The following is a 72,089-nucleotide window of genomic DNA, read 5'->3' as shown; positions in this document are numbered from 1 at the left end:
GCTGATGGGAGCCTGGCCCGGCTGCTATGAGGGTGGGTGGTCGGCAGCAGGTGGGCCCTTGGTGCCCTCAAGGACAGCCTTGAGCCCTAAAGCTTCCCCTCTCCCTGTGCCAAGGCCGTGGTTGCCCCGTGATGCCGATCAGCACAAACGGCTGGAGAAGTGCCAGATCTTGGGAAAGAGCCTGCTCTGCACTGAACGCTTCTGTCCTCCTGAAATTCACATGATGAGATCCTACCTGCCAAGGTGATGCTATTAAGGGGTGGGGCCTTTGGGAGATGCTTGGTCCTGATGGTGGAGCCCTCGTGGATGGGATCAGCTGCCTCCTTACAGACGCCCCACAGAGTTCCCTCCTTCCTCCCTGCGAGGACACAGCCAGGAGCCTGCTGGCCATGGCAGAGGGCCTTCACCGGAACCCGACCAGGCTGGCCCCCTGACCTTGGACTTCCAGCCTCCAGAATGGTGAGAAATAAACTTCTCTTGTTTACAAACCACCCAGTCTGTGGAGGTTTATTATAAATGGACCAGGACAAAGCCCACCTCGGGCAGTCAGCCCCTCCACGCACCCAGCTCCCCGTTACCCACCCCCTTGTCTTCCCCTTTCTCCCCCCACTTCGCTCCGACCCGACCTTTGGGGTGCTCTCTTCTCTCCTCTCGTCCCGTCTCTTGGCTCCGGGAACTCCCGGTTCTAACAAGATGGAGCACGATGCTGTGGCCTAATGACATCCAGCCCGGGGAATTTGGCAACACACGAAACAGAGACAACTGCGCACACACACTCCCACCCCCCAAACCCCAGCCCAGCCACCCACAGCTGCGCCCAGGGGCCACCGCCGTGCAGACCAGCTGCCACCCATCTGCTGTCATTCCCCCTCTTTTCCAAATGCCATCTTCCAATATCAAAGACACTGCCAGCTGTCAAAACCAGGTTCACATTTTCATATACAGGACAATGACGGCCGAAGAGAGACTGATGCAAACACATAAACAAACGGAGCAGAGGAAGGGGGGGCCGCTGGGTTGCCTCCCTCCAGACTCATCGTTTCTACAGAAGCACGGACCGAGATGACCTCTGAGTTGTTCAAACAGCAACTGACAAGCACAGCCTCGCAGCCATCAAGGCTCGCATCAAAGGAAACTAGAAAAAGGCATGAAAGAGTTTGATCTCTGGAGGAAAAAGGCAGGGGGGAGGCAGAATGCTGGGAACAAAGGGAGGCCAAGCCTGCGAGTGGATGATTCCTTCTGCCGCCAACATAACCAACGATGTGTTAGGAGCGCAGAAGAAGGCAAAGTGAATTTCTAACCAAGATAATGAGGAAGCCAAGACTGGGGAGCAGCGCCAGACAGGAGGGGGGTGACCTTCTTAATTAAGCATCTAAGGATGTCATCCTTTCTTTCTTGAGAACCAGCCCTCGTGGACACATCTCCCTGCTAAAAGTGTAAAGAGTCGCTCCCGCCAAGCTAAAGGCCCAGAATAGGGTTAGGAGTTAGGAAGTTAAAGTCCTTATTCGTGCCGTTACCTTGAACAAATCACTTAAGTGTTCTCTGCCTCCGTTTCCCCATTTATAAGATGCAGAATCCTACACGCAGACTCGAGGATGGTTTGGAGCACGGCTGGGGAAGCAGAGTGTACAACTCCAGGGGCCCTCAGGAGGGGCGGGGTGGTACCGTGGGTGGAAATGGCACCCCACTGACAGCTTGCCAAAGGGACGCGTTTATTTGTAAAGGGTGTTCAATTTCATAGAACGCAATGACAGTCTGCAGTGTGTGCTCCCAGTGCCTGCCCCACCCACAGCTTCTATGGTGAGGCTGTCCAGCCTACAATCATGCAACAAGGTCAAAGTCAGATCCAGGAGGAAAAGCGCTTCAACGGATAGGCTCTTATGCCCTTCCCCACCTCCACTAAAACGGGGAGGCCAGCCCAGGTCCTTGGTAAGCAACAAAAGCCTTAGGGCAGTGGTCTTTTGGACCTAGTTGTGGCTGTGACAGCTGGTGACTCCAAAGGGTGTGGTGATCCAAACGCCTGGAGAAGCAAAATCATTCATCTAGAAGCCAAGAGATTCCAGAATGGGAACTGATGGGCAGGCCCCAGGGACTCCGCAGGAGCTGTAGCATCATAAAAGTCCTCAGCCTAATAAAAAGGGGTGTGTCTCACTCAAACACGGCAGGGAATCTTGGTCCCTCAATTCATCCTGAGACCTCAGAACAGAGCTGCAAAGCCAGCTAGCTCTCCCTGTGATGTGGTGGCACAACCCTGCCAACAGGTAGAAGCTCCAGAAGTCACACTGAGCAACTGCAACTCACTGCAGTACAAAGAAGTGAGTTCACATGGGGTCTCCCAAATTCTCCCACCACCCACAGGTGGTCAACCTGACAGCAGAGGTCCCACACCATGAGGCTAGGATGGCGCCTGCAGGGCTCAGGGCAGTCTGGGGACAAGTCACAATGATGGTGCTGTCCCTGCCATCACTGGAATTTGTGGGTCCAGGAGCCAAGCGGAGGAGGTGGCTCCCTTTCTGGCCATGCAATGGCTTCACTTCTGTGCCACTGTCATATGGGATCTATATTGGCTGTGGTTACATGAGCCATTTAGTACAAGGATTACAGAATGGAGAGGGATATCTAGAAGGGATCTCAACATAACCCGGGATGAAACTGACTGCTGAGCAGGTGGTTTCTGAAATGGCCCTGCCTAGTGATTCTAAGGCAATAACTAGATGTGGCTTCCGTTGAGGTGTGTTTTGACAGCCGCATCATATTAGAAGGGAATATACTGAAACTACGTAGTGGAAGGCGTGTCACGGGGCCTCAGATCCACGCCTTTCCTGGGAGCAGCAAGCTGTCCCCACTTCTCACCATGTCGTATCACGTAAGACACACTTCCGCACAGCTGACTGGAACAGAAGTGGCCTGAGCCAAGGGCAGCCCCAGAAAACTATCACATGGGCCAGTCCACCCGTCTCTCTCTTTGGAACTGGAGCCAAGAGGCCGTTGGCCATGGAAGGGGAATCTGAAGTGTGATGCTCGGAGGTTGGGAGGGAGTGTGATGGGCCGCCTCCTGAGGAAGTGGCTCTGCGGACGTTGAGGCAGTGGGACGGAGGAGAGAGCAACACCCAGCAGAGGGAGAAGCAGAGGCTCACAGCAGGAGAGCGGGGTCCTGCCGGCCACCACGCAGAGCCCTCACAACCCCCGACAGTGACCCAGGCCAGTTCTCGCCGGTCATGGGTATCCTTAAAATAAACCCCCTTTTATAAAAAAAAAAAGTATTTTATTTTATTTTTAGTAACTTAAGACTCTTGCTATGAAAAGAGCCTAACTAGAGCACATTTCCTACTGGACTAGGAAATGATCTAGTCTACATGGGTGCTAGGAATCTGGTGACATAGTAACTGCCCAGAAATCAGGCTTTGGTCTTCTCGTCAGAATAGGAGTCCTGGTTTCTCAGCATATCCAGCCTGAGGACATTTTAACACCCTAACGGCTAAGATGCCTGCTTTACTTTGGTGTTTCTAATTCTTGTCATCATTGATAAGATGAAGGACTGCTTTCACTGTAGTTACTGTATGGAGAGCTTTTACATTTTCTTAGGTGAAAAGGGGGGATAGGAGGGGACGGGGAGAAAGAAGAAGGATTGTTTCCTTTCCAGAGAAAGAATCGAGAGCGAGAAACAATGGCTGGGTCTCTCCAGCATTAAATGAAAAGACAGAGAAATCCAGGGACTCCTGCGGGATCCCGAAGAATGAGGCACTTCTGGCCAGCAAGCTAATTCAATGTTCTGCTAATGCCCGAGGGTATCTGCTGCAAACCTTTTCAGAAGCCTCAGACAGGCTGCACTCCTGCTGCCCTCACAGGTGTTAAGTAGTGGTTTCCAGGTGCAGATGGCTGTTACTTTGGAGACTAGACAAGAGCATAAGGCATCCTTGGAGGAGCTCTGCCCTGGGGTTCAGGGAACGAAGAAATCCTAGCCAGCCCCCAGCCAGGCCTAGCTTCTTGGAGCTGTGTCCACAGAGAGGGGTCCCTGGAAGCTTCCCAGACACGGCTGGTCTGCTGAGTGCTGACGCAGCCCCGAAGGGTTCGTGGGCAGGCCAGGGGACCTGCTCAGCACCTCTTGGGTGCAGCAGGACACACGTGAAGAGCCCCGAGCTGCGGCGGGTGGCAGTGGCAACACCGCTGGCTCCCTCTTCCATCCACCGTCTCCTCCTTTGTCCCGGTGTCCAGGCAACTGCACGGAGATCCCGACAGGGCAGCGGGGTGCCCAAGTGGCGGCTTAGCCACCTGGCCTTTAGTAACTGGGCGCTGCTGGTCGCGGTCACGTCAGGGCGGCTGGACCGTTTCGTTTCAGGATCGACATCCAGCTCACCTCAGCTCCACCTCCTGATAGAGGCCACAGGGCAGGATGTGTCAACCTGAGGGCTCTGGATGGGTCCTGAACGGGCCACGACCCCTGAAATGCAGAGGCTTTGTGCACATGCACACTTCTGGGGAAAATCCACAGACTTTATCCAGCATCTTGAAGAGATCTGGGAGCCCAGAGAGCAACATGGGCTCTCCATAGTAGAAAAGGAAAGGTGACTGGAGTGCTGGGGTTTTCTGGAACAGGAGGCAGACAAGCGACTTCCGTGTTTCTCACAGAAAAGCCTGGACTCAGAGGAGGGAGTCCAGGCTTTGGCATCAGGACCGCTTCCCCGTCACTGAGTAGTCTGGTGACCCTGGGTGAGCTTCTTATCCTCCCTGAGGAAGGACACTGCATTCATAAACATCTACGATCCAAACCCCTTCCCCACTGCACGAAGCCTCCCGTGGGCCCTGCGCCCCCATCCCCACCCTCCCCAACTCCCCAGTTCCTGCATCTGCAATCTCTTCTCTGAATGTTCTCTTCACCTGCACGTGCGAACCTCAGCCTGGCTCTGCCCAGCGGGCGCTGCGGCTCCGGAGCCTCTCAAGTGACACTTGTCCTCCCGCCTCCTCGCTCCTGCTTGGCCCCCAGGACTGTCCCCTCCTCCCTAAGCCAGCCACCCCCCCCCCGCCCCATCACCTCCCCCAATACGCCTTGGATTAGTCAGAACGAAGAGGATGGATGCAGATATACACAAAGCGATCCATTATGAGGGACTGGCTCATGCAACGGTGGAGGCTGAGAAGCCCCACGATCCGCCCTCTGCAAGCTGGGGGCCGGCGTGTAGTTCCGGTCCAAACCTAAGGCCTGAGAACCAGGGGAGCCGACGGCGGCAAAACCCCTGAACGCGGTTAAATCCAGCTCTGCCTGCTCCACGCCCATACCCACGAGGCTGCGCTCTGCCGAGGAGGCACAGCCACGACCGGGACGGGGCGGGGGGGGGGCGTCCCTCCTTAAAGGCATGACCCCGGCCGCTGGGGGGCCTTCCTGCTGCTCGGCGCCACAGGTCCCAAGGCCACCCACGCCCCGCCCTCCAGCCACTCCTGCGCGCGGCAGTTCCCTCTCTCCTCGGACCCCCAAGACGCCTCTTCATCCTCACTCTCAGCTGCTGCCCAGGCTCTCCTTTCACTCTGCACATTTCACTTGCCCGGGCTCTCGCTGCCCCGCCTCCCGGCAGCTCCGGCCACATCCTCTGCCCTGTCTCAGGGCGGTTACCAGGGGCGAAGCGTCCCTGCTGCCCTTGCGCACCAGACCCCACTCCCCTTCACAGCAAGACCACCCTGTCCGCAGTCACGTCCACTCATGTTCCCCTCCCGCTGTCGGCTGAGCCCACCTCAGTGGGACTGTCACTCCAGTGCTCCACAGGAACGGCTCTCGCCTAAGTCACCGGTGACCACCTCTGGTGTCCACCCTCAGTCCTCAGCCAACTGATCCCTCAGCACCACTGGATTGGTTGAGGGCACCCTCCCCCTTGAGACGTGTTCTTCCTTCTTATTCTGAGACCCCCCCCCCACTCTTCTGGGTTTTTACTTACCTCCCAGGCCCTCCTTTTCATCTCCCGGCTTGTGGCACGCACCCCTCGTCCTCACCTCTGGCCACTGGAGGGACCCAGGCTGAGTCTTTGGACCTCTTCTCTTCCCACTACATGTGCCAGCCTCCTGATAAATGCCAGCCAGATGGTGATGGCTCCCCACGTATCCCTCCAGCCTGGACTCCTCCCCAATGCCAGGCTCCTACATCCAACTAGTCTACATCTGTGCAGGGATTTCCGGTCGGCATCTCCAATCTACCCTTCCCAGAGTTTTCCCTATTTCACTCAGCCCACTACCTTTCTGAGAAGATTATTGCCGAAGAAATCACAAAGTCACCCTGAAAATGTCTTTGACTATGCATATAGCAGACTTAAAACATCCCTTTGGGTTCCATGAGCAGGAAGAACGCTCCAAGAACCGGATGAGGAAGCCAAGGAGAAGGGTTTACTCCCCAAGGAGAATTTCAGGTGTAGTCAGGGAAGATAATGAAATAGGAGAAACTCCTTTGAGATGAAGCTGGGGTGCCCTTTGGAGGCCAGATCAGAAACCTAAGGGAACATTCTCCTTGTCAGGGCTGGGAACCCTCACAAAACCTGTCTCTCAGGAAAGAATCTGTCACTTCTGTGAACCAGGGGCTACTGTGCCCTCCCTTTGCTCAATGGGAATCTGTCACTTCTACTTCAGCTCTGTCCGTTGGGTGCCAGGAGGGCAGGCAGACAACTCACCCCGCCCCCTTAGTTCACTGGTCACCAGACACAGGACCCGGAGATCCTGGATGTAACTTTGGGTTGTCTCCTGAGAGAAGGGGATGAGACTGTGTGTGGAGAGGAAGAAGAATGAGATGGCTGGTCACCAAAAGGATGTCCTGGGGCAGAGACAACACAATTTCCTTTCCTTCTGGGCACCCAGGAAGAGGATGTTTCCCAGTCTCCTCTGTAGTGGGTGAGGCTGAATCACAACTTTAGGTTGATGCGATACAGGCAAAGACCGGTCCCTAAAACGATGCCCTTGTGTAATCCTCCCTTTTATCCCGTCCTTTGGTGACCTTGGAGGCCACATGTTGAGGATGTCAAGTGTCACAGGATGGATGCAGCCGAGGTTCCTGAATGACTATGTCACTCAGAGTCCCCAAATGACACAGTGTCCCTCCATAAGTCCTGCCCTTCCCCCACCTCTGCCTCAGACCACCATGGGCTTGAAGTAAGCGAGCAACGTTTTTATTGTACTAGGTCACTTTTAGGGTTGTATGTTAGAGTAGTTACCGTACCTCGACTTATACAGCAGGTACTCAATAATTACGGTGACTGAGTGTTCTAATTCCCGAGCCCAAAGCTTTTAACCACCACACTCTCTTTTAACTGGCTTTCTATATGCATTTTCCCCATTTCTTCATAAAATAAAATTCTTTCCTGATTTTAAAAGTAATACGTGCCCAGAACCCAACACCAACGACAGAAGCAAACAAGCTGACGAAAGATGGACACAGGCCTTGACTAGACATTTCTCCAAAGAAAATATACAAATAGCCAACAAACACATGAAAAGACGCTGTCGACATCATTTTTCAGTAGGGAAATACAAATTAAAATCACAAAAAGATACCGCCTCACATCCATAGGATGGTTGCAATCAAAAAACCAGAAAATGTCAAGTGCTGGCGAGCATGTGGAGAAACTGGAACACTGGTGCACTGCTGCTGGGAATGTAAAATGATGCAGATGCCGTGGAAAACAGCATGGCAGTTCCTCAAAAAATTAAACAGAATTATCATATGATCCAACAATTCCACTTCTGGTTATTACCCAAAAGAACTGAAAGCAGGTTCTCAAAGATATACCTACATACCCATGTTCACAGCAGCACTATTTACAATAGCCAAAGGTTGGAAGCAACTCAAGTGTCCATCGATGGATGAATGGATAAACAAAATGTGGTTTAACATACAGTGGACTATTATTCAGCCATTAAAAGGAAGGAAGTTCTCACACGTGCTACAACATGAAAGAACCTTGAACACATTATGCTAAGTGAAATAAGTCAGTCACTAGGACAAATACTGTATTACAGATTCCACTTACATAAGGTTCCATAGTAGTCATATTCATAGAGACATAAAGTAGAATGATGGTTGCCAAGGACGGGGGGAGAGGGGATGGGGGACTTGTTTAATGGCTACAGAGTTTCAGTTTTGCAAGCTGAAAAGAGTTCTGGAGATGGGCTGCACAACAATGTGAAGGTACTTAGAACCACTAAACTGTATGTACACTCTAAATAATTTAAGATGGTAAATTTCATGTTATGTGTATTTTATCACAATTAAAAAAATTTTTTTAAGTATTATGTGCTCATTTTTAAAACATGACAAAATATAAAGGAAGCTTTAAAAACATCATCCTCTATCACTCCAACAGAGTCTACCACTGTTGAGAGAGTCTTTTTATGTAGCCAAAGTGGAGTTGTTTTACAAAACATTGATTCAAAACAATAAAGCAAAAGCCCAGTCTTGGTGGAGAAAGCAATCCTGTTATAGAGGGGGAGAATTAGCCCCCTTTTTGCTTCCAGGCAGACTGGAACAACTCCAGTATTTCTTTCTAAATCTTCACATTTGAATTTGGTGAATATTGCCTTTGTAACCAACAGCGCAGAGGCCTCTGGCGTGTCTGGATGACTGTAATTAGTTTTGGATTCAGGACCGTACAAACTGATACCTGGGGCGTTTCTTCCTTTCATTCACACATGTATGCATTCATTGAATAACTATTTGTTGATTGTCTACATATGGTAGACAATGGGCTAGGGGTTCAGGAGACAGCAGTGAACAGGGGAGCTCAGGTAAGAGGACTCTTACCTTCCAGTTGGGGAGACAAACAGCAAACAAGTAAACGAATTGCAAACCCTGAAGGGCTCTGAAGGAAAGGCACAGGATACTGCTATGGATACTGCTATCGAAAGGAACAGGAGAGGAGATGACATCTGAGCTGAGACCTGGAGGATGGGAATGAGCTCCCAAAGAAAGTGCTGGAGACTCCGAAGGACGTTAGGACATTTACAGGAACAGACAAAAGGAATCTGCCGCGATGGAGGTCAGAACAGTGCTTACCTCTGGGGAGGGTACTGACTCTGGGAGGTACGGGGGCAGGCTTCGTGTGCTGGAGATGGTCTGCATCTGAATCTGGGTGAATATATATGCAGAAAAGTATGTAAAAATTCATCCAGCTGCACACTTTAAGGCTTGTGCACTTATCCTTCAAATAAAATTAAATACCCCTTCCCCCAAAAGAGGGAAACGAAAGTGGGGGTGGCTTTCCAGGTGGAGGGAATAATAAGCAAGAGGCTTGCAGGTGTACTGTCCCTCGTGGAGAAAAGCCAGAAAACCGCAGCTGGAGCTGCGCAGAGAGCAAGGAGGGCCATGGGGTGAGGTGGGGTGAGGTGACACCTGGGGAGGGAATTAAGACTGGGGCTCTGGGACCAGGGATTTTAACTGTTTACACTTTTCAGAAATATATTCTTTTTGAACATATGTTCATGTTTTACGTGTATCATTTTTTTTTTTTTTTTTTTGCGGTACACGGGCCTCTCACTGTTGTGGCCTCTCCCGTTGCGGAGCACAGGCTCAGCGGCCATGGCTCACGGGTCCAGCTGCTCTGCGGCATATGGGATTTTCCCGGACCGGGGCTCGAACCCGTGTCCCCTGCATCGGCAGGCGGACTCTCAACCACTGCGCCACCAGGGAAGCCCACGTGTATCATTTTTAAAGGTAAATAAGGCCATTTGCTTTTGTTTTCAAAGCGTTGCTCTCCGCCTTTCCTATCTGCTTGTTCTAAGGAGGTTAATGGCTTTGAACAGCCTTTTCTCGTCTCAAGGGGTGGGGGGGAAACCCAGGAGTATAAAGTCCTCATAATTCTTTCTCATTACGGCTGCGGTCCTAGAATGCCCCCTCAGAATACACTCGTCATTTTCTGGTTCGTGCAAGAACAAAGGGAACCGTGGCGGCTGGGGGGTGGTTCCTCACTTCATGCCTTCCTGTAACATTTACCGAGAGTCTGTTAGATACAGACACCGCTTGTTTTCCAGATATTCCCAGGTCCAAATCCCTCCCTGCTCAATTCAGGATAGAACCAAAGGCTGTGACGCTAAGTCTGAGGCATTAGGATCCGGGCTGAGGGCGGGCCGCGTGCACAGAGGGACAAGCCCATCCAAGGGGAAAGTGCCCTGGCCTCGCGGTCAGGACAGTTCCAGTTGCGGCGCCGGGAACCAGCTGAAGGGACGGGGAGCACTTTCTAGACCAACCCTGGGGAAACTGTCCTGAGCCTCTTGGAAAGGCCCCCTTCTCACCGTCTTCGAGACCCGCACACACTGTTGCTCCGAAGGACAGGTGGTGCGGGATTGGGGCCGACCTCCCCAGCTCTTCGGCTCTTCCACGCCGCCGCGCAGGCCGAGGGGGGGCGAGCGGGCGGGGCGAGGCGAGGCCGCCATGTGGACGCCGCGCGAGAGGGCGGGGCTAGGCCTCCACGTGGCCCCCGCGCGCGGGTGGGAGGGGCGAGGCTTCCAAGTGGATCCCGAGCGCCGGAGGGCGGGGTGAGGCCTCCACGTGGACCCCGCGCGGGCGGGAGGGCCGAGGCCTCCTCCGCGCCCGGTCGCCTTTCCGGGGGGACCGTCCTTGCTGGTGCGGGCCTCTGTCAGGACATTTAGCATCCTCAGCTCTGGCAGGACAACACCCCTGGGGGCGGCGAACCGGGGGAAGATCACCTGGGCGGCTCTCTCGGTCCTAAAATGCGTTCGGAGAAGCGCAGAGGGGCATCCACGCGGCCAGGGGTAGGGGGGCCGAGGCCGGGGGTGTCGCTGAGAAGGCCCCTCCTCGCCTGCCCCGCCGCCGCCCCCAGCCCTGCAGCCGGTCAGTGTCTGGGCGCCCGAGGTCAGCCGGCTGCACCTGCCGCGGCACCTTTGTCAAAAATCAGTTTTGGGCATATGTGTGGGTCTACATCCGGACTCTCTAGTCTCTTCCAGGGATCGATTGACTTAAATAACTATCTGTGGCTACTGGCTACCAGATTGGACAGCTCGGGTTTAGACTGAGCATCTCAGAAAGGATACTGTTTGTGAGGCTCGTCGGAGAAAACATTGTTCTGCCTTGGGCTCCACAGTAATAATTATTTGAACATTCCATGCTTACCATGTGGTTGCTGAAGAGGAGTTAAACCTCCACTGTTTCCCAGGAAGTGGACTTCCATTTTTCTCTGTCAGTTCACTGTCAGGTCTTTAAGGGCTAGAGGCCCAAGGAGAAGAGAGCTCCAGGCTCCGAGGTCCCGCATGCAAATGCAGACTTCGAAACTGAGTGGGCAATTCCTTAACCTGTCCTTGACTCGATTTCTCCATCTATAAAGTGGGTATCACAATTATACCTATTTTATAGGCTTGTTTGAGGGTTAATAATTCGTGGAAGTGCTCAGGATAATGCCTGGTGCATGATATGGACTCAAATAAAAGCTAGTCATTATTACTTCGTGTAAAACAAACAAAACCCCACAGTAGAGGAGGGGGACAGCCTACACTTTCTGAAGCCCCTTTTCTTGTCTTCTGAGGACCTCTTGTGTGTATCAGCACATGTTTCAAGCACTTTAGCTTTGGTAGCTGTGCAGGCACTGGGGGGTCTCCACGACCCCATTGTTATTATTCCCATTTTGCAGATAAGAACGAAGCCATTTAAATATTTGCCCAAAGTCACAGGGCTACTGGGTGACAGAGTCAAGATCTAAAGCCAGCTTTTTAGGCTTCTGAAGTTTAACTTAATGATTTTCAAAATTTTGTGCATGGGAATGGAGAGCTTGTGAAGGGCTCGCTCTTGCGCCCTCCGCCAGGCATCCTGTGCAGGGGGGGCCGGGGGGCGGTGGTGGTGGTGCTGGAGGCGTCCCAAGGGGCTCCCCGGACGGCACGGCACTGGGAGAAACAATGCGCTCCACCAATTTCCCTCCACGTGACGGGCCTTTTCCAACTGTTTTCAATCAAGAGACCATCTTTGCTAGAGTAAACACACCTCCACTTTCCATTAGGTGGAAAGTCTGGCTTAAGAGGAAACTGGGATTCAGAACGAGCTGGGCACAATGATTTATTTCCAATGGAGATCACACACTCTAGGGTAGTTCACTTCCTCCTCGCCAGGTTTTTCAATGTAGCCAGAAATATGCCTATTTCGATACTGAACTCCAGAGAAGATACTCAGCTATGTGGAAGCATTAGGGCATTGCATCAATTTATCACGAGGTGGGTGGGTGGGAGGGGAGATCTGAAGACCCACAGGCAAAGCCCCTCTGTGGAGCTGAACTTCCCGTCCGCTGCGGGGTGACGACTTTCCATCCTGGGGGAAGCACTATTGTCTCTTGTTCCGCCGAGGCCCCGCCAAGGTCTGTTTGTGTCTGGCGGAAAGGAAGCTCATCCACACCGAGGAGCACAGGCAACGCCGGCAGCCCTGCTTGAAGCCTGGCGGAAAGGAAGCTCATCCACACCGAGGAGCACAGGCAACGCCGGCAGCCCTGCTTGAAGCCTGGCGTGGAAACGGCTTGCTTCCTTTGCCGTGCACGTCTCTGTAAACACACTGGGGAGGAACTCGGTCCTCTGTGTCCCAAATAAGGTTGAAGAAGTTACGAAGGGATGTCGCTGTAGACCCACAATTTCTGTTCTCTGGGCAAGTAATAAAAGAGCCAGCGGTGGCCCAGCCGTTTAATCTTGCCGGTTGTCCCTTCAGAGGAGGTACTTGGAAGCCTCCAGGGTCCCACCCCAGTTGACAAGTGCGCTCCCAGCTCTGCATTGAGGACCTGGCAACCACTGCGGGATCCCGCTTCGGACATGTTGCCGGTCGCCCGCTGGAGATGTCTGGCGCTGTGTCTGAGAAGAGTAAAGACGCAGGGGGACCCTGTGGGCTCTATCCCTTGGTGGCCTCACATTCCCGTTTCATCCCAATAAAAAGAAAAAAGCGTTAAAAGAATGCTTTTAAGGAGAAAATATTTGCAAAGCACAAAGGATTGGTGTCCAAAACATACAAAGAATGCTTAAAACTCAATAATAAGGAAATAAACAGCCCAATTAAAAAATATCAGCAAAAGATCTGGACACCTCACCAAAAAAGACAAACACGTGAAAAATGCTCCACATCTTATGTCATTAGAGAATTGCAAGTTCACACAATAAGGTGCTACTACGTACTTCTTGTAACGGCTACAATCCACACAAGGACAACACCAAGTGTTGGTAAGGATGCGGAGCAACAAGGACTCGTGTTCACTGCGGGTGGGAATGGAAACGGGGCGCCACTTTGGAAGACAGTTTGGCAGATTCTTACAAAACTAAACATAGCTTACCATATGATCCAGCAATCGCACTCTTTGGCATTTACCCAAGTAAGATGAAAACTTACATCCACACAAAAACCTGCACGGGGATGTTTAGAGCAGCTTTATTTATAATTGCCAAAACCTGGAAGCAGACAAGACGTCCTTCAGTAGGTGAGTGGATAAACAAACTGGCACATCCAGACAGTGGATTATTCAGAGAAAAAAAAAAAAAGAGCTATTGAGCCATGAAGAGAGAGGAAACTTACAAACTTACACGCATATTACTAAGTGAAAGAAGCCAATCTGAAAAGGCTACATACTGTGTGATTCCAACTATATGACCACCTGGAAAATGCAGAACTATAGAGACAGTAAAAAGATCAGTGGATGCCAGGGGTGGGAGGGAGGGGTGAATAGGGAGAGCATGGGATGTTTTGGGCAGTGAAACTATTCTGTGTGATACGACAATGCTGGATACATGTCATCATACATTTGTCAAAACCCACCGAATGTACAAGACCAAGAGTGAACTTGATGTAAACCGTGGACTTCAGTTAGTAATAAAGTGTCGATATTGGCTCATCAGCTGTAAACAAAAGAAAAGATATAAAATGCGTGTATAGGATGACTGCAATTATGTAAAACAAAAATAGCAGCTAACAGAAAAGAACAAAGCACAGTCATAATCCAAAGGGAGGCATTCCTAATTTTGACAGGCCCTAAAATAGGAAGGCAGGTTCTGAATAAGAAAATAGTTGTAAAGGAAATATAACCTTGTGTTAGTGCTCCCTGTATGCCTGGCACCACGTTGGAACGTTTTAACCCTCACAAAAACCCTAGGAGGTTGACACTCTTGTAATTTTTGTTTACAGGTAAGGGAACTTGCTCAGAGGCCCCGGCTCAAGTGACAGCCTTGGGATTCAAAGCACTACATTATACTGCCTTTAAAAATAAGTAGCAACTAGAGTGAGGTTAGTTGTCCATCCTCACATCCTTCTGTCTGTCTTCCTCTGGCTCTCCTCTCAATCCCCCGTAACTGTCCCCTTAAAGTTACCGGTGACCTCGTGACTGTCAAGCTTATGGCCATACCTCCTGACCTCTACTGTATGTGGCAATAACGACCATTTCATTCTCAAAGTTTATCTTCCGGTCTTCCGGGAACATTCTCCACTATCTGGATTCTCCTTCTCAGCCTTCTTTGACGGATCGGCTTTGCCCTCCCCTGCACCCACCAAAATACACATTGGGAACTTCCATTCTCTAGGTGTGTGTTTGGGGGGAGGGAGAGTTGAGGAGTGTGTGTTTTCGTTACGCCCTTCAGGTGACTCTGCTGCAGGTGACCCAGGGCCACACTGTGAGACAAACACTGGATGACCAGGTGTCGCTCAAGCACCACAAATTCAGCAAGAGCAAAAGAATCCACGGTTTTTTCTTCCAAACCCCGGCCCGTCCTGGCTCCCTCCCGTCTCCGTGCCCTGCTGCGCCGCGCCCACCCCTGCCTGTTCCTCCCGCCCTCTCACCCCCCTACCCAACACTCCTGAAGTCCATCTTCGATGACATTTTCTTTGCCATCTCTTTACCTCTTCACTAAGACTATCTCACTTCTTCCTTTCTGGCCCAGCGGAAATGTTGTCCTTTGAAAACCCTTTCCCAGTTCTCAGCAGGCAGAGTTCACCTGTCCACCCACTGGGACCCCACGGCTTGTGACCAGGCTGTAGCTGCTTATGCCCCTCGTGACACTCAGCTCCCAGCCAAGAGATATTTGCTAAACGGCTGATGGAATGTGTGCACCAGAGGTGATCTCATTTTGCTAAGAAGACCCAGCAGCAAAAAGGAGAGAGTGAAATTCCTGCACTCGCCCGTAGGACCTGAAAGACATCGGAGAGCGCACCTTTACTTAGAGAAGGTTGCTATGTGTCAGGGGTCAGCAAGCTTTTTCCATAAAGGCACAGACAGTACCTCAGGCTCTGAGGGCCACGTGGTCTCTGTCATAACTGCTCAACTTGGCCATTTCCGACGAAAGCAGCCACAACGAGACAAACGAGTGGCCGTGTTCCAAGAAACTTTATTTGCGCACACTGAAATGTGAATTTCATATAATTTGTTATGCGTCATGAAAACGTATTCTTTTCAACCATTTAAAGATGTAAAAACCATTCTTAGCTGTGGACCGTAGTTTGTCCATCTCTACGTGTTGCCGACCTGTGAGCTACGGCTAACCCTGTGTCCTTCAGCACAGGACTCGGTACGCGAGCTTCGTTTTTTGACTGGAAGCCCCCCACCCCCAAGTGAAAACTGTATCAGTACAAGTAGAGGAGAGCCTAGAATCTTGAGGACAGAGGACAGAGCGCCTGCGCCTCAGCTGGACCGGACACAGTCAGAAGCCGGTGCTGCCACCTAGTGCCCAGACAGCCCCGATTGGGGTCTTTTCTCTCGCCGCTCCCTAAGGACCTGGAAACATTTCCTGTCCTGTTAGCACATGGTGACAGCTGGGGTCGGTGCTCCTGGCCACACCCAAAAAGGACTTCAAATCAGTTAAAAGTGTAAAGGTAAAGAATTATAAAAACTTGATAAATCACTTAAAGTGAAAAAGTAAGCTTCAAGCCACAGAATTCTAAGGTCATTTAGCTCAGTTTCTACCACTCTTTTCCAAGCAACACTCAGCTTTCGGGTAAGAAAAATGAAGGTCCAGGAGGGCCAGGTGTTCAAGACGACAGAGTTTACGGCAGAGCCGGCCTGAGTCCTGCCTACCTGACCCCAGTGCGGGGTGCCCTGCACTGTCACGCCATGCCTGTAGCAACCTGTGACCCGGGCACAAAGAATTGGAGGAGCCTGGGGGCTAAGAGCGGTGGGTTCCAGCCCCAGCCGTGCCACTGAACCGCTCTGTGCCCTCAGACACGTGGGCGGCCTTCATGCCTCAACCTCCCCAACTGTAAGATGGAGCGGAGTACCCACCTCATAAGGCTGCGGTGAGGCTGAAACCGTGCCTGCCCCCCGCTGGGCATGAAGGCGTTCGCCACCATCACGAATTTCCTGAGCACCTACTGTGTGCCAGACGCTGAGTGCTTTATGTATTTTGCCAGATTCAATCCTTATAACAATTCTAACAAAGTGGATGTTATCCCCATTCTGTAAATGAGCCTGAGAAAAGTCATACGTACTGTGGGTGGGTGCTGAAAATAAGGCTTTACCAGCACCACCTCTTTGTACAAGTTCATCTGATGGAGGCTTCCAACGCAAAAGTGAGTTACCATGTCACAAATACCCAACACTGATACGCTAGCAAGAATGAGCACCGAGTACTCGGTGACCTGGTGGCATTCTTAACATCCAGAAAGGCTTTTGGGGTGGGTGTGACTGTCACTGTTCCTGCTTGAAGGTGACTTTGCTTCCGTCATTTTTGGTCTTTGGAGTGTCTTTGAGTAGCGGTGGCGGGTAGAGGGAGTGCTTGGGACAATCTATATATAACTGCCAGAGCTTTTCAAATATCAGCAGTGAAGCGTCTTTTCTGTGTACCCTGCTACTGCATTTCTTAAGTTCTGAAGTCTTAAAATTAATGGAATAGTCACCAAATGCTCAATAGTCACCGAGACATCTGGGGATAATAAAAACCTTTGCAGAGCAAGACTCAGTGTTCCAACAGAGTATATTGGTGCACGTTTCAAACCTTGGATGTAGACAACAGTTGCTGCTCCTTGAATTCATCTGAGACAGGCAAATGCTGAAAGCCTAGTTCTAAAAGTCCTGAGGTCTCCCAGCTCTGCAAACTTTCCCTCACCCCTTCAACAGAGATACAGAAAAGAGATATTCTGACTGACCAGGACCCAGCCCACTCCTCTCTCAGGAATCCAGAGGCCCCATGGTTCTTAAGACCATGGGTGCCTATCGCTTTATACGGTTTAAAAGGTCATTGCCCTGGGTTCAGTGAAGAAGCAGCTGCAGGCCAGGAAGTGGGGCAGGAGGTAAGCACTAATCTGAAGCTGGGGCCTGGCCTTCATCACTGGTGGCATGTCTGTGGCACTTAACCCCTCTGAACCCTGAGCTCCTAACCTGTAAAGCAGGGAGGAGGAAGACCCCATACCCTTCACAGTTGTGCAGGCCAACGGGCCCAGAGAAAAGTGCAAAGGAAACTCTAAAGTACCATCAATGCGTTTAAGATGTTTATAACAAACTGAGATTGCAATGGCTGAAAGAGGAGACAGCTCAGATTACTTTTATGGCCAGTTGCCTGCATTCTTTAAGGTTCTGAGCACAGGTTTACAATCTCAAATGTTTTCTGCCTTACGTTCAATTTTCTCTGTATCAGGTCAACAGGGCAATGACGTCTGCTTGCTTGCATTGTCCTCGTCTCCCACCAGGTGGCGCTGCTTCCCAATTAGCAATTTCTTCTGGTGAGAGGCTGGCCGGCCGAGCGAGACCTTTTACAGCGGATCAAGTTGGAGCTGCAAGAGGAAAAAGAAAGACAATGAAGAACCACCCAGCCCCCCACCTCGCCCCACCCCCGAAGTTCAAGTAGCAAATCAGGATCTTGGAATTAAGAGCTCTGGAGACTTGAGGGCAGCAGTCACTGAAGAAGAGGTGCGACTGCAGGAAGGATTTGTGATGCCCACACTTGTGATGTACCCCACTTTCCAGAGCAGGAAAGAGGGAGCCTAAAGCCGTCTTGCTTCCAAGATGGACAGACATTTGCATACACACAGAGTTCACGTCATGTGTACCCATGCTCCAATGTAGGGGCTCACAGTTTTCAAAAGAGGACAGCATTTAAGAATTAGGTCAATTTTTCCTGAAACGTGGAAAAGTTATTTTTGCACATATGAGTACAACAGCTGTGATTTATAAGCAGTGGTATACTAAAATACTGATGTTCAATTGACCTTAGGTATCCAAACCGTGCAAGCGGATGGGCGTGCTCTGGGAAAGGATGGTGCTGCCCTCTGCAGGCAGTCTAGGGCACTGCAGTGAGAACACGCCCTCATCTGAGTTTACACCCGCCTCTCAATCTCGGGCCCCGGAGCCCTTCATTCTCATAATAGAACCCAACTTCAGACTGTCTTCCATCCCCGAGGAAAGGTCCAGAGATGCAGCCACCATGTTTAAGGTCAGGGCACCTCTCTCTTCCTTCATCCCCCAGACCTCAACTCATTTCTCTGGACATAAACGGGCCCTCTCTATGGATGGGGTAGGCGGGGGGAGTCAGCATTTTTCTTTATCCTTTGAGAGGAAAGATGGAAGGGTTATCGGGTTAACTACGGTCACAGCTTGCCTCCACTTGGTTTCACTGCCTTAACCTTAAATGTTTTTGTAATCAGTATGTAGAATTGAAAAGTGTCCTCCAAGCTCAAACGGATGGTGGTGCTCAAGTACTAGATGCTACCTGTTAAAAAAAAAAAAGAGAGAGAGAGAGATTACTTTACACTGTGCTTTAATCTTTTTGGAAACTTCTCAGAAAAATTAGATGTTTAGCAATTACATAAAAAAATTAAATGTGGATTTGCCTTGTAAGACCTTGCTCTACTTTGGTACTGCAAGACTCAGCCCGTGGATATAGAGCCCATAGCTACCTCCAAATAGATTTAATTTTTGAGCACAAGAAATATTTTGTCTTTTATAAGTGGATAGGGCTGAAACAACTAAGCTTAATATAATGAAGAACTACAGTTACCAGGCTCCTTGCCACCCAGAGAACCACTGCCTTCACACAGACTTAACTCTCGTCCACATTTTCCTCATCTCTGAAAACAGAATCACACTTCTCCTGTTCGTTGAAACGGAATTCAACTAACATTTGGGTGCCTCCTTGGTGCTACTTCATCATGCTGGACCTTTCCCATATATCATGTAATCCTCACAGCCATAACTTAGACAAGCTTATCTTCTATCTGGGGAAACGTGGCTCTGAAGCCCAGGGTTCCTTCCATCCTCCTCCTTCCTGTCGCCTCACCCTAACCGGTCTCTCAACTTCCAAGCCTCTTTCAACCATCCGACACGTTCAAAAACTATCGTCAACGTATTTTTTCTCTACTTAAAACTTGGCAACTTCCAATTTTTCACTCAATCAACTCCAAATTCTCCAGTCTGGCTCTATTTTACCTACTGAACCACAAATCTCGTAACTCTTTCAAGATATTCCCTCTACGATAGCTGCCTGTGTCACCTCCCGACCTCACAAACCATCACCTCGGGTCCTGTGCCTTTACACACACCTTCTGCCTAGAGCGTGTCCCCTGGTCCATACTGGTCCAAACCCCGCCCGCACTGTCCTGTCAGGCTCTCCTGCACACTCACCTCCTCCATGAAGCCTCACACAAATCCCTACAAGCCTACATTTATTTCTCCCTCGCCAAGCCGCCCCGGGCACTATCACAGCATCGGGATATGGACTGAGGGGCATGCACGCTGCTGGTGAGAGTGTAAACCACTTGGAAAACCACATGGCAAATCTGGGAAAACTGAATACTCGGCGTGTCCTACAACCCCGCACTTGCATTCCTAGATGTATATCCCAGGGAACTCTCGCACATACAAGCCAGGAGACTGGTACAAAACTGCTCCTGTTACAAGAGCAAATGAGGGAAAATCACCCAAATGTCTGCTGACAGAATGGATAAATTGTGTGTGTGTGTGTGTGTTGTTCTCCCCCAATACAGTGGAATATTGTAAAGTTAGTGAAAATGAACTGAAGGAATGCAACATCAGGACTGTAAAACCAGGCAAGCAGTCACAGAAGATGAGGTAAAGGGTACCCTTTCTATAAAGCTCAAGAAAAGTAAAAATACACTGTGTATTTGGGGAAGGAGGATGTAAAATGTGAGGGGAAAAGAGGAATAGTGAAACTGAGAGTAGTGGTGACCTTGCGCAGTGAGGGAAGGAAGGAGAAGGGTCGGTTAAGGGACACAGGTGATGACACTGGAGGTGTGTGAGTTAACTGGAGGCGGGTCCATAACTGCCGTGTGTTACGTGTAGGTGCCTGTTTGCTGGCTAACGGAAAAGCCATCAGGGGTCCTGTGATCTTTTCAAACCCACTGCCCAACTGGGTACAGAGGGAACGTGCGTTAGGTGGCTCAGGACAATCATTCTTAGTGTCCATCACTGCACGGAATGCTGGGGACAACAGGAGGGGCTGGGCTGAGTGACATCAATCGTCACCAGAGGACATGACTGATGCATGGATACGTGGAAAGCACCTCCCCACAATCTCTTATAAAGTTACTGATTGTGTAAAGACTGACTTGAGACTGGATTACAGAAGACAGAACCAATGTAATCAAAGGTACTGTACTGGGAGAGTTGCCTGGAAAACAAAATGGTATTAATAAATTTGAGGAAGTCAGTTAGGTCCTCTACGCTTTGGGTGAGGGAGGGCCTGAACCAGAATCACCGCTCTCGGCTGATAAGGACTCTGTCTGAGCCGCCACAGTGCCCTCTGGCACACGGTATGCGGCTCAGGAAGCACAGAAGTGCAGACTCTTCTTTCGGTGGTCACACAGGTGACCCATATACGTAGTAAGGCTGCTTGTGGGAAACATTTCCAGATGGTAAATAACTTGCGGATTCACTGCCCACATTGCAGGAAAATAACGGGTTGATTCTTTAAAAAGGGAAAAAACCCCAAACCCACCAGGTATGATGTCCTATCTTTCACTTTACAAAATTTGCAATAAAGCACAATTCTTAAGCCATTTTTCATTTTTTTATTGCTGTTAATTCAAGGAAAAAAGGTTGCATAAAATCCAATCTGTTCTAGAAATATAAGTGGCCTTTCCAGTACATAACATTTCAAATATCAAAGTATATGGTAAACATACAAATAAGGAGAAGGTAACATACCTCCTATGTACAGTACAGTCTTTTAAATCATAAAATAAGCTCCATAAAGTACAACTGGCAAGTGGTTCACAATGCGGTCCAGATGGGGCTTATCAAAACTCTCACTTGAACAACTCAACTGCAGCTCAACAATTAATTCAATCATGTGGTCCAAAAATACCCAGATCAAACAAAATACATTTAATCAAAATAATTTCCTTTACTCGGACTTCTTCTCTTTTCAAATTAAAGCTTTCGTCTACCCCCCTTTCACACACCCCCTTTCCTTCCCCTTTAACTCCCACCCCGGAAAGAAGGTTTCAAAATGTACATTGGTGCTATAAATATAAATTCTATCTGTGAAGCATTACACAGAAGTTTCTTTCTTCAAGTGTTTCCTTTTGTCTGGCAATCTGTTAGGCTTCTGAACCGAGACCAGATATTCAAGTTCCTCTGCTGCACACCAACGTGACCCCACACAACAAACATCTGTCGATTCTGCCCTGTACTGAGGATGGGGAAACAAACCAACCCAACCCCAAGCCCTCAACCTGCGACTCTACAGTGGTAGCTGCTCACTGCTGTTGAATGCAGCAGTCCAAACCTGCACCCCGTCTTCCAGATAACCTCAGTGCACTTTAGGAAATCAAAAATTACCTGGAAGCAATTTAGTACATAGATTGGCTTTAAAAAAACTTTTGTTTTTAAACAGCAGCATTAAACTTAGTGATGTGACACTGACATGATTCATACCATCTCAACACACGCAGAATTCAGTCTTTCACATTATAATCAAGCATAGTGGTCAACTGTTATAAAAGTGACTTTGCTACGAGACAAGTTAGGGAACAAATACCTGACTTGTGTAGAAACGCAGAGCTTCTGTTCAGATTGCAATAAAGTAAACACATTTTAAACACAATGGGACACTGTAACAGTTGGTGTAGGACAAGAAATCTTGACTCAAGTGTCTCTTTTACATGACACAGTGGTAGACTACAGGTAAAACTGGCTGTTGATTTTCATGACAAACACAAACACACAGAAGAACCACACTCACACTAGTTTGTTCACTTTATGTCTCTCTGAAGCAACAGGCTAAAAAAGTATGATGAAGTAATAAGTTTTTTTTTTTTAAAGAAAAAGCTCTTTGTCCACTCCATATGTCATATTTCCTCAGTTTCATATGATTTTACTTCCTCCTCTCTCTTCCACTTATTTTAATTTTTATTTGGACAACAAGTGCTGCATATATGTATTTACGTGGTGCTGTTTATTACACATATACACACTATTTTGGGAATGTGATTCTCCCTTATGATTAAGGTGAAACATTCTACCCTCAATTTATATGCAGAGCAGTTTACAAAGTGTGGACAATGCAGTGCCAACCACTCCTGCGGCCACTGGAAAGAGGGTGGGGGAGGAAAGCGGAGTGTAGGGCAAAAGTGAGAAAAATTGGGGAAGAAGCAAAGTTTTTTTCCAAAACCATAGGACTGTCACCAGTGTTATTAAAAAAGGTCAAATACACAGTTTTAAAGATTCAGTAAACATTGCACACAGCAAGTATTCAGTGTAAAAAAAGAAAAAAAAAAGCACGCATCAGCATTTTCCTTTTGGTAGTTTGTTTGGATGTTTAAATTACATGTATCATACAGATAAGCCTGTTGTTGTACCAGGAGACCAGAGGCTCAAAAGCAACGCATTCTCTTTTGTTTCGGACATTGGTACAAGAGAAATGAAAAATCCCAACTGCATAGAAATCTAGGAAATGTATAGACAAAGAAACACAAACAAAATACCTTTCCTTTCCTCCCCTCCACACCCCAACCATGACTCCCCACACTTCAGTGTATTAAGTAGGCAAGCTTTACTTGTTTCAGTCTGCAGAATCCAACGTGTCATTAGAAGGGGGGAGGGGAGGTGCGTATCTCAGTCTGTAAGTGCCTAAAACGGGAAAGACAGAACTGCTAAGTCACTGCGTACAAGGCAATGCATCACAAACCACTACAAGATATCAAATGGGCATGCTCCTCAGCCGCTGCTCCTTCGGCAATACTCGGACCGCAAAATGGTCCATAAAATGACTTTTAAAAAGTAATAATGAAGTTTGTGCTTTAAGTTCAACCTAAAGCTATCAAACTCAATTTTCCCTTAAAAATGTCAAGCACATACTCCCAAGTCAAGACTTTTTCTCTGTGTGAGATTTGGCAAAATGACAAAAGCCTAAGGTGAGTGAAAGGTAACAGTTTCAGGTCTACGCTGAATTTGGTATCTTACATGTACTTATTTAAGAACAATTTCTTTATTCTGGTGGTAGTAATATTAAATTCAGTTTGAATCTCCTTACTCCAAAAACCAGTGCTTAAATATTTTGTGCCTTTTAAAATGCAATAGCACTGAAAAAAGAAAAAGCGTCTGCTGGGAAGGAAGGGTGTAGCGTGAGGCCAGTTGTTATGCATAGATGGATCCAAACAACTAAAAACCTTCCATGTCAGGTGACTATCACTTCCTAGTTTTTCAGCATTTAAAAATTTTGCTTACTCTATGACATAGGATTGTAGCTTTAAAAAAAAAGTGCTGCGAGCAAGAGATTCGCAAATCCTCATTATATTCCTTAAGAAGTGCCTTTATGGTTTATTCCTTAATTGGAAACTGAATTTCTCTGAACTTCTTGTGCTGTGTGTGTGTCCTGTGTGTGTCCATGCTAGTTTTTGGGTTTTGCCGTTTGCATTTTACGATTTGTCACTGAAAGCACAACATCCGTAAACAAACACACAACAGCTCTTTCTGCTCCAACAGGATCACCGTGATCACCAGGGGAGGGAGGGACGGGCACACTCAAAAGCAAGTCCTCTGGGAGCTCTCATGATTACCTTGTTGACTGGCCTCCATGGACGACTGCTTACACTCCTGTGCATAGTGCCCGCTCACACCACAGTTGTAACATGAAACGTTCCCATTCTTCTTGGGCCCCGAACCACTCGTGCTGGCGACTACGTTAGGTGCTGGATACACAGGATAGAACCTCCCGAATCCTGCCATCTGCTGCATGCCATAGTTGGCTTGGACTGGGTCATGCACCAGTCCATTTGCATACGGAGTCTGAGGCAGAAAAAAAGGAAGTTGGTTTCCATTGCTCTGATGTGCTTGGTTGAGGTAGCTGCCATTGCAGATGGATGGCAGGGTAAAGAACGAAGGGACTCGGTACATTGGTCCAGGCATTGGGTTAGGATAATAGTAACTATTTAGCTGGAGGTTTCCATTGGTCCCACAGCTGCACCTTCGCCCACAAGAACCACAAGGACCTGAGCCCATCTGCTGTGGAGGCAACACCGCCCCGCTGGCGTTCGTGTTTCCCACAGCACTGATGTAAGACGTGCTGTCGCCCTGCGCAGTACTGTGTGTCAGAGCAGGGCTCGGGCTTGGGGCGGGACCGGGCGTGTGGGTAGGAACCGCGGGAGGAACACTCGACTGGGCCTGGCTGATGCCCGCTCCCGCGGCCTGGACAGACGGCGCCGCCGTGCTGAGGACGGTGGAATTCTGGCTGGGTAACACGCCAGCAGCAAGGGGAGAGCCTGGCAAGGGGTAGGAAGCTGGTGGCTGTACGGCCGAGAGGCCGGCTGCTGGAAGAACTACCTTCACGTTGGTAGGCTGAGGGGCTGTCCCTGTGTTTCCCTCAATCTGAGGCACCATTTGATTTAGTCCTACCACTTGAGATGCAGATTTTGTGATGGGGTCTGTGGTAGCAACAGGAGATCCTGGAAAACTACCTGGATTATGGACAGGAATAAAGGCAGTGTTTGGTGATCCGACGCTCAGACTCCCGGTTGGTTGCTGGGAGAGGTTCACCGTGCAACTCTCGGAAGATCCCTGCGGCGGCGGCAGTTTTAGCCTCTGAATTGTGAGGTGCAAAGCGGGAGTACTGCTATGTGGGAGGAATGTTGATGGAACAGGTAAAGGGGATGCCAGTAATTCAAGGTGCTTTTCTGATTCTGCAGTAGAAGCTGTTGACCCTAGTATTCCAACGGGGGTTGAGTTCGTGGACTCCCTTACCGCAGAGATAGCAACAGGGCCAGGAACAAGCATCCCTATTGTTTTACCATCAGCAGATTTGGGTGGAGGAACAACCACCTCAGACTTCTGGGCACCATTGTGCATGACACAGTGTAAAGTTGGCATAAAAGAAATATGCTGATACTTGGGTGAGTTTAAGGGATCTTCTAAAAGGTTTGCATCGTCGTTTCCTAACGCAGCCATCTGAACAGGTGGCTTGACAGTGACAGTCTGGTTGACAGAACCATAAGCTGTAAACCTGGTTGTTGATGGATTTCCAGAATCCTCAGAATTGCTGTCTGTGTCTGAGGGAAACAAACATAACTAGAGGTTAACACAAGTATAATCTCCCAACCTTCTTGCTAGAAACAAACTTTAAGTATATCTAAGATAAACACTGAAGTTTGGACTAATAACTGTATCCCTAAGCTTCCTGACTACCAAGCCGACCTTCTTTTAATTTTTGGCTTTCTGTGGACTTCACTGTAAACATATGGAGATTCTGGAAAAGAGGCAAGACAATGGAAACAATAAAAGCTTGGTGGCTGCCAGGGGTGGGGGCCCTGGAGAAGGATGAACGGGCAGAGCCTGGGGTGTTTTCAGGGCAGCGGAAATACTCTGTGTGATGCTGTGACGACGGATATGTATCATTATACATTTGTCCAAAGCCACTGAAGGTGAACCCTTGGATAAACCATGGACTTTGGGTGATAATGATGCGTCAAAGTAGATTGGTTCATCCTTGGTAAAACATGTGCCATTCTAGGGAGCAATGTTAATAACAGGGCAGACTATATATGTGTGAGAGCAGGGAATACATGGGAAATGTCTGCATCTTTCTCTCAATTTTACAGTAAACCCAAAACTGCTCTAAAAAAATTAAATCTTAAAAAAAAAAATCCATGGAGAGGTAAGAAACAAAAGGTTAATGGAGACGGAATGAAGCACAGTATAAAATACAGACCTTTATTACAGAGAAAGGGATCAGATATTTTTAACCTTAATCAATTTTAGGCAATTCACTTGATTTATATCCTGTACTACTAAACCCGAGGTCTTCACATTTGTCTCACATAAATAATACATTTTAAAGGAGTTCAATCAAGACTATATTTAACTCGGGACTTCCCTGGTGGCGCAGAAGTTAAGAATCCACCTGCCAATGCATGGGGACACGGGTTCGAGCCCCGCTCTGGGAAGATCCCACATGCCACGGAGCAGCTAAGCCCGTGCACCACAACTATTGAGCCTGCGTGCTGTAACTACTGAATCCCGCATGCCTAGAGCCCATGCTCCACAACTAGAGGCCACCGCAATGAGAAGCCCGCACACCACAACTAGAGAAAGCCCGTGTGCAGCAACAAAGACCCAACACAGCCGAAAATAAATAAATATATTTATTTAAAAAAAAAAAAAGGACTATATTTAACTCAAATATCCAGAGATAGGGAAGGGAAGAGAGTTTTCCTGGAATGGAATAAATATTCTGACTTTTAAATATTTCAGTGGGGGAAAGAAAATTTAAAGCTACCATTATGGTCATAAAACAAGTGTGCTAGAGCACAAGAAGCAGGGCAAATATGAGAGCAGTGCCATTTCTCCTAAAACAAAACAGCAAAGTGGCAGATACAAAATTGTACTGCATTTGTTTTTATTACCGCATCACTCTTCTGCTTGTAAACAGAAATAACTTCAATCTAGACTTCCCCTGGATTTCTTGACTTTTGGTATAAAGGGGACAAAAGACAAAATCTAACCCACAATGTTTAAATATCGTAAACCCAGATACTGCAGTACTATGTATAGAGACCATTCAGTTAAATGTAGTGCCTAATTGAACATCTTTCTGCTCGTAAATATAAGCAGAATTGCACTGTGTACTTAAAATGTTTATATTTGTTAAGGTAATAACTAGTTATATTCAGTTAAGATGCTAAAATTTTTTGAAACAATACTAAAAACAAATCATACTAGTCTTCCTGGAGAAAGGTTAAATAGAACCTTCCTGGAGAAAGGTTAAACCTGAACCAACCTACAGAATGTCAACAATGTTATTAATTCAACAATAATAATTTATATTAGAAGAGATTCAACTTATGAGTAAATGGTTCTAACATATACTCTCCTTAATAGCTGAGGAGTTTCTTGTTAAACTTTGCAAAACAAAAAGTATCCAAAAATTAGTAACTTATTTAAGGCACTGTATTTATATCTATACCTTCATACAAGTATAGAGTTAAAAATAAACATTTAAGTTCAAAAGAAGCTGTAGTATTTTTCAGATGATCAATTAAATTTCTATAGGAATTGGGCTTTGTTTAAATCTTCTTAAGTCATAGCAAATGGCCCCATGATCCAAATGGTTTTCTAAGCATTATAAGGACTCACCCAGCTATTTAGAGAGAGGTCCTCCTTTTTCGCGCTGACTCTGAAAAGTATAAAGTCTTACAACAAAACCCCTTTACGACCAACAAGAACAACAAAGCCACATGCTTTTCAAAGCAACCTTTCCATGCACTCGAAATTCTAAAGATGATCAACACTTGTTATCACAGTGGACGTTTTCCCCCCTGGATGGTTTCAGTGAGCCCTTAATGATCCTTCATTTATGGAAGGCTCATTTAGTCATGCGATAACAGAGCCTATCTGAAAAAGGGCAAGCTCCTCTATACAGGCCCACCAGCTCACCCTATCTGATGACAGGAAAGGACTGCTGCAAAGTCATCTAAGCATGCAGATGTACCCTTAATTCTGACAAAGAGGCAAATCTGCATTGTTAGCTTAAGAGCCATGGATTATTGGTACATCCTACAGAATCGAGCATAGCATATTGAAAGCTTCTCTATTCTGGATAAGGCATAAAAATTCTCTCGTTTAACCTTCATAAGGGCTCTGGGCAGTTACTTTCATTTTTCTTCTTTCATGAGGAAACTGCAGATCAGAAGTGCAGTGTTGCCTCAGATTAGTAGAACTGGCAGTAGTCACTGCATGTTACATTTGTTACGACTTCAAAATAACTTCAAAGTAAAAACTGGCTTTAACTGTATGTGATGCAGCAGAATCATTGTCATAGCTCCCTAAGATGTGACCTGACGCTATAACAGAAAGGCTAAGGTCTCGAAGAGTTGTGGACTGTGCAGGAAAAAGCCACGTGTCTGAAATGCTGTTGTTAAAGGATCTTTATGATCTTTAAGCGGCCCAAGAGAAACCATTTATTAGTGCCCACCAGCATGGACACACCTTATAACCAAGACAGTATTACTAAGACGTTTATAGCCAAGATGTTATCAGATATCATTATCATTGTAAAGAATGACATCCTCATTCAGCATATACATTTTTTGTGTGTCTGTGGACCACTTTTAAAGTCTCTATTGAATTTGTTACAATATTGCTTCTTTTTTTTATGTTTCCATTTTTTTTTGGCTGCGAGGCATGGGGCATCTTAGCTCCCCGACCAGGGATCAAACCCCGCACCCCCTGCATTGGAAGGGGGAGTCTTAATCACTGGACCACCAGGGAAGTCCCAACATATACATTTTTGATACCTCATTTCTGGAATGGCAGGGTAAGAACCTCTGACACTCCACTCCTCCATAAAAGCAACAAAAATCCTGGCAAAAACTATCAAAATCAACTTTTTCAGAACTCTGGAAATCAGTTAAAGGTTTGCAGCAATGTGAAGAGTGTTTATTAAAGAAAAACAGCTGAATCTTGTAAGAATAGTAACCACTGCAGTATTTCACCTTGCCCTAATTCTTGCTCACATTCTCCACCTCTGAAGTAGCCTTGAAAACTAATAGTCTTGGAACTACAGTAGCGATGAAAACAAGCAGCCTACCTACGAAAACAAGCAGCCTAGCAGCCACTCTAAGAAACATGGATTTGGAACTCTATAAAAGCACCTTCCTAAGGAACCGTCACTATCTGTCTGGCAACTTGAGTTCACTCTGTGTTAACACCTGCTTACCCACAGGGCATGTGTCACAATCGATCTGTGGCAACTGTTTAACAATTTGGCTGCCTGGGCTGGCATTACCAGTTGAGGCTAACAATAGTCTGACCAAAAAACTTAAAAGGAAAAGCTGAAGAATGAGATGTTCACAGGGAGCTCTGAAAAGCTTCAATATATTCCTGGGAATCTAAAAGGCCATGCTCATATCTAGGGCTGTATATGCATGCCCAGGAGAGACCTAAGAAGGCTCTAAACTCTTATTTCTGGCTGACTCTGAGCCTCCATTTAAGGAGGAATTGAAGACATAGTACATACAGAAAACAAAGTGCAAAAGAGCAGATGTAAATCCTACCTTATCAGTAATTACAGTAAATTTCAATAGGTTAAACACTCCAATCAAATGGCAGAGATGGGCAGAATTGCTAAAAACCATAACCCAACTATAAGGTGTCTTTAAGAGATACTTTAGAGTCAAAGACACAAACAAGCTTAAAGTAAAAGGATGGAAAAAGAGGTACCCTGCAAACACCCAAAAGAGAGCTAAAGTGGCTATATTATTATCAGACAAAATAGATTTTAAGAAAAAAATTGTCAGTAGAGACAAAGAAGGATATTTATAATGATAAAAAGGGTCAATCCATCAGGAAGACATAAACGTTATAAATATATGTGCATCTAACAATATGCAAGTTTTCAATCTTTCTACATTAACTACATTTTGTTGTGACTGTCTTCTTTCTCTTTAATTTCATATGCAGTGAAATAGGTTTAAAAAAATCAACATCACTAGAAACTGCTAAGTCAGTGGTCTACAAGACACCCTTTATACAAATTAAAGTCAATAATGACATTTACAGTACCATAAAAATACTTATGTTTGACTGATTTTAAGAGCACACATTTTCCTCTGACACCCCCAAATCCCTCCAAAGAGCAAACCTCTGTCTTTTTCTTCTTCACTTTCAAAACTTTCTCTTCCATCATGTCGTGGGCTAGACGGAGAACTGTAACTCTCTGAAGATGTTTCTCCACATGTGTCATGTCCAGATCCAATGTCCAAATTCACATCTAAAAATAACGTGATTTTTAAAAAATAGAATTGTTTAGTTAAATAAATTTCTGAATTGAACCATCAGAAATTAGTTACACCCTTAAATTTTTTTTCCCAAGTTTTTCTATAATTACATAAAAAGCTGGCCTCTGACCTAGGTAAAAATTCATTACTGAAGCACAATTTTTTTTCTTTCTTTTTTTTTTTTTTTTTTTGTGGTACGTGGGCCTCTCAGTGCTATGGCCTCTCCCGTTGCGGAGCACAGGCTCCGGACACGCAGGCTCAGCGGCCATGGCCCACGGGCCCAGCCGCTCCGCAGCATGTGGGATCCTCCCGGACCGGGGCACGAACCCCTGTACCCTGCATCGGCAGGCGGACTCCCAACCACTGCACCACCAGGGAAGCCCCTGAAGCACAATTTTATTTGAAAATAATTGACGACTTTTTTGGGGGGGACAAATGCATTCTTAAAACAAAGGCAGAGGAAAAAAACAATATAACCGACTTTAAAAAATCAGAATTAAGATTCTTTGTAGGATCTGTCCAATATTAGCACATTGAGCCACTTAAGTCTATATATTTTTAACTCCTCAGAGCATGTTGTAAAATTCTTTCTTTAAAAGAACTCAAAATTAGAACTGACTGCCAAAAATGCCTATTCAGTTAAAATTTCTATGCCTGAATATTTAAAAAGAGTAAATTGCTTCCCATCAGGTAGACTGAGTAACCCCTGAGTTCTAACCAGAAATGATGGACTGGGGAAAAACAAACAAACAAACAAAAAAAAAAAACCATTGGGATAGAGTGAGCCAAGATTTGCTCACTAAAACGCAGTGAAGACTTTGAAACTCCAAAGAGTAAGTTTCAGAAATGTAAAAAGGAAAAAAAAAGGTAGCTATTTCTCAAAATGAATTTATGAAATGATTTTGTTTAGATTATACAGCTAGCAAATATTCTAACCACCAAATGTCATATATTAATTTGCAATTTTCAAAGAACTAAATACATAAATGTAAATCTATACTGAACATAATTTTCCCTTTCTGACAATCCAGGTGCTTCAGAATTGTGTAGAGTCTTTGGAATTTTTATAATAAAAAAATATGTGATCCTTTGGAGTCAGAGGTGTGGCTGGAAGGTGAGGATGAAATAACTATGCCAAAGGCTATTCCACAAATTGCCCTTTTATTTATTTTTTTTTTTTTTTGCGGGCCTCTCACTGTTGTGGCCTCTCCCGTTGCGGAGCACAGGCTCCGGACGCGCAGGCCCAGCGGCCATGGCTCACGGGCCCAGCCGCTCCGCGGCATATGGGATCCTCCCAGACCGGGGCACGAACCCGTATCCCCTGCATCGGCAGGCGGACTCTCAACCACTGCGCCACCAGGGAGGCCCCACAAATTGCCCTTTTAAACAGAGAGATAAACTGTTTTATTTATCATGTCTCAAAGAGATTTTAAAAGCAAACACACTGCAAAAACACAGATGATGAACAGCACTGACTGCTTTGGGGAGAAGACAACATGGAGGGACGCAGTGAGGGATTTATTTTGTTCCCTTTTTTACCTTCAGAATTTTGAACCACATAAATGTATTTTACTCAAAATAGAAGTTAAATTTTAAATTAAAAATAAATAATACTTATTTTTAACTGAGTTATTTAAAATTTTCAGCTTCAATATAGTACCTACATTTATGATATGTGTGATTGTTCTATTAAAAAAAATCTTAAATATATCAAGTTCACTGAATGCTTAAAAGTAATCACCTTCTTAAAGGTAATTCCTTAGTATTTCAAAGGGGAATTAATAAACAGAGGGTTTTCCCTTTAAGTTGGAGCCAGCAAACATCTGAGCTATACTAGACAATAAGACAAGTTGTACAAAGTATTGATATATATATTTATAGTCGTACTCTATAAATATAAATATATATGAATCAGTGACATATATAGAGAACAAAATAGACAGAAAAGGTTAATCTTGAATCAAAAATCCTGAGACTGTACTTTCATAATATTTGAAAATAAAGAAATAAAGGAATTAGAGCCTGAGATGTTATCAAAAGTTCTTATAGATAGCTAGTAGGAAGCAGTCACATAGCACAGGGAGATCAGCTCGGTGCTTGTGACCACCTAGAGGGGTGGGATAGGGAGGGTGGGAGGGAGACACAAGAGGGAGGGGATATGGGGATATATTTTTATGTATAGCTGATTGACTTTGTTATAAAGCAGAAACACACCACAGTAAAGCAATTATACTCCAATAAAGATGTTTTTTTTAAAAAAAGTTTTTAATAACCTATACAGTGTATGTTTTCTTCTAACTTATTAGAATAGGGAAAAGGAACCACATTATTGAACACCTCTGTGCTTGATACTAGCTAAATGCTTTTCATGTTATCACATTTAAGTTTTACAGTCTGGTGAGGTAGATATTCTTCTTCTTTTACAAATTTAAGAAACTGGTGGAGTAAGGATTCAAACCCACATCTGTCTGAGATCAAAGTCCACACACTTCTCTGAAGATATGACGCTAAAAGGGAAAGAACTGTTACAAGCTTTTTTGGCGTAGTTCCCAAATCATGTGAGAGACGAGAGAGAGTGATGTCATGAGGGTGGTATATATTTGACAGGAATTTCAACTATAGAATGACCTGATTTAGTGTGTGCTTTAGAAGACAGTGCAGAAAATAAACCAGAAGGAGGAAACAGACAGGGAGGCCTGGCAGAAGCTATTTCTAATCATCCACTGACAGGGAACTCTTGTCTTCCTTATTTTAGCTTCTCCCCCTCCTTTTAGCTGCCATCACCACAGGAAACCTCAAAGATACTGAAGTGTTACAATATACTCATAAACATGGTTTTTCCCCATGTCATTTTCCCCCCAAAGACAGCTCAGTTAATTAATTCAATGAGTGGGCCAGATGATTTTAGAGTCAAAATGCAACTATATTTCCTTATCAATATTAAATCTCTCTAAAGAAATAGCGAGTTTAAAAATATACTCCATTAAAAAAATGGATATATTCTGGTTATTTATGTTGCATCACAACTGAAGGTACTAACATTTGAATAAAATTTAAATTAAACAAATCTTATTTGTAGGGTCAGCTACATGTGTTAGAAACACACATGGACAAACACTTTCCTAGAGGTCTGTGAGCTTTTACTCTTGTGAAGGTAAATGTAACACAGAAAAGTTACCAATGAACCAGCACAAGGGACATTTCTCAGTCAAATGAACATAAAATCTTTCACTTAAAAATAAAAGGACCTTTGGGCTTCCCTGGTGGAGCAGTGGTTGAGAGTCCGCCTGCCGATGTAGGGGACATGGGTTCGTGCCCCGGTCTGTGAAGATCCCACGTGCTGCGGAGCGGCTGGGCCCGTGAGCCATGGCTGCTGAGCCTGCGTGTCCGGAGCCTGTGCTCCGCAACGGGAGAGGCCACAACAGTGAGAGGTCCGCGTACCGCCAAAAATAAATAAATAAATAAATAAATAAAATAAATAAATAAATAAAAGGACCTTAAAATAATGGTGGGTAGATGGAAACCACACAAACCTAGTACAACGAAAATCTGAGGGTCTGAATTCCCCTTAAGTCCCATAAAACTCCACAAAGGACAGTCATTAAAACACGAAAAAGTCAACAAGGTTTTTAAAGGTGACTTTACACAACGAGTACAGGCGTCCACGAGGGTGGAAAGACCCCGCAGGTCCCGCAGCCTCTGCTCTGGAGCAGGGATTGGCTGAGAAGGAAACAATCGAGGAGACCGCTGCTACCCGGGGAAGGAAAAGGTGCCAGAGTGTCACTGTGGCAAAGGAGAAATTTACCTCCGTGGCCGAATCAAATTTCCTGCACTAAACAATTCTGAAGTATTAATGGAGTTAATTTAGAAATCACTATTCACATTAACGCAGGAAAAAAGTGTTATCAGGCGTTGACACAACAGCCTAATACCTACTGTAATAGGTACCCTGCTAAATATATTTAGGTGACGTGTATTTGAAAGAAAAACACCCTTACCTTTCACAGAACCACCGTGGACGTGCTGAGGAGCAGAGATTCGAATACCATTTATTCTACTATTCAATCTGTTGTCAGTTTTCTTAATTTTCTCCCTAGGCCGAAAGTATACATGTTACCCACATTGTTTATAAGAGTCCCTAGAGAACACACTAAGTACAGTATTAATAAAATTCCCCTCAAATTTTTTTTATAATTAAAAAAAAATGTTTAGTAAGGTACAATGTAAATCCAAGATTCACCCTTTAGTTTACAGGGCTGAGAATTTTGCCTCTCCAAACTGAATATAATATTTGACAATAGCTTTATTTTTATCACCTGCATGTGTTGATTATTTAGAACTGAAAAAATTAAGTCCAGAGTAAAAATATAAAGAAAACTAATGGAAAAATACTATTTATACTACATAAATTAAACATGCCCATTATCAAATGTTGTCTCTTCTTACCAATTTCTATTGCTGGAAAGATTAAATTAAACCTACTTTTCTATTTGTGGCTTTCCTTTCTTCTTATTTATTGAAGATAAACTTCGTTTTTCAGTTGAATGCTAGGGAAAAGAATAAAAAAAAAATCAGACTAAAGTGAGACCATACTCGTGTAGGTATCCTCTTATTCTGATAAAAAACATTAAAATAATGCAGTCCCAGTTGTATATTCTAACACGTTTTTATTTCCAACCTCTTTTTTGAAGTTACCTACTTGACCCACTAAAATCTGCATATTCTAACAAATACTTAATATTAATTATGAGTAAAATACCTATTTCGTATTTTGCTTTTAAAATGGATGTGTATTTTTTCGTCTTATCACAAAATGAAACACAACCAAGTAACCAGTATTTGCTATACGTTTACTAATATTCTCGTAAAGTTCAGGTTGGTAAAACTGCAACACACAATTGCGTCAACTCTAAGAAGAAAAGGTGCTAGCACTGAAGTAGTGGGAGAAAAAGTATAATCACATAGACCTGAAACTCGGCCATTAAGTAAGTATGACTCCGATAACACACAATTTCTCAAAGTATGTTTTAATGCTTTAGTTCATAAAAACACGTTCCAGTAAAGGTTAACATTTGGATCTGAGTGTTGGCCAGTAATAAAAATCAATTTTCTAGAGAGAAGGTGGTTCTCTCCATAGCTGTACCAGTAAGTATCTCTCATGTATCTGTGGTGCCATGTTACCTAAACACACTTGAGAGCATTCTGTTCTCTGATTACACCAACTCCTAAAAACCAAGTATTTCCTAAGTACATTCAGGACTGCTGGTAAACTGGCCCAACAACTCATGAGGGAAGGTCTGTTTCAAAATTCACATCACCAATAAACAGCGAGACAGTGACTGAAACGTGAATAACTCAAAAGCAAAAAACCTGGCATAACAATGCATCCCTAGTGAAACATTTTAGGCATCACAATAAAATGTACTAATATTTTTGAGCAATACAAGTAATACAGGGCTTCCCACGTGGTGCAGTGGTTAAGAATCTGCCTGCCAGTGCAAGGGACACGGGTTCGAACGCTGGTCCGGGAAGATCCCACATGCCATGGAGCAGCTAAGCCCACGTGCCACAACTACCGAGCCTGTGCTCTAGAACCCGTGAGCCACAACGACTGAGCACGCGTGCCACAACTACTGAAGCCCGCACGCCTGGAGCCCGTGCTCTGCAACAAGAGAAGCCACCGCGATGAGAAGCCCGTGCGCAGCAACAAAGAGTAGCCCCGGCTTGCCTCAGCTAGAGAAAGCCCACGCGCAGCAACAAAGACCCAACATGGCCAAAAGTAAATAAATAAATAAAAATTACAACAAAAAACAAAAAAACGAAGTAATACATATACACTTCTTCAGGTCACAGAGGAGCTTAGATCATGTACGCCAACTAACTTTGAAGTCTTACATTCAAACATTCCTTCATTTCCTCTTACCAGATACACTATCTGACATAATAATGCTTAAAGAACTCGACTCTCATGCAGTGACAATGCTTCAACGGTATGGCACGAAGACGAAACGAAGCCCCCGTACCTGGTCAGCTAAGGCCACGCAGTGCTCCGGGTGCTGAATGGCGGTGCAGGTGTGCTTCCTCCAATCCGTGGTCCCATTCTGCTCAGAATACTGCAGGGTGAGCCCGTCCGGCGGAGAACCACCGGTACCAACGGTGCTACCGGAAGAAGAGTTCACGCATGTGTGAGCCTCTGGCCTCCTCGTCCCATAACGAAGAAGCTACACTAACCCCGCCTTCAGTGTACTCGTGTCTCATAGAATGCCCAGCAACAGCTCTAAGGAAAGAAGCCTACTGTAAGAATGAACCAGCTCACACCTCTCTTACCTATTTAATAGTTAATACCTGCCTCTGAGGAGGCTGACAGCAGAGGCACAGCCTGGCTTTAGACTCATCCTGTACCACTCACAGCTGGGGCGTTAGCCCCAATCTCAAGAGAAGCACTATGTCCTGTGTGTGTCTAAGGCAAGTAAAGGGACAGGATGATGTGACTGAAAACCAAGAGAAACACACAACAGAAGGAGACTCAGAGAGAGTCCAGAGAATGAAGTGATTGGACGTGGACTCTGAATGAACAGTGTTTCACATCGGTCAAGGACTGCAAGACGACAGGATTTTGGAAGAATACTGGAATATAGAAAAAAAGAACCATATTTAAATCCTAGAACTGTACAGTAAACTGAAATTAAGAACTCAATGGATGGAAACAGGTGAAAAAAATCACTGAAGAGGAAATTTCATCATGAGACAATAGACTGGAACACTGAGAGGAAAAGAATGTGGAAAACAAAAAAAAATTTGAGAGAACACCTAGGACATGGTGAAAAGTCTAACCTGTAAGCACCCCGAGCCTCAGAAGACGGAGCAAGAGAACAGGCAGAAGCAATATGTGAAGAGAGAATGGCCTGGGCTTCTCTGAAACAGAACTGTATCAAACTTCAGACTTAGGAAAGCAGAACGCATTCAAAGAAAGCTACAAATATATCATAGGAAACTGCTGAAAACCAGACAATGGGAAAATTCAAAAACACAGTCAGTTTGGAAAAGCACACTAACTTTCAAAGAGCAGCGATAAGACTGAAGAACAACGGATACCCCTAAAAGCAGAATCTGGCGATGACACAGTTGATTTGGGAGGTGATCCAGAAGTGGGAACAAGGAGTGGGGAGAATGAAACAGGAAAGGAGGAAAAACCAGCGTGTGGGTCCGTTAGCGAGGCTGCCGCTCTGAGCGACAGAGGCTCGAACCAGCTGGGACCTCCCAGAATTATCTCCCCAAAGGGCAGGAAGCTGGAGCTCCCCACCAGTTGAGGGTTGACCCGTGGGGCAAATTAACGTGCAGCCCTGAACTGGGCTGGTTCAAGGGCTGAGCAGGCTCATAGAATCAGCGCGGGCCCTGAGGCAGGAGGCGGACAGTCACGAGGCAGGGCCTGCGGAGGGACGGTCGCAGTGTGAGGGGGGTCAGAAGTCACATAAATGATTTTATGTGGCTTGCAGCAGAAATCAAACTGGGCTGAGAGGATATGATGTGAAGGACCAAGGGCACTAGACCGGTGACAGCGACACTGGAGCTTCCGAGCACTCACAGAAAGTAACTGCCAGCCTGGAGTCCTATGTCATATGAGCAAAAATGTCTTTCAAAACTGAAGGCAAAATAGACATTTCTTCCAGATAAAAACAAAGTGATTTCATTACTGGCAGATATGATGACAGGGAATTCTCAAGTGTTCTTCAGTTAGAAGGATGCTCAGGCACACTGGAAGGAATGAAGAACAGTGGAATGGTAAACACCTAAATGATTAATGCAAAAAGGTTGCATGAGGTTTAAAACAGAATTAAGATGCATGACAGCTACAGTTTATAAGCTGGGAGGAGGTAAGTGAAGTTACAGTGATCCAAGGTCCTCACGTGGGAAATGGTACAAGCACAAATATCAGACCTTCCTAAGTCAAAGATGTAGAATAAAACCTCTAGGTAACCATCAGAAGAATCGAAAAACAATGTATGGAAAACTATCAAGGCTAATAGAAGAGAAAAACAGAATTAAAAAAAAATCACCCAAAAGCAAGAAAGGAGAGAAAGGAAAACACAGGAAAGGTGAGACAAATAACAAGCAAACAGTAAACCGGCAGAATTATAGCCAAATACATCAGTAAGTAAACGTGATGGTGATTTAAAAACACACAAAGTCATTCATGTTTTAGGAACTAGATACCTACTTCACAAGGGGACTTTTGCCGGTATGTTTCTTGTGGATTATGGTGTGCTGTAACACATCTAGAGTGGAGGAAAAAAACAATTTATTATACCATATGCTTCTGCAAAATCCAAAAGGAAGACGCAACTAATGTATGTGACCATAACAGTGTTGACAGACCACGTAGAGCACGTCCAAGCATTTTTCACAATTCCTTAAAGAAACAATTTTTCAAAGACACAGTAATTTCCTTAAATATCCTCTCAAATATGTTCCACCAATAGCAAAATCAATTTTGTCCAAGACTACGAAATTTGACGTGAGCATTACGCTGCAAAACCACACATTCAATTTCAGGCTCTTTTTTAACCATTAGAAAAAAAAGAAGTATCTCAAATATCAAAAAACCACATGTTAATAAAACCAACACCCATGTACCCACCTCCCAGATACCTCTGTATTTGCCTCTTTTTATTAGGAAAGGAAATATCCCAGAAACAACCAAAGGCCTCCCTCCATTCCATTCAGCTCCCTCCCTCCACAGAGGTTAACTAGTTGAAATAATCTAGTGCATGTTTTTATTTTAACTACCCCTGTATTCACAAACACACAGTGGTGCTACATGTTTGAATATACTATAAATACCCTTTATTTTAATTGCCACCTAGCATGAATGTACCACAATCTATTTATAACTTTATTAACATTTGAAACATTTGGGTTAACATCCAAGTACTTGCTGTTACCCATAAGCTGCTAGGAGAGCCTGAATCCCTGTCCCCTGAAGACACGGACGACAATTTTCATAGAAGCAGAACTGCTGGGGAGTAGCATTAATCACCTCCAACTTCACGAGAGTGTCAAATTTTTGTCCAAAACAGTTGTACCAATAGTTGTACCAATTTAAATTCCCATCAACAGTAGATGAGGATTCCCATTACTTCATATCTTTGATCATGTCAGACTTGAAAATGGTTTGCCAATCTGATGAGTGTGAACTAATCTCTCATTGTTTTTTTGTTTTTTAATTATTTTATTTATTTATTTTTGGCTGCATTGGGTCTTCGTTGCTGCGCGCGGGCTTTCTCTAGTTGCGGCGAGCGGGGGGCTACTCTTCGTTGCGGTGCACGGTCTTCTCATTGCGGTGGCTTCTCTTGTTGCAGAGCGTGGGCTCTAGGCACATGGGCTTCCGTAGTTGTGGCACACGGGCTCAGTGGTTGTGGCTCGCGGGCTCTAGAGCACAGGCTCAGTAGTTGTGGTGCACGGGCTTAGTTGCTCTGCGGCATGTGGGGACTTTGTGGACCAGGGCTCGAACCCGTGTCCCCTGCATTGGCAGGCGGATTCTTACCCACTGAGCCACCAGGGAAGCTCCTCTCATTGTTTTTAGTTTGCATTTTCTGGACTACTCGTGAGGCTGAACCATTCAAGGTTCTTCTGTGAGAACTGCCTGTGTTTATCTTTCCCCATATTGTTGACCAGACTGATTTTCTCAATGATTTTTAAAAGAATCTATAGTCTGGATGTATAGTCTTTACACCTGTAAATATCCTGCAAATGTCCTCTGAATGGAAACCTTTTGCCACTTGTTAAGCTTTAATTTAGATTAGAAAGATCTCCACTATGGTCATGCTCTGTCCTGTCAAGAAAGCCTTCTCATCCCAGACTATTAATACTTAAAAATTTAAGTTTTACATTTTACATATTACATTAAGTTTATATATGTTGCAAATAATTTGTTATTCATTTGAAACTTTCTGTGCCCAACAGAAGTAGGGATCTAATTATATAACACTTTTTTTGACTGGAAAGCCAGCCAATACCATTTATTGCATATTCTTTCCCCACTTTTCTGTAAGGCCACCTGTCACATTCCAAGTTCCCATATGTCTGTTTCTCAGTTCCTTAATCTGTTCTAACGGTTTGTTTACCTATCCCTGTGACAATATCACGCAGAATGACTTATTCCAGTGAATCAGCGTTTACCTTCTTCTTGACTTGAAGCTTCTGAGCTGTCTTCTTTTAAGTGTTCTAATATCTTAGAAGTCTTCAGAGAGGATTGTAAGTTATCTGCAGGAAGTATTAAATACCATTAACTTTTAGGGAAAATTATAATAGTGAGAAAAACAAATATAATTATTACTCTTCTCCCACGGAGGATGAGAGTGGAGAGTTAATGGTAAAGAGAACACGTTTAGTAGTTAGGACTTTGAAGAAAGCTAGAGGACATAGCACAAAACCCTGGAATGTGAGTGGGGACCCTGAAGCACGGAGCCAGCTCTCCCCATAAAAGCCACAGGAGTGAAGCAAGCTGCTTCACATCTGCCTGCCCCCATGTGCTCTTGTGCAAAATGAGGAGATGGACTAGATTAGTGCTTCTCAACTATCTGTGCTGTGTAAGGTTTTTCAGAATTTCCAGTTTGTGTGGATCGCTCCTTTTATGAAAGACAGTATAATGTGGCAACGTGAGATTACTCCCAGCATCTCCTCTCTGCTCCTGTTCTTCTACCATAGACCAGTGACCAGCAATCATGGACCAGCACTGACCCAGAGAACCCACTTTGATGCACTGGATTATATGTCCATTAAAATACAGACCAGTAGGCTTCTGGAGGTCAACATTTTAAGTCATTCAGGAGTTTAACATTTGTTCTCTCAGCTGTCGGGATACGGAATATTGCTCTCTATTGTGGGGCAGGGGAAGTTAGAGCTGTCATTTCTTAAAAGAGTAAGTGCAAATGAACTTTGCCAATGATGTGTTCTTTGGTGAAATAATTTGAACATCCTGACCAGATTTTCCACAATCTCAAAACATGTCCCTTAATACACTATTTTGATTTCACAACAATTTGATATCTTAAAATCTACCAGCCTCTTTAGCATTGCTCATATAATTTAGATACTGCCAAACTCTCCAGACGGGTTTTCTGTTATTTATGTGTGTACTACCCACTTGGGTACATTTTCCTAGGCAGCCTGCTAAAATCTGAATTAAAAGTTTAACTTCATGCTTCAGTGCTTTTTTAGAATTAGACAGACGCTATTTATAGATATTCATTAAAAACCACACTTGGTTCAAGTGGAAAGCACTGACTGTTAAATCTATTAACATCTCTAGAATGATCAGGATTCTCTTTTAAAAAAGCTATTGCCACTATTCAGACATGAATTTAAACATGGAGTTGTTCATCTTGTCTTAGTCATGAAGAGTCGTTAATTCTAGTTGCTACTTTTTGTTTAAAATGTTTAAGGCATATATACATATACACAAATGATTAGAAAAACTAAAAGTTAACCCCTATGTTACAATAAATATCCACTCATACTATTTTTTTTTTACCTCTTTTTTTCCTCCCACTTTGAACTGAGGAAAAATGCATTTTCTTTCCCCTCTAGGTACAGGGAGACATGGCTTTGTTGAAAGCAGAAGGAAAGATTCAAAAAACAAGAAAAATACACAGCGACTTGCCGTAATGGCTGTGCTTAAAGTTAGCAGAAATTCTCCTAAAGCACACGTCGATGTTACTGGCAAAATATTTGTTAAAAAAGGCAGCTGAGATAGACGTCTATAAAGCTAAACTCAAGGCAGACCATGATGAATGCTGAAACACGCGGGCAAAACCAAACCACAGGAACATACGAGAAATCTAGGAAATCCTCATGAGGTGTTATTTCAGTTGGGTCCTGAAACAGGGGTGATTTTAACAGACTGTAACAAAAGAGGGGGTGCAGAACGAGACAAGACCCTGGGACAGGAAAAGGCAGGGTGTCCTGAGTGGCTGCCAAGCCTGCGGTGGCTGCCAAGCCCGCGAGCCCTGGGAGCCCGAGAGGTGAGAGGCGGCCCGAGAGGTGAGAGGCGGCTCAAGGGGCTCACGGCAGGGCTTGAATTTCACAGCAAACGTTTAAGGTTCTAAATAGAGGATTAACAAATTGATCCCCGAGACAAGCCCAGGACAGGTTATAGTACAGTAAGAAACTAGAATCTGAGAGAAGTGAGGCTTTGCACAGTCTGTGCATGAAAAAAAGACCTAACTAACAATGGGATTGGTGAGGAGGGGTAAAAAGGATGATGTCCTTTGTCTGGCGTGACTTGGCCTTTAAATGACTGAATACAAAGAGGAAAGGTGAAAAGAGTAAGGCCAGAGTTTCCAGCCTGGGAGGCTGGGGAGGTCATTATGGGAACAGGGGCACATCACGAGAGGTTATCCATCATGCAAGCAGCACTGAAGCATCTCTACAACCTGTAAGCCAGATCTCTCAAGGAATTTGAGGATGCAGTATGCCCACGAGTTTGAGATACTTGGCCCTTGCCTTGGCATCAGTCTGTTTTGTGACATTAGCTTTTTTTTTAAATTTTTTAATTTTTACTAGAGTATAGCTGATTTACAGTGTTGTGTTAGTTTCTGCTGTACAGCAAAGTGAATCAGTTATATATATACATACATCCACTTTTTTATATTCTTTTTGCATATAGGTCATTACTGTTTTGTCACATTAGCTGTTGTAAGTTATTTTCTTTAAAACTGCAGTATAAAATTCACTAAAGGGCCTCCCTGGTGGCGCAGTGGTTGAGAGTCCGCCTGCCGATGCAGGGGATACGGGTTCGTGCCCCGGTCTGGGAGGATCCCATATGCCGCGGAGCGGCTGGGCCCGTGAGCCATGGCCGCTGGGCCTGCGCATCCGGAGCCTGTGCTCCGCAACGGGAGAGGCCACAACAGTGAGAGGCCTGCATACCGCAAAAAGAAAAAAAAAAAAAAAAAAAAAATTCACTAAAAACTACAAATGTTTCTAATTTTGTATGCCACTATTCCTTGACCTTAACTAAAATGACAATCCCATACAAGATGGCATGGTAAAGCAAGAAATCCAAGCAAGAAAAAGGCCAAATTTCTACAGAGAAGCAAAGGGACACTTACTGAGGCTGTGTAGAGGGTCTGATGATATGGACTGAAAAAAGCTGTGTACTTTCTGATTCTGTAGAAAAGCTCGTGATGAAGTTGAAAATAGCTGCCTGCATATAAAAAGAAAAGACATTCATTAATTTCATGTACTACAAATCCATGAGATAGTTTAGATTGTAAACAAACCCAGTGGCAGTTTAATTCAGGTATAAAAAATTGTTTTCCTAAGGAAAAGAATATTATTTTCTAATGTATTTCCCATAGGAAGAAGTGAGTAAAAGACTTATTTACAAGAATCTAATAAAACAGGCTTATTTTTAATTTTATATAATCTAGTGGTAACGCTTCAATTCTAACCAACTATGTATTATTTCAGCCTTTTACCCAAGTGGTCCAATAGTCGCCTTTCTGCTCAGAAAAACAACTTCAGTTTCTTTACCCTTCTTCATAGGTGTTACTTTTCATCATTTGGGTGTACCATGAAGGCACCTTCCCACAGTCTGAAAGTAAGAGGTTGGGAAGTTCGGGATGCAGGAGTTCTGGAAACTACGAACGGAACGCAGCGGCCAAGTTAGTCACAAGTATTACTACAGACTAAGGTATGACTGATGATTCATCTCAATATGTATCATAACACAGTTCTAAGCTGTTATCTTTAAAAAACAGCTTTCCTCATGTTTTATTAATGTCATTAAAAGATTCCAACTGGAGGTCTTCCCCACAAAAGGTTACTCTGCAGAAAGGGGCATAGTTACAGCACAGTTACTTGGGATCTGAATACCAGCTCAATCACTTAAAAGCTGAATCACCCTAAACAAATTATTTGGCCTTTCAGTTCCGATTTCTTCTTAGGGAATATACTAACATTCTTCAAGGTTATGACACTCAAATAGTATACGCATATTAAACTGTCACCCTGCTCAACATCCAAACCCCCTTCCATTACTTTTGAACATTTTAAATGCTCATTTAAAAATTTAATTCTTAATGTCTCCCCAAGGTTTTGGACCTATCATTCAGATTAGTTATAAAATCATCAAAATAAATATCAAGAGATGACCCCTATGGACCAAAGTTGCCTTGTGCATTAGACAAAATTGCTTCTTGGTTCTCAAATGTGGAGGCAAATATTCAGTAGGAATACAAAGGGAGGAAATGAAAAGATGGAAGAGAAACTGAGATACAAAGTATGGAGCTAATCTAAATTTCCAGGTCTGAACACATTACCTAAGGCTGAGGATTAAAATCCAAAGGCATCTACTGCCCAGTTACATTTACAAACCAAATTAACTGGTCAAAAGTACAGGCATATCCAGTATAGGAAAACCACACCTGAGATAAAGGCAGGGGCTTGGTTGGAATCAGCATACAGACTCAAGTCAGGGTTCATTGCTGCTTAACCACAAGATGGCAGTTATACCCAACTAGAACCCAAAGTGGCTATAAACTACTCAAGCAATCAAATAAGAAAAACAGGATTACATTTTGACATAACAGAAGTCATCCAACCCCAAATGTACATTTCAGTGCCATACCTTCATTTTCCTAATTTACAGTGTACTTGGAAGTAAATGCAGTATGTCCTGTACCAATCCAATCTCCACTTCACTTATAAATTCATTACCTACCTCTTGCTTTCATTTCTCCCTCTCCTTTATAATTGCTACATTTCTTAAATGAATTATAGCAATACTAATCTAAAATTCACAAACTGAGAATAAGTGTCCTAAAATCCAGTTAATGGTGTTGAGACCACAGGCTAGCCATACAAAAGAATCAAAGATGTTTTTAAAAGGAAGTATTACGAAGAAAACATTTTAAAAATATAATTTTTGAAGAGAAAAAGTCTTTTCAAGCTGGACACAAAACCCTGAACCTGTAAGAGAAAAGACTGATAAATCCAACTACATAAAAATTTAAACCTTTTGCGTGGTCAAGAAATAATGACAAACAGTGCTCCTTTCTTTTACCTAACAAATAACTCTTATGAATTAGTAATCAATAAAAAAGTGAAAGGGACTGAAAAATTCACTCAGAGGAAAGTACAGAGGCCACTCAAATACAGAGTAAAATGAGATACAGTCTTCCTTTTTTAGAGACTGGCAAAGATGAGAAGCTGAGGGTATTTCTGTCGGCTGAGGTGTGGAGGAGACGTAAAAACAAGGCTTCTGAGGGTATAAAGTGCTGCTGCCCGCTGAGAAGGAACCTGGAAGTACCGCATGTTAAAAAATGCACACTGTGCTGCTGACCAAAAATTCCAATTCCACACATTTCTCTTACAGAGAAGTGTGTTAAGAAACATATATGTGGACGGTCACTGTAATATTCTTGCAGCGTTAAAATATTTAGGAAGAACCAAAACAGCCATAAAATACACTGATTAGTTTAATTATGGTACAACTAAACATGGAACATTATGTAGCAAATAAAAACTGAGGCAGCGATCTTTTCACATGTACTGATGCTTTACCACGTCCACTATATTTAATGAAAAGACTAAGGGGCAAAAACGTGTGCAAAGGAGAGTTCATGTGCGCAAAGGAAATACACACAAATAAACAAAGTCAGGGATGTGTACATGCACAGAAAATTTTTGGAAAGGTATGGAAGGTTTTAATGAAGGCCACTTCTAGTGCCTAGACTTGAAGAAAGGGATATTAGGGACTTTTCACATTACACCTTCCTTTGCATTCTCCACAAATAGCTTGAATAACATCTTTATAGTGAAAAGGCTATCCACACACACACACACACACACACACACACACACACACACACACACAGGATCGTATGAGGAGAACCCTAAAAGCTATAACAAGGAGTCCAACACATACTTCTTCTTTTTTTTTTTTTTTTTTGCGGTACGCGGGCCTCTCACTGCTGTGGCCTCTCCCGTTGCGGAGCACAGGCTCCGGACGCACAGGCTCAGTGGCCATGGCTCACAGGCCCACTCCGCGGCATGTGGGATCTTCCCGGACCGGGGCACGAACCCGCGTCCCCTGCATCGGCAGGCGGACTCTCAACCACTGCGCCACCAGGGAAGCCCCAACACATACTTCTTAATTGTGGTGTTGGCCAAGAGCCAAGTTTCTGAAAGTGGCTCCTTGTGGAAGTATTTTTTTCCCTCTGAAAACCTCAAACTTACAGAGAAGTTGCAAATAAAGAGAATTTTCTTTCTAAACCATAAATAACTGACATCTGCTGCCCCAACCCCGGGTGAAACATGAGTATTCCTACGAAGACATTCTCCTACAATCAAAATCGGGATGCTAACACTGATACACTGTGACCTCCTAACCCCCACATGCCATTTGACTTTTGCCAATTGATCCCAAAGGATCCTTTTCACCACAGAGGCCCAGTCCACATCCTGCGCTGCACCCAGCCAGCCGTGCCATCTTCTCAGCCCTCCCTCGACTGTCCTGGCTTTAAGAGGACAGCGCAGACGTTTTGTGGAATGGTCACAATTTGGGTTTGTCTGCTGTTTCCCCGAGATTAGGTTCACTGCAGGAACATCACAGGGGCGAGGTAGTGCTCCTTCGTGGCCGCCTACTGTGTGGTAGGCGGTCCTGAGTCAAGTTCACCGTCCTGGATCCAAGTAGCATCAGTCAGACTTCTCCACCCAGAGGTACTCTCCCTCCTTTAGAAGTAATAAGCACTGGGAAATGACTTTGACAATGTAAATGTCCTAGTCCTCAAACGTTCAATCTATTCGTTTATTACTTATTTCAACATGGACCCATGGTTTCCTATTTTATTCAACGTTACTGTTCTTATTTATTTTGATGTTCAATTTGCTCCAGATTTGACCACTAGGAGCCCCTTCAAGCTGGCCTTTGTCCTTGTGACCAAGCCAAACATTCCCTGAGCGCTTCCCTGCTCTCTGGCACGACGGGCTCATCTTGTATTTTTCCTCCTCCAGCCCTGCAATCAGCTTCTCCTCCAAGGAGCCCTAGCTCTGTTCAGTGGAGAACAGAGTTACAAGTCAAGCTCTGGATACCAGGGATGCCCACCGCTACTGGGGTGTGGCTGCTTCCAGACCCTTTCAATGACTAGAGCCAGGGAACACACGTGTACACACACAACCATATTTATTTCTGTATCTACCTATATATACTGAAAATCATGAGTCTGCACAGATATCTTTAATTTCATTCTGGTTTTCTCCTTTCCATACCATAACTCTCTTCTCCAACAGAGAAACTTGCTTCTCATGATTCTTAATATACACCCTAACTAGGCCCATCCCCCTGTAGTAAGCTCATCTGTCTCCCACTGTCACTGCTTCTCCCTTCAGAGCCCTGCGCATACACCCTCCTGACCCCATCTGGGCCCCACGCCCTGCCAGGCCACCTGTCACGTGTGCACCCTCTGGAACATTAGGCCAGGCCTCCCACCACCATCACCCGGGGGCGAATGACTTCCCTCCCCAGAGGCTGTCACAAAGCGCAGACACCAGGCTCGCGCTGCCACCCCCCACCCCCGTACCACAGCTGCACAGGCCCCTCCTGAGCCACCTGTATGTGCGGGGGCCTGAGAGTTCGCCACCCTCTAAGGCGTGCTCTTCGGACCACGCGCCCCCAGCAGCCTAGAATCCCAGCACTGCGCCCACCCCAGTACTGTGGGGCACGACTCTGCCCTTTAACAGGCTCCCCAGGGATGTACACGCCCACCGATGCTTGAGCAGCAGCACAGGGGACTCTTCCTCACCCAACCCCACCCCATCTCAGCCCTGGAATGCTCTCTGTGCCCACCCCCAAGAGACCCAGCCCCTCCCACTTCTCCTCGTCCTTCTCTGGACCCTCCCACTGTGGCCTCTGGGACGCCCGCCCTCAGTGAACGGGCTGGTGCCTCTGACTCTAAAGTCCTGCCGGCCCGCCCGCTTTCCTCACGGCCCATCGTGCGTGGGCTCGCAGGGGGGCTTCGAGTCGGACCCTCCCGCTCTCTGCTCCGCTGCCTTTTCCCAGTCACTCCCTCCATCTCCTCTCTGGCTTCCCTCATTTGCTTCCAAATCACACCCTAAATCTTGTCATACAATGAAAATACCCTCCCTCCCGGATTTCTGCTTCTGTCCCCAGCCCCACCCCATCCGGAGAATACTCAGGGGGCCTCGGGGGCAGCAGGAGGGTCGCTGCATGAAAAGGCTCGCACCTCTGCCTCAGCAAGTCTTCCTCCCAGCTGGGCCCGCTTAGCTTCAGAGGGCAGATCAGTCTCACCTAAGCCCCGACTCTAAGCCACAGACGCGCCAACACTGCTTTCACTATTTTACTTATTAATAACTGCAAGTTTCCAGTGTAACAGCATTTGTTTCCTTGGCCGTTATCCCTTAGTTTCTCTCTCCTAAAGGGGGGCCCTCAGAGAGGGATGAGCGCCAACAATGACCGAAACCACACTGCAAACCTCGGCCACCCTTCACTTTCCCACCCATCAGCCTAACCTTACTCAGCAGCTTAGATCCAAAACCATCTCCAAAGCTGAGCTCTTGGACAAGGGCCTCTTTCAATAAACATTTTATGGTGAAAATAAGAGGTTTCACTGAGTATTTGCATACTTTAGAAACGATTTTTATGATAACAGACAGCTGAAAAGTACAATGATATGAGAAATTCGTTTGGTGTCTACTACTAGCCTAGATCTAAATAACACAAGGATTAAAAAGTCCATTCTGAAAAGGACTCCAGAGGAGGAATCTCTGTGATCTCCCCTAGAACTCCAGCCTCAGCCCCGGGACGGCCGTGGCCCAGCCTTGGAGGCTGCCGGGCAGGTGCCAGTAAACCGTTACCTCAGGATGGGCTCCAGGTCAGGGTGCCGCCGTTCTTCCCTCTTCAGTGAGCCCTGATTCAGGGCTCTTAAGATGGTCTTGTCAAAAGTCTCCGAGGACAACTCCTTTGGAAGCTAGGAAAGAAAAACCGCACGACCGACGTTAAGTTTCTCACTTACTGGCAAATATGTCACACACCAGAGGCACAAAAGGAAGATGAATGCCTCCTACTCAGAAATCATCCCTAAGCAGTTCCTTTTCTAGATCTTCCCCAAAAGCGGCACTGCACAGGGCACCGCGGGGTCCCGAGGGAAGGGGAGGGGCCCGGGGTGCCGGCAGCGCTAAGCCTGCTCTGGGCCCGCCGGCACTCCCCTCCCATCCCAGGACACCGCACCAAGGTTCTTGAGTGAAATGGAGCCTTTCGCAGGGCAGGGAGTATTATTTTTATCCTCAAATAGTATTCTGAAAACTGTGATCTCTGCCTTTATAGTTATCACTTTTGTGTCTTCTGTATCACGTGTGAACCTCAGGCCATGTCAGACTGTCAACGCTACACACCAAATAAAGACCTGGGTGTGAAAGATGGGGTGAAAACTCAGAACCTTACATAAAAAGATTAATTGGAGGTTTAGTAACCTTTTCCTCAGTGTGATGGAGGTGGCCTCAGAGCCATGTACAAGAAATCACAAAAAAATCATCACCTGACCAAGAAAATTTTTGTTTGTTTGTTTGTTTTTTGCGGTACGCGGGTCTCTCACTGCCGTGGCCTCTCCCATTGCGGAGCACAGGCTCCGGACGCGCAGGCTCAGCGGCCATGGCTCACGGGCCCAGCCGCTCTGCGGCATGTGGGATCCTCCCAGACGGGGGCACGAACCCATGTCCCTTGCATCGGCAGGCGGACTCCCCACCACTTGCACCACCAGGGAAGCCCCCAAGAAATTTTTTTAATTAAATAAAATGACTTAAAACTTTGTTTTTATTAACTAGTTTACCTATTAAAATGCCTAATAAATTGATCCCTTATAAAACTAATTTTCCAAGTCTTTCAAGAAGTCGAAGTTTTAAATTTGACTTTTGATAACTAGTCTTTGCAATTAACTCGTGAACTGCAGGCACTTTAACTAAAATTAAGAATAGAACTATTAACACATATATCTAAGGTGCCACGGGAATATAACAATCTATACAAATTTGTGAGTTTACATATTAATTTTTAATTGGAGAACCCAAAGTAAGTATTCTTCTGACAAATAAGCATTCTGAGTCAACAATTCAGAAATGGAAAATTTAACAAAGGTAGCGTAAGTATTACTATTTTAGGCACAGTAAGACTATGGAATCAAGATGTTATAACAGAATGAAGCTCTTCCTGGTCCTTTTATTAACGTGGTAAGGTCAAACGCTCTGCTGGCATTCCACACACCCACTGTGTAAATCACGTCCTCAGACCACTAACAGGAAGAAACACGTTCTGGACCTACACATTTTTCCAAACAAGGAAATGACCATTCGTTTCAGTATTTATACTTTGATGTTATCATTTTAATACAGATTTAGAACATTAGGCATATATCACATTACCCATTTTAAACACAATTTCTCCTGAATATCTGTACACAGCCAAAACCAGCTTCAGTGGAGAAGCTTATTTCAACTACCGAATGACTGATGGCTCTTCTAAACACAGGAAGGTGAGAATATATTCGTTTTCACCTGGTCAGTGACTGCTCACGTGACTGGGCAGAGTGCGGATATGCAGCCATCAGTATTTGCAAACTGATTTATTTTCAAGTGCTTTTATCTTCAAAATCCAGGGACTACTTCCAGTCCTAGAGAAAGGCATATTCGCTAAAAATACATGTCTCTTCTATACAAGTCACTCGAACTTTCTCACCTGCCTGGTCTTTGTTCCAGCATACCCAGTCCCCCACCTCCAGGGCCCCGGCTCAGCCACAGCACAAGCTCAGCATGCTGGAAGGCATTCACACCTCGGTACAAGTTTTTCTTTAAAAACACTGAGGCCTGACGGATAAGCATCTACAAAATCTCATTACAATTTGGTTTTTGCAACTCTCCCCATTAATCCATTCATTCATTGAGTCAACATATAGTTCAAACTCCGACCCCGTCCTAAGTACTGTTTCTGGCACTGTGGATACAGCAGTGAGGATGAAACAAGAACCCTGCCTTCATGGAGCTTCCTTTCTGGCAAGGAGAAACAACACAGGTGCCAGACACAGCTGTCAAGGAGCAGCAGGGGAAGGAGGCCAGGATGTGGAGGACAGAGGCTGCTACGGATATGGAAAAAAGGATTGGAAAGCACTGGCTTCAAACTCGCTACAGCAAACTCACTGACCTTCCTCACTATGGCAAACTTTAGGTGCAGTTCAACAGCCTCCACAGAAGTTAAAAGACTGTCAGTATGTACAGGTTGTCAAGCGGACAGCTTATGTAGATGATTTTAAGAGGAAGATGAAAAGGAAAAGAGACATATGGTAAACTTGAAAGGATATTTCATAATCGGCAATTCGTTCCTAGAGGTATGCTAGTTGCCAATTATTTCATATAACCTGATAAGGCATTGGTCCTATGGAAAAAACACTATATTCAGATGTTGGCTAAGCAGGGGGACCATTAATTATTGTGATTTTGAAGAGCAAATTATTTATTTCGGGCTGCATTTTTTTTTTTTTGTTTTTGCGGTACGCGGGCCTCTCACTGCTGTGGCCCCTCCCGCTGCGGAGCACAGGCCCCGGACGCACAGGCCCAGCGGCCATGGCTCACGGGCCCAGCCGCCCCGCAGCATATGGGATCCTCCGGGACCAGGGCACGAACCCATATCCCCTGCATCGGCAGGCGGACTCTCAACCACTGCGCCACCAGGGAGGCCCTGGGCTGCATTTTTTTAAAAAAAACACCTAAGTCTTTAGAGAAATTCTGTGACTGAAAAGTGAAATCTGTCAATACAAAGAGTAGATAAAGTTTAGGGAAACCCAGAGGAGAGACCCTGTCGGGCGCCAGGCGCAGAGCCACCAACGATACACATCTCAGCAAGGAACCAGGAATAAGGTTCCCCCCGCCCTTTTTTTTTAATGTGGAAAACCATCAATTCCTTATATTGGTAATGTAAGGTAACAAAATCTATGTTTAAAATAACATGACATTTTCTACAGCAATGTTCATGGAGAGTTGTAAGCCAGCCTCTATACACACGCTTTAATTTTCCTGGTGTTTGTTTTGGTACTAAGGTTTTTGGATTCTGTGTACCAGTGGTCCCCAACCTTTTTGGCACCAGGGACCGGTTCCGTGGAAGACCATTCTTCCATGGACCGGGGCAGGGGGGTGGTGGGATGGGATGGTTCAGGCAGTGATGCCAGCGATGGGGCGCGATGGGGAGCGGCAGGGGAAGCTTCGCTCACCGCCACTCACCTCCTGCTGCGCGGCCAGTTCCCAACAGGCCGAGGACCGCTACCTGCCCGCTGCCCGGGGGTTGGGGACCCCTGCTGTATATCACGTAAAAATCATTTTAACAACAAAATCTATACTTGTACCTTCAGGAGAAATTCCTGTAGTTCTTGGTGGGTTTTTGTTACTGTTGTGACTGAAAGATCAGACCAATTTACCTGATTAAAAAAAAAAAACACGTTATACAGTTATTTCTTAGGCAGGAACTGACTGGAAAAAAGCCATGTGTAAAACAAATGACCTTACTTTAACTTTATCAAGATTAACAATTAGAAATATAAAGTTCATCTGGTATTGTCATAATTTCTTCAAAACTGTTAAAATTAACTGTATATTGACATTCTACTTAAAAAATTTTAATAACTCCTTTCAAAGCACATGGTTTTCAAAACAAGCTGTCTTCTAAAAATGTGACTATATTTTAGTAATTTTTCAGAAAGGGAAATGTCTTACATTCCTTTTGGTGACATTGTAGGGACTCTAGAATGACACTTCGACAGCACAGATCTATGCCCCAAGAAAAAAGAAAAACTCGATCTCCTGGAACTTATTAAATATACATTCTTAAGAGAAATACCAAGTTTACTGCCCTTGTTTGGTAGTACTGTATTGCATTTTTATGGGGACTTATGGTTTATGAAAAGATTTCATCTTTATCTTAACGCTTTACAATCCTATTAACGTAGATGAGGCAGATATGACTACCTCCGTTTTCAGATGGAGAAACTAAAACTCAAAAAGGTTAACTTACTTAGATTCAACTCTAGGTAAGCAGAAGAGCCAGAACTAAAATCTATTACCCACCTACTTCTTGGATACCTTTAACCCAGTGGACCCGATGGTAGCCCACTAATAATTTCTACTTCACAATTATTTGAGCTGAGTGAATACTTGAACTATGCTAATACATAAGCCTTACCAACCAATCATGCCACAATTAACCAGATACTTAAGAATACATACAAGGTTTTATCTAGCAACCCTCAAACAAATATCCTTATGAACTGGCACATCTTTTAAATGATTTTTAGTTATTCAAATGTTTGTTGAGCAGCTACTTGTGTCAGACACCGTTCTTACGAAAGGATACAGGAGTGGACAAGACAGTGAAGCCTCTGCTGGCTGAGGTCAGAGTCTAGTGCAGGAGTCAGATTAGAGCCAATGAATGTACAAGGAGTTCCATCAGTGATCAGTGCTCCAAAGAAAACGAGCTGGGCATGCAGCAGGAGCTGGGAGAAGCACGTCAGAGGGGTGCCAAGAAAAGCCTCAGAGTAGGGGCCGTTGAGCCTGTGTGTGAGCTGAAGGGACGTCAGCTGTGCCAGGGTCTGGGGGAATATCGTTCCAGAGCCAGAGGACAACGAAGGCCTTAAGGAAGGAATGCGCTTAGAGCTCCAGCAACAAAAGGAGAGGTGGTCTAACTGAATGAAGAGAGCAGGGGGACTTGTGTTAAATGTTACAAAACGTAGGTGAAACATGGAGATAAGGACTTAAAATTTGAAAACTGAGGATATTTCTCACAGAAGAAGGCAGAAGCCAGAGTCCTGAAACTCCAACTAATGTACTAAGCAAGTCAGATATGGAGAGATGCAGAGGATGAAGATTCCTGCTCTCTATGAGATGACAGCCTTCTGGAAAGAAAAATCATGTAACCCAAATTAAGAATCTGGGAAAGGGATGATGGTGGTACACCTGGGATGAATGAAAAAACGTTCTGCTGGAGGATCTGAAATGACTTTGTGAGACAAGTACAGCTAAAGTTGGGCAAGCAATACCTTTGGGTAGGAAGTGAAGTGAGGACGCACAGAAACACAGCGTCCTTCCATGTGGCTTCAAGGCGTGGGCAGTCCCACGTCAGAAGGAAGGGCTTGACAGGAGGAAGGCAGACGTGGACTCGGAATGCACATCACAGTCAACAGGCAAAAAGGAGCCGTGGGGACTAACAGAGCTGGGCTCTGCAGTTAATCAGAAAGCTGTGTGAAGGCCAGAATGACAGCAGAGCAATTAGAGATAAGAAAAGCCAACAAAGGCCAGAAAATAAAAGCCTTGGAGAAAGAAGAGGAGGAGAAAAATACCAGGAAAAGACAATGCCTGTGATCTTGATTTTTAAAAATACTGATGAATGTTTACTTTCACTTTTTAAAGATATATCTTACACCTTAAATCTAAGGCTCTTATTTCTTTTTAATAAAACTGTCAGAGTAACTTTAATGTGATACAATTTTTAACACTTGGCAAACCATGCAGTATATACTGAAAACAGTACATTCCCTTAATTAAGACAGACACAGACATGGGTATAGCTTCCCTTAAATTGGCAAACCTGCCATTAAGTTGTTCCAAAGATCAATTTTCATTCTTTCCAAAAGATCATTTAACATAGTATGAGATATCTTTTTGGGTGATGAGAGTAGCTTACTTTGAAGGTGTACTCCCAATATTTGTCAGCCCTTTTTCTCTGGACTCCTTTCAACATTATCTTCTCAATGTGTACAGCTGAAAGAAAGAAAACATGCTGACTTGTTCTACAGAGACTAGATACATATTTCAGTTACCCAACCTGACAAAGCCAAACGATTAAGCTATTTATCTTCATCTTTACTACTAGCCTTAATCATGAAATAAAACAAAAAAACCCAGAAGCACAGCAATGTGCTGTCCATCCATGAAATAATTTATTTCTATAGCCACTAAGCATGCTGAATGGCTGAAGTCATTTCAAGCACTCTGCTGAGCACCAAAGATAAATAATAAAAGGCGCCTGCAGTGAAGATTATTTTTCTAGATGAAATCTTCAGAACTGTTAATTCAGATTACCACAAATACAGCACTTTAGAGTCATTCAGTTATTTATGCATATTAGGTGTAAACTAGAAAATTTTTTTTAATTGGGGGGAAAAAACCCTTCAAAAGTAATATGAACTGGTAAAAATTTCCTTCCAATTGAGAATTTAAAAATTGTTTTTCTCGAATGTGACCCTTAATATCATATAACAGTAACACAAACTTAACATTATAACAAACTATGATGGTTCACTGTAGCAAAATTTATTATACAGATAAAATAGTGATTATAAATTACATTAATGGCTTAAGAACAATTACTCTGAATTGAACTAGATAAGATGGTCAGCTTACTCGTGAATAAGCAGAAGTGCAAATCCCCGAACTACTCATTTCATACACCCTTCAGTAAAAGTTATCACCTTAGCAAGTAAATCTCTTTACAAATTGAAAAGAGCCAGTCTACTAAGCATAATATAAGGACTTAAGGAAAAAAAAAAAAAAGATTGTTGCTCACGGTGTAAGTAGAAGAAATAGTCATGAAGATGATAAAGGTCACAGGGAAGAAGTTAGGAAAGTGACTCAACAGAACGTCACTTGGATTCAGGGGACAGGAGATGGAGAAGAAAAGGGAAGGACTCACTCTGCCTTAAAAGAAGAAGTTAAAATAGGCGAAGTAGAATATACAAAGTAACAAAAGTATACAGGAAGAATTAAGATTGCTGTAGATCACAGAAGGTGGGCACTGAGAAAGCAGGAAACATAAGATTACAGAAATTTGCTGGTAAACAGGTATAATAAACTAAGGAGATACCATTACCAGTATTTTGTGTTAACTTTCCAAATGTATAGTGTTTGGTGGCCTGCTTCTGGGCCAATTTCCCTTGGTGGGTGAGAAATGTTGAGAATGGGACAAAAGAAAATCTCAGAAGCCAGGTGAGAAGCCTTCAATTGCTCACAACTGCTGCAGTATGATAAAAGCCAAAGTGGGGAAGTGAGAGTCTGCTGTTTCCAAAAGCTGTTCTATTAAATTATGTGAAGGATGATGCTATTAAATAAAAACCACCTGCACTAATCAATGTTCCAAAATATGAAGCAGCTTTACTTCTAGGGAAGGGGACCACTGGGGCAGTGTGGGTACGGGAATATGGCTATGGCTTCAGCCTTGATTTCAAGTTATACCTGCTGTGATCTATCAGAATCAAGATGAGGAAAACAGAGGAGTATGTGGTGAGGAATGGCTGATAACAGGAGATCCCCTAACCCTCATAAATTAAAACTGAAAAGCATGGACTGTGTACATTTGTTTACAAATTAAGAATAAAGGAAAAACCATCTATGAGTACCACGTTACAGTTAATTGTTACCTTTTTGATGTAGTCTTTATGGTTTTTTTTTTAATATCTTTACTTTTTTTAAAAAAAGGACCTTCACTGCAAAACCAAACTCTGCTTTAGGTTACTGGTAGGCTCACTGAGCCTGGCTGAAGCAGTTCATTCATGATTCGAGTAGTTTAATAGTATTGAATAGAAGTGGTAATTCTGTAGACATTTTCTAAACATTAAACATTCACACCTATTTTTCCTCCGTGAAGAAAAATGCATTACACGAAAGGATTATTACTGGAATTAAAAGGAAGCAAAACAACATCAATTCAAAGCTGTTATAACTGAGTGTGACGCTAACTGAACATCCTTCACCCTTCTAAGACCGCCCAGGTGGCAGTCTACACTTGCCATTTCAAATTTCCCTCAATACAGGTTAACGGACTCCCCAGATGTGAGAAGAGAATATCTGAACTCATTTCTTTTCAGGTGACAATGTCCTTTCACTCCTCCACCCAGTCCTCCTGAAAACTGCATTACTGCAGGAAGAACGGGCTTGTAAGGAATTTCTTCACTCTCTTGCAGTGAACTTCTGTAAAATTAATTTCTTCAGTAGACACTGAGCACATTCTACAGATAAAGCACTATGCTAATACTCTGGGAGTAGGTTAAGGTCTTTGTCCTCCAGAAGTATGCAATCAGATTTAAGACAAGGGACCACAAGGCAGAACCAAGTAAGCGTGGGCTGGGACAGGCCAGGGGCTGCAGAGCCAGAACCCAGACACAGAGTCAAGGAAGTGGGAGGGCTGGCATTTGAGCTAAACCCAGGACCTGTAGGCTTTCTCTACTTCAAAAAGGAGAAAGTGGAGTGAGTTAACCAATGTCAATAGCGCTCTGCAATCTTTTCGTGTACAAATGTTTTAAAGTTTAGGAAAAATACAGCATACCTTCTCGCTGGGTTCTATGAGGTGCCACAGTAAGTCCATCATGAGGTATCGGGGCTTGTTCCATTAAACTGGCCTCATTACTTTGCATATAATCACCATGAGCAGAGTCATTCTAGAGGAGAAAGAGGGGCACATGTTAATCTTAACAGAAACTAAGAAGAGTGAATGCCACAAAAATAAACCAGATTACTTTTAATAGCAATAATTTTAATAGCAATTTTTAGAGATAAAATAGGTGATTACACATTAAGAGCAGAAAAGTACAGTGTCAGAGCAGTGGGGAAAGAAGTATCAATATTTATCTTCATTTAATGGCAATATTCTATCCATTATTTACTGTCCCAGTTTCTTGGGACACCTTGCAAACTGCTATTCAGAACTGCCAATGATGTCAATTCTTTACCAAAGTGAACCAGGATCGAAGGAATAAATATAGAAAGATGGTACCCTTTATGCTATTCCCCAGATGTAAGGGTATTTGTATTTTTTATAATAATTATGCAATTTTTATTCATCACTTGGTCTTAGTGACAGTCTAACAAGATGCTTTGTTAGGAAAAAGTTTTTTATAAGGTATCATCAATACACAATTCTAAACAAGAATGTGTGGGGACAATGACTTTACTATTAATGTTAAACCATCTAATAGCAACTGAATTTGCTCAGCCCATCACTACCATTAGTGAACTAGAGGTAAGTTTTACCCCAGAACTGCTACTTGGAGTAATGAAGAGCATGCTAATCTTACACACAGCTCTCAGAATTCAAGTATTGTCTTGTATATATTGTTACTCTAACCCACTGGGTAAGCCAAAAATTAAAACAGCTTTATCACCGTTCTTTATCACAACTCACATCTTATCCTCCCCTTTATGTGCAGAATCTCAAAACACTACTCAGATCAAAATTATGTCAGTTACAGGAACCAATTACAATTTTGCAAATCTTCAATAAATAATATACATTAATTTTTTTAACTGTATAGAGAAATGAAGTAAACAGAAGACCCTAAACTTTCCAAGAATCCTAATTTAAAGACACAGACATAGAGAATGGACTTGAGGACATGGGGGGGGGGAAGGGTAAGCTGGGACAAAGTGAGAGAGTGGTATGGACATATATACATTACCAAATGTAAAACAGATAGCTAGTGGGAAGCAGCCACATAGCACAGGGAGATCAGCTCCGTGCTTTGTGACCACCTAGAGGGGTGGGATAGGGAGGGTGGGAGGGAGATGCAAGAGGGAGGGGATATGGGGATATATGTATATGTATAGCTGATTCACTTAGTTATACAGCAGAAACTAACACACCATTGTAAAGCAATTATACTACAATAAAGATGTTTAAAAATATATATTTTGTTCTATAGTCTCATCATTCATCCTGGCCTGCCAATGAGTATGGGTTGCCAGTTGACACCTGTATTTCTAGGAATAAGGCATCATAATAGATACTCTTGGGAGCAAAGCTTCAGCCTTATAGTATGTCTTGTTCTAGAAACCCAAGGAAGTAAAGACTGTCTACACAGAAACACTTAAGAAGGAGAGCACCGACCTCTTAAGTCAACATCCAACTTTCGAATGGCATTCACCAATTTCAATATTACTGAATAAAAAAAAAAGTGGATACAGGAATTCTTCTAACAATAACAAAATCATGTATTTCCTAACCCAAACCATATCATTTACTACAAAGTAATACAACCACATTGGCCTAAAATTGCTGTAAATACTTCAAAAATCAATATAAATAAAGTACTGTAATCCTCTCAAATACTTGTGTAAACGGAAGTTTAGCTGAATAGGTCAACCATTTTATATAGAGTATTTTCCATACTGTTCATATGTAGTTCATGAATTTAAAATAACACCTTTAAATATAAATGAATGCAAAATATAAAAGAAACAACAGTTTTCATTCGGGAAATGCGAAGCAAAACTACAATGAGATACCACTTCATACCCATCAGAATGGCTATTATCCAAAAAAACAGACAAGTACTGGTGAAGATGTGGAGAAATTGGAGCCCTTGTGCATTGCTGGTGGGAGTGTAAAACAGTGCAGCCACTGTGGAAGACAGTACAGCAGTTCCTCAAAAAAATAAAATTATCATATGATCCAGCAATTCCACTCCTACGTATACACCCAAAAGAACTGAAAGCAGAGGCTCAAGCAGATAATTAGTACTCCAAGGTTCACAGCAGCATTATGCACAATAGCCAAAAGGTGGAAACAATTCAAATGTCCACTGATGAACAGATAAACAAAATGTGGTATATATACAACTGAACATTACTCAGCCTTAAAAAGGAATAAAATTGACACATGGATGAATCTTGAGGGCATTATGCTAAGTGAAATAAGCCAGACACAAAAAGACAAATACTGTATGATTCTACTTATATGGGGTACTTTAGAGTAGTCAAATTCATGGAGAAAGTAGAATGGTGGCTACCAGGGGCTTCAGAGAGAGGGGAACAAGGGGTAGCTGCTTAATGGATACAGAGGTCCAGTGTGGGATAAAAGAAAAGTTCTGGACATGGATGGTGGGGATGGTTGCACAATGGTGTGAACGCACTTACTGCCACTGAGCTGTACGCTCAAAAAAGGTTAAAACAGCAAATTTTGTTATTATATTTTACCACAATAAAAAATTAAGAAGAATAATTTTATCATGTTGTCTCCACAAATTTTATATTGAAGCAACTGTGTGAAAGTAGTTTGCTTCACAATCAAAATCACGTTTTTAAAGCCTGAAGTTACTTTAAAGAACACAATTTAACAACCAAGTAAAAAGCCTCCTAGTTTAATAAGATAGGCAGAAAAATGGTATTTGAGTTTCTATCCAAGGACTGAAGTTCATCAATCCATGAAATATCTACTAATTAAGTTTTCTGTCCCCGCCCAACACCAAGTCTCAGCATGTACCAACGCTATAAAATCATTTAGACTAAATTTAGAAACTATAAAATTTTAAATTTTATTAATTTAACAAAAATTTAATGCCTCATGAGCTACAGAGATCAGAATCACGGCGTTTATTGGTCCCAGCGTGAACAGTGGTCAGTTCTGCCGTTTCCCCTCTCCATGTCACGTGTGCTTTCCTCTGCGTAGAGGAAGGTGCCATAAAATCTGAGAACTACTGGTTCAATGGAATCGTACAGGAAGGAATTACGCCCACTTTTTCTATTAAGTTCAGATTCCCATGCAAATGCAATATAGATGACATGCCAGAATTGGCATTTTACAAAAAGAATCAGGACCAAGGGGAAAGTAGGAGAATTTTCTCTGCTTGGATTAAGAAGACAAAGTTTAAAAATTCTAAGCCGGCAAAAGAATGCACAGAAACAAAAAGAGCATTAGTATGTGTGTGCCCTTCTCCTTTCTATAACTCATTTGAGTGTGTAAAGCTTTTTCTGACCTATGGCGTGCTCCTGGTTAGCTCAAATCCACATGTCATGTAATGTATCTCGTTCATTCTAGAGATTGCTCAGATTTCAATTTTACACATGTAGACCCATCACAATTACATACTTGAGATCTCTTAAATGTGGAGAAAGTCTGTGAAATAGTCAAGTGACTGGACAGTCCTAAAAAGATTCTTCTCTGAAAACACATCGTTAGAACAAAGATCACACTGGTCTCATTTTACTTTAACCAAGGTCAAACTGCAGGTAGAGTTTATTTTAGCTCATCTACCAATGTTCTACACACTCCCTCTAGTCCTTTGATGCAGACTGTACATTTTAAAATACCAAGACATTCTTTCTAAGAAAGAAACAAAAAACAAAAGCAGAAAATGAATTTGTTAGTTTTTTTTTTACTAATTTTACTAACTTCAGAAGTTTTTACACTCATCAAATCAGACTTAGAATTTAACACTAGTATATATAACAACAACACCTTATTAAGTTTTTGTGGTAGATGAAAGATAGCCAAAAATACTTTTGATACTCCTCCCACTGAAAGGTGGGTCTAATTCCCAACCAGTGGATCTGGGCTGACTTTAGAGACCTGACTGCAGTAGGATGGGATGGAAGGGATGTTCCGGGATGGCTATAGATAGGTCATAAGAAGCCTTGCAGCTGGGCCTCTGGGAACACTTGCTCTTGGAGTCCTGAGCCAGCCTCTGAGGAGTGCAATTCCCCTGAGGCTGCCGTGCCAGAAACCATGCAGAGAGAGGAGAGGGGGAGAGATGCCCCCAGTCCCCAGCTGTGTCTCCAGACATCCTGGAGTAGAGACAAGTCGCCCCTGCTGTTAGTTACCTGTCTAAATTCCCGGGCCACAGAATTATGAGAAATAATAATAAAATGGCTGTTGCTTTAAGCCACTAAGTTTTGGGGTAATCTGTCACAGTTCTAGGTTTTAGATTCTCTTCTTTAAATAACCAGGGTTGTACCTAAAGCATATGCTATTATTTAAGCAAGATTCATAGAAAGTCTTCCTTTGAATGTCAGAAAATGATTCATTATTAGAAACATTACTGAGATGTCAAATTTCATCTATTTTGGTAGAAGAAGAGGGAAGAAGCTGAGGCGAATTTAAGAATTATTGTCTGTCTCTTTAATTGAGAGGATGTGGTAGAAAAGCAGATACCTGTCTCATCTTTACTCAATGAAACAGTATAACCCAACCCAAAGAAATCTGATAAAAGGCAAGTTCTGGTGTGAGAAGAAACATGGATGGTAAATGTATTAAAGTTATGCCGCAAAGAACAAAACTGACCCAAAAGTGCAGAAAGGTGGGAGCAATGAATCAGCAGCTTAGAAACAGTATGCCATGGATTTCTGCTATGACCATGGATTCACTTCCTATGTAATTTACTGTTTAACTAGAAATGGGCGAATAAGGTGATTCAGCAAGACGAGTGTGGCAGAATTCACTATGTTAAAGCATGGGTAAGCGCGCCCTAGTTACTGAATGTGGGAGGAAGTGCTAAACTATGTACTGATTCCATGTATACACTTTGCCATCACAGCCCACAGACCAGACCTGGCTCTGTTAAGTTCTTCCCAACATGACATCTCTGAACTGACAGTGGCTACCTGTGTAGAGTAGGAGTGGCCTGGAACTGGGTGCATCAAACAAAGATGGGAGTGGGAAACTTGATTCACTGTAACTTACTATGTATTCTGGGGAACTCTGAATTTATTACAAATAAAAAACTTTAAAATTGTCGATGTCATCGTCTTTTCTAGAGAACTGAACTTGTAGGATGCACAATTAGGGAAGATCTAGCAGAAGAACACTGATACAAAAGCCTACTGGGGATGAGGGGAGTAGGGAATGAAAGAGGTGAGGGCGGCAGTTTTTACCGGAGAACCAGCCTGGATGTGATGTTTACGAAACTCCCTTTGTGTTTCTGCTCTTTGAACCTCAATAGCGCCACCTGTAGTTGATAGGTGGACTGGTGAAAAAATATAAACTGTATTGGACTACAAAGGTATAGAATGCAGGGAGTAGTGGTAATGGCTTCTGGCCTAGACCAAAGCTGGGGTGCCCCCCTCTTTAACATCAGCGTCTGTTTCCTTTACCAACCTTCTGCTCTCCTACCACAGAAGGGGGAAGATCTCTTCTTTTACCCTGGAATTAGGAGGCTGAACAAGAACTGCTACATCCCTGGGCTAGCAGCCCCCAGATTTTTAAATCCCCACTTTGCCAGAATGTTTCTTGGGTGAGTTGAAAAGAACGCACCCAGGAGCATGGGTACAAAAGGATCTAGCGAGGAGGTGTCTCTCCTCCCTAGCCCGTGTATGACCGAACTGCCCTCTCCTACACAGCCCCACCCCACAGGAGACACCAAAGGATCTTGGTAGGAGGTGAGCCTGGGCTCAGGAGCCTGACCGCCAAATGGCACTGCAGGGACTTCTAGCTGAAGCACAGCCTTCACCCCCAGTGGAGAAATGTTCCTGGGACCATGTGGAAATGGTAGCTTATAAAGCTTATGAAGCATCCTTGACAGAAAGTGACTTATAGGCTGGTAATTATTAGTGTTGGGAAACAGTGCATTAGGACTTGTGTTTAATACCAACTGGGAGAACAGGCACCTTCCCCAAACTAACAAAACCAATCAACCTCACCCTCTCTGTAAGTGTTTGACCTCTTTCCTGAGGAAGTCTTCTCCAAATACCACAGCACTGTGGCTGACACACAACCATGCTGTTCCTTCCAGGACCACTAGAGAATTTCAAGCATTTGATACCCAAAACAAGAATCAATTATACTGAGGGAACATTATGCTTCTTAACGCTCCCAATTTAAACGTTCCTAACAAGAAACATAAAAACCCCACAATTCTTAGGTTATGAACTGCTCACTTGAGTGACCAAAGTTTTTAACTTTCAGATCATAAGCAAGGTACTATCTCAATTCCACATCTGGCTCCCACCACCCCTCAAGCAAATCACGGATCAGAGATCAACACTGGGCAACAGTAACTACAACTACCCAAACAATAATACAGTTTGTAAGTTGTGACTTTTTCCATCCTATCAAAACATCATCCATAGGTTTGCGCCAATATGCACCCCTACACACAAAAGCTTAGTTAATTTAGGGAGTGGTGTACATAACACACGACCTGATTTTGAAAGAATAATTAATAAGCACAACTATTCAGCATTCACTCATTGAAGCTTCAGTTCAAATCTATAGTGTTCCATGCTTTCTACCTAAAGGAATTCCTTCTATTATTTCCAAAACAACTGTGCCTATACGACATGGCTGCAAGTAACCATAAAGTAGCTGATAATTCACCAACCCCCCCCCAAAAAAATCACTTCCTGATGCACTTTGTCTTACAGCAATTAATCATAATGGTACTTTTCAGAGCTATATTTGAAATATCCGAAGCATAGGCAATTTTGACTGAACACTTACAATATATGCAATGTTGACAAAAAAATGAGACGTGAGGCCTGAGTCTTTGGGGAACTTATAAAATTGACCTTCCCTCCTGGATTTTAAGTTAAAAATAATTCAAAGTAAAAGAAAAAAAAAAAAGAATCATAGGATACGTACCGAAATTGTAACACAGAATATACACGCTACTGGAATGCAGAGGCAGCAAAGCGTCTTAGGAGAAGACTACCATACGGACAATTCCAGAGAACAACATTCAAGAAGTGATGGCATGAGTCAGCCTTGAATAAAAGAACAGACGTGAGAGGACGGAGCAGAAGAAAGATTCTGAGTCCGAAGACCTAGCAGAGACCACGTCCCATCAGTCACTGTAAGAAAACATGGTATGATTAAATATCGCTTTAGGAAGATGTATCTGGCAGTGGTATCCAACAGGTGAGAAGTGGGAAGGCTGAAAGCAAGGGAATCAGAGGTAAAAGTCCCCAAACAGAATGGTGTCAGCAAGGATGAGAGAAGGGTGGATTCAGCATATGAGAGGTGGAGAGGATTAAGATTATCAAGCAAATCAGAGTGACTAGGAATATAATGGTACCATTGAGAAAACTGGATGAGTCTGGAAGATCTTTCTTTTTTTTTTTTTTTTTTACAAATCAGTGATGCATTCTTTTCATACATATGAATTTAAAGTGACAGTGAACATTTCAGGGAGACACACAAATTTCCACCTGCTCCCACTGCAGCCAGTTTCTTTCATCTGACCTTCAAGGCCCTCTGTAACCCAACCCCTATCATCTCTTCAGGCTTCTGTATTTCTGTTCATCCACTGCAACCAAATTGTGCTATCCACTCTTGGAACCATCAAGAGACAGATGGGTTGACCTATCTCACTCGTGTTTACCAAGCATTTCCATGTACGTTATCACGTTCATCTTCACAGCAGTTACATGCAATAAATGGTGATGAGATCCCTATTCAATACTAGGCAGTCTGAAACTTGAAAGACCAAATAACTTGCAAGAATGACCTCTTCAAAACCTAAACCTGACCTCAAATTATTTCTTGAATGAGCATTAAACAGGCCTAATGAACTAAGACATTTAGAAGGGCAGTAAAGCCCAATGTTCCCTGGAGCATAGGGAAGAACAGAAGGAAACGGACTGCGGAGCACCCAGCAGGTCTGCCACCTGTAACATAAGCACCCGATGAGGCACTTCCCTTCTGGAGTGACTGTTTACACAGCCTGGATGAAGGCGGCTTGTGTAACAAAGCGCTCTCTGTGAAGAAAAGGAGCGCTGTGACAACACAGTCCTCCATAATGGAAAACACGGTTGATAAAAGTGAAGCTCAGTCTGCTTTGAGGGTAGTTCAGGCTCTTTTTTGCTTTTCTTAAAAAAAAAAAAAAAATTAAGCTTAAAATTTCTCAAGAAGAACAAAAATATTAAATATGCTTAAACATCAGCCAATTTAATAGCTTCTATAAAAAAGGCATAAAAATGTTTAATTATCCATGGATTCCAGGCTGCACTCTGAAATAAACGAAAAATTACATAACTTAACAAAGCTGCAAAATAGCTTTACATCATCCTAACGAAATGTGAAAAAGATTTAAGCAGATTATGGTTGCACGGGAGTTCAGGATAACCCAAATTCAAAATACGTATTTTCTCTATTCCCATCCCCAAATCCAATATGGGGAAAATACGTATTTTAATGATTTGTGACCCAGAGAAATGCTTCCCTTTGGGCTTATCTGTAGCATACCAAATCTTTACAATGTAAGAATTAACAAAACTGCCCCAAATGTGTCTCATACACCAGCTTAGTTACTTATCCTTCCTGAGCACCAATCAATTTAGAGGTATGGTAATAGAGAATACAGAAAATACTATTATGTATAGACTTCTATTAGGTTAAAAAAAAAAAAAAAGAAAAGAAAACCTACTCCTGAAAACAACTGATGTAACAATCTGGATGGCTGCATCTTAGTGGAAAAGAAAACGCACTGAACGTCATTCTCAAAGAATTTGTGCTCAAGACCATGTGAATTATTTTGCATCATATCTGCTTAATTCAATCACCATAACCTTAAAAATAAGTTATTATTCCCATTTTACAGATCAGAGTGAGGCTCACGGATTTACGTGGCCTGGTTAAAATTACAAAGTAAATGGCAGAGCTGGAATTTCAGCCTCCAAGTCTACTCCTCTACCAAACATGGCTATCACTCTTCAAGGCTTTGATAGCCTCTACAACACACTTCCTGTCCCCTATCCCATAAAAAAACCCACAAAAGGTAATAAAAAAAAAAAAAAACGATATATATTACATTAGTTAATTTGCAGAAAAATTAATGGTATATTAACTTACGGTATAAGTGAGATTTTCCCTGAGTTCTCCTTACCTGAGAAAACCACTGCAGAGAAAAATGTAAGTAACTGGAGGAGGATACCCAATAGCTCCCATTTGCTACTAAAATAATCACTGCTTAACTGTGATCTTCTAAAAGCCTCTCCCCAAAGGCATTTATTAAGTGAACTGTTTGTATTCCTTGCTGCAGCCAAACCAACCTAAAACTTCCCATAAAAGTCATGGCTAGTACACCCTTACTCTAACAGAAAATGAAAAGACAATTAGTTCTACTTCATCCATTTAATATAGGTGATGCTTAAGACACTAGTGAAGAAATAGAATTCTTCCTAAGCAATGAAGAAGTTACAAGTATGGGTCTGAAAGGTTACTTCCGGGGTCAAAAAAGGCTGCCACAAGAACTCCCCTTTGCCATTCCCAGAGTGCACCATGCAATCCACCGGGTTCTTCGCTCGACCCTGCGACTCCGCCTCGCCCAGCGCAGGCCTAAGGGACACCCCGTCGGAAGCGCCGCCCGTCCTCAGCCCGCTCCCTCGGGGGCGGGGCCAGCGCCAGTCACGTGGGAGGCGGGCGGCCGCCATCTTGCAGGGCGGGCGAGGGGAGGAGCCCCGCAGGACCGGCCCCCAGTCGCCGTCCGCCGGTCCGCCGGTCCGCGGCGGCCCTCGGGCGCGAGCCTCGGGCACCTCCCTGCAGATTCGGAGGTGGGCCCCCCCCTTCCCCTAGTGCATCGACGGCGCAAGGCCGCGGTACAGCTGGGTTGGACTGCAGTGAACAGGGATTGAAATCAATCCACCCCCATCTGCCGCCTCTAGAGAGAGAGCCTGGGAGCAATAAGATCCGCGGAAATGGCTTCAAGGCCAGAACAAGCCACAGCTGAGGGCCTCCGAGTCCACGCCAACAAGCAGAAAGTGTGGGGCAGTAACAATTTAGTGAGACTTAAGTGACTTGTTACGGTAACCCTAAACAACTACTGGAGAAAAAAAGTTCATCACAACACCAACGTCTAGAAATAGCTTTCAGTGCCACCTGTAGTGTGTGTATCCCCTGTTATTTATTCCCCCACTTCTACCGATGGCCACAGCACAAGGCACTGCCTGAGAAGTAATGGTGCGCTGAAATTAATGGCAGGATGCCCAGCCTCACTCTGTTCACTCTTCCCAGCACTCACTGGTTGCCAGAAAAGGCCACACACTGCAGTCAAGATAAAAATTTCATTACTGTGGTTTTCATGCTTCTCTCTCCTTGTCTAGTCACCTTCCAACACATTATAAGCAAATTTTAAAGGCAAAAAAAAAAAAAAAAGACTCAGCATTTAAAACCAGAAATCGGTTACCCTTGTTGAAATGATACGAATGGAATAATATAAACTGCTCCACTGTGGGACATTCTGATTATATCTACACTCTAAGGTTATCTTTACAATATATACTATTACAAGAAAACAATTTTTTTTAAGATATATAAGTACTGCTTCTGAGTTCAGACTTGCTTCTCTAAATTTAACGACGGGCGCAGGATTTTTTTGGAATTATTTTAGTGAGTAGGCTGAAGAGTGGTAAGGGCTTATACCATCAGGATACACAGTTGCATGCTAGTAGTAGACACTGGAAGATAGTATTTCAAGCTCACCAAGAAAATTCTGGATACTAGCGTTACTACATGAGTTTGATAAAGTATGTCCTAAAATGTGAGTTAGTCACTTCACAGAAGCCTTGTTTTAAAAAGGAGGGGTTCCGCCGAGATTATCCCTAAATCCCTTCCAGCCCCCAAATTCCTTTGGTTCTATGGGTGCTGAGTCCACACAGCGATTAGAGAAATACAATGCCCAGTTTAAATTCCAAGGTACTGAACGACAGCAGATATATAAGTTTAACTTTCAAGCAAGGAGTGAAAAAACTCCCCCTTCCTAATATATCATCCTGGAGATCACCTAAGTTGAAAAACATGGCATCCAAATAAATACTTTTTAAATAGTTGTGAACCACGAAAATAAACTTACTCTACGGGTTTTACTCTAAATAAAAGCTACTACTCCATGAAATTGTGACGCTCAAGGACTTTATATTGGGCCTAGATTATTGTTAAATTGCTTTCTTGGCCAAATAAAACTATTTTCTTTAATGTTTGCGACAAATGACTTATCTTAATTCTCGTCTTCCACACTTTGGCGTTTAATAACTTTTTAGAAAACACTGATGCCTCAGTAAAGGACCAACAAACATCCCCGTACCCAAATGTGTAAGCACGACTCAAACCCGTTAGAAACCAGGACACGCCAGAGGCAAAGAGCATAACCAACCGTCCCAGGTGGGGTTTCTTTACCCACACAACCAGCGCTACGACTTATCTAATTTGAGTCATTTCGCGGGTCTCCACATCTGACGTTTATCCTGGGAACATCAAGTTCTTTAAGCAGGAGCCAAAGACCCTACGACTCCCTTTAACTCAGGCAGACACTGAGCAAAAAGAGCCCCTCTGTATCAAAGACAGGGCCACACGCCGGGAGCGCACCTTTAGGACGCCTCACCGAGGGGCAAGGCAGAGCTTTAAAACGTGTGACCAGAGCGCCAGGCGGCAGGAAAGGGAAAGCTCAGCCCAGGGCTGACTGCGGCCAACACACAGGCTCCCCTAGCGCTTCGCCTTTCCCAGCACGTCGAGATGCTCAAAGCCAGAAAGGTCCCGAGACCCTTCATCCGAGAGGGGGACGGGGCTGAGAGCTCCTTGTTTTCCGTGGCAACTCCGGCACGGAAGAGACTTCTAGAGCATTCTGTTAGGGCGGGTACCCGTGTGTGTAGGGGCGGGGGGGGAGTGCAACTGAGCGGCCCAGCAAAACGCAAGATTAGTGCTCTGGGGCTGGGAGCCTGGGCTGGGGATGCAGAGCCACCTGCGCCGGGGTGAGGCTCGGTCAAGGGGCGTCCGAAAGGCAGGCGGAGGAGGCCGCCGGGGCAGTAACCGCCCCGCGGGCGCAGGGAGGCTGGCGCGCCTTACCTGGGCCCTGGGGCCGCCAAAGTTGCACGGCTCCGCCTCCCCGTCTTCGGGGCTCCCGCGGAGCGCGGCGCGGAGCCTCTCCAGGTGCTCCCTCAGGGTGACCCGCTGGTGGAAGGAGAAGGCCGGGTGCAGCGAGGCCATGGTGAAGAGCAGCAGCAGTTCCTCCTGGGCCCTGAAGCCCAGCCCGCCGCCGGGCTGGGGCTCGGCGCCGCCGCCTTCCGGGCCGGAGCCGTCCTTCTCGGCGTCCTCCTCGTTGTCGCCGTCCTCGCCGGGCTCGTCCTCCGCGCCGCCCCGCGAGCCGTCGCCCCGGGCCGCGCGCAGGCTCTTAAGCACCGAGTCCACCTGGGGCAGGAGGCGGTGCAGGCGGCCGGCGGCCTCACGGTTCTCGGAACCCAGCAGCGCCAGGTAGACGATGAGGCGCGAGCGCACGGCGGGCTCTCGGAAGTCGGCCAGCGGCCCCGGGTCCGAGAGACCGTTGGCCTTGGCCTCCGAGTCGCGCAGGTAGTGGTAGTCCTTGCGCGCCAGGTCCTCCAGGCACGAGCCGAGGAAGCGCAGCTCCAGCGGGTTGCACAGGTCCAGCAGCCCGCACATGAACTCCAGGCGCTGCGCCGAGCCCAGCACCAGCCCGAACCACTCATACACCCGCTCCTGCTCGCGCAGCGCCGCCGTGGGCCCGCCGCCGCCGCTCGGCATGCCCGCCCCCGCCGCCGATCCGCCAGCAACAGGCTGCCCGAGCCCCCCGGGTGGCGGCGGCGGCGGGGGGCCCCGCGGCGGGCCCGAGAGCGGCGGCGGCGGGGGGCGGCAGTCGCGGCGGCGGCGCGGCGGCGCCTTCGCGCCTGGCCGCGCGTCCGCCTCAGGCTCCTCCGCCTCGGGCGGAGGCTCCGCGGGGTGCGTCGACTTCAGCGGCAGCTTCATCCTCAGCATCCTCGGCTAAGGCGGCGCGGACATGCGAGCGGGGGCGGGAGGGAGGGGCCAGGAGGAGGGGCGGGGGCCGAGGCGGCGGCGCGGCCGTCAGGAGCTGGTCCCCTCCATGCCGCCAAGGGAGGGCCGGGGGCGGGTCTCGGCCGGCAAGGGGGGCGGTGGCCAGCCGGCGGGGTCGCTGGCGTAGTCTTCCCGGGCCGGAGGCGGGGCGTGCCCGCAGTGGCTCCTCCCCCTGAGCTCCGCGCCGGCTCTAGGAGCCCGGGTGCGGGTGCGAGCGAGCAAGCGAGCGAGCGTGTCCTCCTTCCGCCTCTCTCTCCCGTCGTCGGCACTGGGCTGTGGCGGCGATACCTGACCGGTGCCCTCGCGAACCGGTGCGGACCGATCGGCTGGGAGAAGAGGAGGAGCGGCTAGTCCGGGCGGAGACGCTTGCGGACTCCACTCAGGCACTTCAGCCAATCAGCAGCCCGAACCAATGGTTGCGTATATCTCCCCGCCCGCGGGGCCCGCCTCTCTCCAAAAAGCCACGCCCAACTGCCCTCTAGGCGCCTTCCCTCTGGACGGCTTCCGCGCGGTCCTAATGTCTGGTGGTTGCCTGCGGGTCGGGGGGAGGACGCTGTGGCGCCGTGGGTGGCGGCTAGATGGGCAGGAGCGCGGCGAGGAGGGTGCAAGGCCCACGTGTGAGGAGGGAAGTGGGGAATTGCACCTTTTCCAAGGGCCCGAGCACGGCTTGTGACTACGGACTCTGCCCTACCTCCTCGCGGGGGCCGCCGCCCCAGAGCGCCGCCGGGTTCCCTTCGCGGCCGCGTGGTAAGCGTCCCAGGAACCGGGCTTCCTCCGGAGGGAGTGCGCTAACCCGCATTTCTTCGGTTCGCTGCCCGGCCGGCTGTCTGGAAGTCAACGACAGGACAGTTCCCACCGCAGCTTTACCGGGATCTCTGTGTCGACTCTCCGGATTGCGGATCGGGGGAACAGGGTGGGGAAGCTGGGCTGCGGCTGTGGGTTGGGGGGCCTGGACACCTCGATCCCTGGCGAGCGCTCAACCGGGGCGCGGGCGGCACGGGGCGACGCCGGGGGCGCAGGGCGACCCGACCCGCGGGAGTTCCACGGCCTCTGGGCCGAGGCGGGACGCGCTGGTGTGGACGCCCCTGGCCTAACAGTTGCCTCTGGTCTGTAACGCTCTTTGGAAATTATTTCCACGACAGTTAGCAAAAGCCCCCCAAAGCCCCCATCTTTGGGGGATTATTTTATTTTCTACAAAACGTTTCTGTGCCTAATGCTAACATTTTGAATTCCCATGCCGGTGCGAATTCCCTGTGACCTGACAGTCTTTCAACTTTTTTTTTTTTAAGTTTTGTTACATTTTTAAGGCTTAAAGACCTCCAAAATGTCTCTCTCTCTCTCTCTCTCTCACTGTTTGTTGCTTTATTT

At 45.0% G+C, this 72,089-nt stretch overlaps 1 protein-coding gene across 2 annotated transcripts; it reads right to left on the bottom strand.

The window, feature by feature from the left end:
- Window positions 1-17,782: 17,782 nt before the first annotated feature.
- Window positions 17,783-70,664, bottom strand: ZCCHC2 (zinc finger CCHC-type containing 2; the record flags this gene model as incomplete). Of its 2 annotated transcripts, XM_082640755.1 has the most annotated exons (15): window positions 17,783-18,630; window positions 22,937-23,009; window positions 23,939-25,423; window positions 30,013-30,141; window positions 34,147-34,241; window positions 34,631-34,695; window positions 36,172-36,307; window positions 38,367-38,424; window positions 40,328-40,411; window positions 43,258-43,352; window positions 49,025-49,137; window positions 52,555-52,626; window positions 54,885-54,961; window positions 57,522-57,633; window positions 69,741-70,664. In XM_082640755.1, the coding sequence occupies 14 exons, from the start codon at window positions 70,662-70,664 to the stop codon at window positions 22,942-22,944; spliced, it is 3,513 nt and encodes a 1,170-aa protein (XP_082496881.1). In that variant the 3' UTR covers window positions 17,783-18,630; window positions 22,937-22,941. The 2 variants fall into 2 exon arrangements, with proteins under 2 accessions (XP_082496881.1, XP_082496880.1); XM_082640754.1 differs by lacking the exon at window positions 17,783-18,630 and having other exon boundaries at window positions 20,821-23,009.
- Between the last annotated feature and the right edge of the window lie 1,425 nt (window positions 70,665-72,089).

This window comes from Mesoplodon mirus, assembly GCF_964341445.2.
Source record: "Mesoplodon mirus genome assembly, chromosome: 13".
NCBI lineage: Eukaryota > Metazoa > Chordata > Mammalia > Artiodactyla > Ziphiidae > Mesoplodon > Mesoplodon mirus.
Note: the sequence above shows the minus strand (reverse complement) of the source record. Positions and strands in the feature narration are given on the sequence as shown.